Consider the following 72,089-nt stretch of genomic DNA (forward strand, 5'->3'; position numbering starts at 1 on the left):
ATGACACAATACTCTATATATAGAGAGAACGTTAAAGTGTCCAGAACTAATAAATGAATTCAACAAGGTGGTGGGGCACAAGATTATTATACAGAAATCTGGTATATTTTTATATACTAATAATGTAAAAAGTCAGAATAAAATAATTTAAAAAATAAACCTACACAAAAATGGTCAATTAATCTATATCAAAGGAGGCGAGAATATAAAATAGAGAAAAGATAGTCTCTTCAGTAAGTGGTACTGGGAAAACTAGAAAGCCAAATGCAAAACAATGAGAACATTCTCTCACGGCATATAAAAAAATAAACTCAAAATTGTTTGAAGACCTAAATGTAAGACCTGAAACGATAAAACTCCTAGAAGAGAACACAAGTAGAACTCTTTTTAACACAAATCACAGCAATAGTTTCTGGGATCAGTCTCCCCAGGCAAAACAAATACAAGCAAAAATAAACAAATAGGACCTAATTAAAATTAAAAGCTTCTGCAGAGCAAAGGAAAACCATCAACAAAATGAAAAGACAATCTACAGAATGGGAGAAAATATTTACAAACAATGTGATCAACAAGGGGTTAATGTCCAAAACAGACAAACAATTCACATAATTTAATATCAAAAAACTAAACAATCAAAATATAGGCAGAAGATCTGGATATTTTCCCAAAGACACACAGATGGCTAACAGGCATAAAAGAAAGTGCTCAAAATCATCAATTGGTAGAGAAATGCAAAGCAGTGAGGTCTACAAATAAATGTTGGAAAGGATGTGGTGAAAAGGGAACCCTCATATACTGCTGTGGTGATTTAGTTGCTAAGTCGTGTCCAGCTTTTGCGACTCCATGGACTGTAACCTACCAGGCTCCTCTGTTCATGGGATTCTCCAGGCAAGAATACTGAAGTGAGTTGCCATTGCCTTCTCCAGGGGATCTTACCAATCCAGGGATCAAACCCAAGTCTCCTGCATTGCAGGCAGATTCTTTACCGACTGAACTATGAGGAAAGCTCATCTTGTTGGGGCTAATATAAATTGGTGCAGCCACCTTGGAAAACAGTATACAGATTCCTTAAAAAAACAAAAGTGGAACTACTGTATGATCCAACAATTCCACTCCTGGGTATGTATCTGGAAAAAACAATAACACTAATTGGAAAAGATGCTTGCATCCTAATGCTCATAGCAGCACCATGATATGGAAGCAAGCCCCATGCCCATCCACAGGTGAGTAGATTACAATAATGTGGTACATATATGCAATGGAATATTACTCAGCCATTAAAAGAATGAAATACTGCCATTGCAGCAGTGTGAATAGACCTAGAGAATATTAAGTTCAGTGAAATAAATTGGATAAAGATAAATATTTTATGATATCATTCATATATGTAATCTAAAAAATAATACAAATAGATTATATGCAAAACAGAAACAGACTCAGACACAGAAAACAAACAACTATACATCAATTCAAAAAAAGAAGATAATTCTGGTAGTGCAGTAGATGGATTAACTACAGGAAGGAAGGAAATAGATTAACCAGAGTACAGTGATTAAAACTGTCCCAGGTTTGCAAGGGACAGTCTGAGTGTGTAACAGCTGTCTTAGTTTAAGTAGTACAAGAGCCTTCTTCACTCTCCAAAATGTCCCTTTTGGTTATGGGGATAGGGGAGAGGGGAGGGACAAATTAAGGTGACGGCATTATCTGATACAAACTACTACACATAAAAAGATAAGCAACAAGGATATGTTGTATAGCACAGGAGTTATACCCATTATTTTGTAATAACCAGGCTTCCCTGGTGGCTCAGAGGTTAAAGCATTTGCCTGCAATTTGTGAGACCTGGGTTCGATCCCTGGATCAGGAAGATCCCCTGGAGAAGGAAATGGCAACCCACTCCAGTATTCTTGCCTGGAGAATCCCATGGACGGAGGAGACTGGTGGGCTACAGTCCACGGGGTCTCAAAGAGTGGACACGACTTCACTTTCACTTTCACTTTATAATACAGCATAATCTACAAAAAAAAAAATCAAATCACTATGGTATATACTTGAAACTAATGCAATATTGTAAGTCAACTATACATTAATTTAAAAAAAAGAAGATAAATCTGGCAGTGCTGTAAACTAATGGATTAGTTACAGAAAGGAAGGAAATAGATTAACAGTGACCATATACCTAGGTTTGCAAGGGACAGTCTGTATAACAGTTGTCCTACTGTATGTATTAAGAGCCTTATTCACTCTCCATAATGTCCCTTTTACATTCAAAAGTGTCCTGGTTTGGAAGAGAAATAACCATGTGACCAAATATGAAGGGAAATGAGAACCTGAGTAATACAGGATAGTAGCAGGGTGAATAGAAAGGAGGATGGATGTGAGAGAAATCATGGCATGGTAGAATAATATGTACATTTTTGATTCAATGGCTGGACCAAAAAAAAAAAAAAAACCCACCTCAATAATGGGTTAAAAAAGAAAGTAAAGGAAAAGATTTAGGAGAGAAAATGATGACTTTAGTTTGGAATCTGATGTACTGGCAGGATATGCTGAGCTGTGTGGTAGTTTATGGGAAATGTGAGGCTGGAGATAGAGCTGCACATATGGAAATGATAACTGAAATTATAAAGTGAATGACACTGCCAAGGAATAGAGAGCAATCAAAGGTGGCAAAGAGGCCTGGAGGATATCAAGGAGTACCTATTTACAGCTCTCATCTTGTAAATACTAAATGAGGTTAACAGTTCTATAATTCTTGATCATCTTGAAATCAGTCAAAATTACCAACTGCAGATGCAGAATGCTGAGTTTGAAAGTAGCTGATCAGGAAACCAAAGGGCAACTTTACAAACTGTTTCCTGCTTGTTATCATTTCACTTAAAAAGTTTTATCAACTTTTTCCTTTTGACCATATATTTTGGCCATGCTATGTGGTTTGTGGGATCTTGGTAGCCCAATCAGGGATTGAAGCTGGACCCCCTCCAATGGAAGTGCAGAGTCTTAACCACTGGACCACCAGGGAAATCCCTAATATTTTTCTTTTGAATGTGAACTTCTGAGTGTTATATTATAAATGTACTTCTAGTTCAGGACTAGAGTGATTGATACAAGATAAAGCAGCAGTGCCACTGGCCACTCAAGCATCTACATTCTGTTACTCATTTTCTCAGCTCACGTGTATGAATAATGTTATCTTATCCTACCTAACTTGCTGTAGATTGCCAAGCTGAGGTCTCTCCCACCATTATCAGTGAATACATCAAGACTAAAGAACAAAATTAAGCTCTGTATTATTAGTGCATTTGGAACTATATGGTATATTGACAAATTGCTTACTGTCCATATATGAAAGCCCAGGGTTTACTGTTTCACTTACAGGGAGATATAAATTTTACCTAGGAAAGACCATGTATACTTTAAAATTACTATATGGAGTTGATAAACATATATATAAGGGCATTTGAGTTCAATTTTAAGGTTGCTTTGACAAGTGAGGGAAAAAAGTGCATTTAAAATTTTTACATTTTGTAAGGCAAATTCATATATTTTTGCTCTTAAAACAAAGCCATATGAAAATATTTTAAGTACAAAATTCTATTTAACTGTCCAGAAAGTTGAAATTAAACCACAGGAGCACTGGCCTGCTTTTTAAACTTGTCTCCTTTAAAAGAAACTTCAATGTTTCAGTATCAAGAATACACATAATCTACAAGTTTAACTGAAAACAGTGGCTTTGCAATTATTTAACTATCTTTTCCTTCATTTTAAAAATTCACTTTTTGGAGGAAAACCAGTTTTAAAGTAGGCCACGTATTTCTTCATATATCTAAAGACAAATGGTACATTGAACTGGAATCATATTAACTTTATGAAGGAGAAAATAAAGCAGGATAATTAATATTTTCAAGCAATTTCAATACATTTCAAACCTTAAACAACTGTCAAAATGACAAAGTGCAGCAACTCTACTATGAATCTCTGAAAAGTAGACAATGTGTTTTTAATACCTGCTTGGAAGAGAATCGTGTGTTTCCAGTTAAAAATTTAGATTCTTTGCCAATACTGTGAAATAAATTCAAGCAGTATGGGAATCTGCAACATGCAGTTTGTTACTCATCAGGGCAACCAGTTTTTCCAGGTTGGCACTGGGCCTCTCAGTGTAAAACTGTTAATTTTTAATACAACCACCATGGGAAGCTTGTTTCTGATGGTAAAGCACATTCAGTAATAAGCTGTAAACAGTCACTAAATGACTGGCTAGAATTTCTCTAGACAATACCCTATTTGACATTATTAATGGTTTTATCTGCTTTATTGAAAATGAACTGCAATATTCATGTCATTAGAAAAATTCTGCAAGCCATTTTTGGCAAGTAATAGGTTTAGTAAAATATCTATGCAGATGCTGAACATCCTAGGATGATCATACAGCTAAATAATTACATCAGTGATATGTTCAGAGGGTAAGGCAAAATAAACTGTTATTTGCTATGTTCCCTGAATTTCTAAGCTCACATTTTAAATTGAGATCTTGAACAGGTTATTATCACTTCAAGGGTTTTCCTCAATTTTAGGGTGCTATTAACTTCAGTTTGCCTCATCAACATATGGGCAAGTAAATGAACCAAGAAAACCAAAGTGGTCAAATGTGTCCAAAGAATTCTTTTGTATACCAAAAGATCCAATTTAAGGCAACAGTTTTTAAACATAAAGAGATGAAAAGAAGACACAAAAATGCATTTGTGTTTTCTCTGAGAAGGTCATCCACTAAATATTTTAGCTTCTATAAAGTTCTATAGTTATTGTGGGTTTTACATAAAAATATTTGGGAAAGAGACAGCAGTAATTTCGAGAGATCTTCCTTGTTTCATAAAATCACTTTAAATACAGATATATCTCAACAGTGAACTCAAGAACTATGTAAAAGAGCATTTTCTCAGCCACTCAGTAAAGTTCTTTCCCTTGAAGTTTGTGACACCCATTTATATTACACTTGAGCTATCTTCACATTCAAAAAATAATTTTCATGAGATTTTAACACTTTATACTATATTTTCATACAGAGAATATATACTGCAATGCTTAATCATTAAAAAAAAGAATTTTAAGGGACGATCACATTTTTTTTGAATATGAACATTCTTAGTATTAGCAAAGCTATTACTGTCAAGTAGATTTTTATGAGTAGTACTGACTAAAAAACATAAGCTATCCAAGGTAAACACAGGAAATATGGGGAAGAAGTACTAAAGGGGTTTGGTACTTTGTGAACCCCCACATTCTTACCAAATTTTGTAGAGAAAGTCAAGTTTCATTAAAAAATTTCCTGTATTAAAGAAAATGTGGATATCTAAATTTAGATTTTACTTCCACTTCTGGCCAAGATGACACAGTGAATCAGATATACCTCTGCTTGAAACAAAAAATCATATGTAGTATATAAAAAATGGTTTTCCCCTAAAGACTCCACCAGAAAATTACTAGAGCTAATCAATGAATATAGTAAAGTCACAGGATATAAAATTAACACACAGAAATCCCTTGCATTCCTATACACTAACAATGAGAAAACAGAAAGAGAAATTAAGGAAACAGTTCCATTCACCATTGCAACAAAAAGAATAAAATACTTAGGAATAAATCTACCTAAAGAAAAATAAGACCTATATATAGAAAACTATAAAACACTGTTGAAAGAAATCAAAGAGGACACAAATAGATGGAGAAATATACCATGTTCATGGATTGGAATAATCAATATAGTGATTAATTGGAATTGGATTATTGATTATTGGAATTGATTTTTGGAATCAATTGGAATTGATTATTGGAATAATCAATATAGTATACTAGCCAAAGCAATCTATAGATTCAATGCAATCCCTATCAAGCTACCAACGGTATTCTTCACAGAACTAGAACAAATAATTTCAAAATTTGTATGCAAATACAAAAAACCTCGACTAGCCAAAGCAAGCTTGAGAAAGAAGAATGGAACTGGAAGAATCAACCTGCCTGACTTCAGGCTCTACTACAAAGCCACAGTCATCAAAACAGTATGGTACTGGCATAAAGACAGAAATATAGATCAATGGAACAGAATAGAAAGCCCAGAGATAAATCCATGCATCTATGGACACCTTATCTTTGAAAAAGGAGGCAAGAATACACAATGGAGAAAAGACAATCTCTTTAACAAGTGGTGCTGGGAAAACTGGTCAACCACTTGTAAAAGAATGAAACTAGAACACTTTCTAACACCATACACAAAAATAAACTAAAAATGGATTAAAGATCTAAACGTAAGACCAGAAACTATAAAACTCCTAAAGGAAAGTGTAGGCAAAACACTCTCTGATGTAAATCATAGCAGGATCCTCTATGACCCATCTCCCAGAATAATGGAAATAAAAGCAAAAATAAACAAATGGGACCTAATTAAACTTAAAAGCTTTTGCACAACGAAGGAAACTATAAGCAAGGTGAAGAGACAGCCTTCAGAATGGGAAAAAATAATAGCAAATGAAGGAACTGACAAAGGATTAATCTCAAAAATATACAAGCAATGCCTGCAGCTCAATTCCAGAAAAATAAATGACCCAATCAAAAAGTGGGCCAAAGAACTAAACAGACATTTCTCCAAAGAAGACATATAGATGGCTAACAAACACATGAAAAGATGCTCAACATCACTCATTATCAGAGAAATGCAAATCAAAACCTCAGTGAGGTACCATTTCACACCAGTCCGAATGGCTGCTATCCAAAAGTCTATAAGCAATAAATGCTGGAGAGGGTGTGGAGAAAAGGGAACCCTCTTACACTGTTGGAGGAATGCAAACTAGTACAGCCACTATGGAGAGCAGTGTGGAGATTCCTTAAAAACGAAATAAAACTGCCATACGACTCAGCAATCCCACTTCTGTGCATACACACCAAGGAAACTAGATCTGAAAGAGACACGTGTACCCCAATGTTCATCGCAGCACTGTTTATAATAGCTGGAACATGGAAGCAACCTAGATGCCCATCACCAACGAATGGATAAGACAGCTGTGGTACACATACACAATGGAATATTACTCAGCTATTAAAAAGAATGCATTTGAATCAGAACTAATGAGGTGGATGAAACTGGAGCCTATTATACAGAGTGAAGTAAGTCAGAAAGAAAAATACCAATACAGTATATTAACACATATATATGGAATTTAGAAAGATGGTAATGATGAATGACCCTATACGTAAGACAGCAAAAGAGACACAGCAAAAAAGAACAGACTTTTAGACTCTGTGGGAGAAGGTGCAGGTGGGATGATTTGAGAGAATAGCATTGAAACATGTATATTATCATATGTGAAATAGATCACCAGTCCAGGTTCGATGCATGAGACAGGGTGCTCAGGGCTGGTACACTGGGATGGCCCTGAGGGATGGGATGGGGAGGGAGGGGGGAGGGGGTTCAGGATGGCGAACACATGTGCACCCATGGCTGATTAATGTGAATATATGGCAAAAACCACCACAATATTGTAAAGTAATTAGCCTCCAACTAAAATAAATTAAAAAAAATTGGTTTTCAAGATATAAATATTAGACAGTAGGTAATGATTTCTGAGAGATGGGAAAAGAAAGTGACCCCCATGACTTTTCCAAGTTTACTGCCTGGAGTTTCTAGTTACAGGATAGGAAGAGGAAACCCAGAAGGATTTGGAGGCTAGGGAAGTCCAGGCAGAGAGAATTTGCAAGGCAAAGTGCCAGAGATGACAGGCACACACCACACCAAGGGTCCCTTCTTGGGTCTTCAACTGAGTATTAATGACCAGCCCATGCATGTTAGGAAACTACCTAAGGCTGGAGAAAAAACAAAGAAAAAAAAAGAGAAAAAAAGAAAAAGAAATACTTGACAGTTTTAGAGAGAATTAATACTTGAAACTCACACAGGCTACAACAGTTCCTGTTCTCAACTATCAGAAAGGAAGATCTCATAAATTCATGGGGCATCTGAAACTATACTCAGAAAGGTTTTGCCTCACTTGTGGAAAATTAGACCTGGACTAAATCTTCCCAAGTAATTTAACTGCATACAAAACAAAGCTTAGTAATATTTAGAGAAATACAAAAATATCAGCACTCAACAAATTCAAAATGTCTATCATCCAATCAAAAATTATCAGGGAAATAAAGCAGGAAAATACAACCCATATGGAGGAGAAAATTCAGTCAATCAAAACTAACAGATTATGATCAGTAAGTGAATGGAAAAAAGGGAAATCATATGAAATATTCAACCTCCCCAAAAAGAAATAGAACAAATAGAAAATAGTAAGACAGTAGACTTTAACCCACTCTTGTGAATCCTATTATTATATGTAAATGGTCTAAGCACTCCAGTGAAAAGGTAGAGAGATATGATTGGATAAAAAAGCAAGACCAACTATATGTTGCCTAAAAGAAACCCTTTAAACAAAGACACAAATAGGTTAAGTGGAAAGGAGAAGATATGCCAAAAGGATACAGAATGACTGAAAAACACTACTGATCAACATGACCTAATAAACATGCAAAGAGCAAACAGCAGAAATGTACCTGTGACATTCACCAAGATGAACTATACTCTAGGCCACGAACCAAGTCCCAATAATTTAAAAAGAATCCAAGTCATAGAAAGTATGTTCTCCTGAAAGAGACATGTGTACCCAATGTTCATCACAGCACTGTTTATAATAGCCAGGACATGGAAGCAACCTAGATGCCCATCAGCAAACTAATGGATAAGAAAGCTGTGGTACATATACACAATGGAATATTGCTCAGCCATTAAAAAGAATACATTTGAATCAGTTCTAATGAGATGGATGAAACTGGAGCCCATTATACAGAGTGAAGTAAGCCAGAAAGATAAACACCAATACAGTATTCTAACACATATATATGGAATAAAAAGATGATAATGATAACCCTATATGCAAGACAGAAAAAGAGACACAGATGTAGAGAACAGACTTTTGGACTCTATGGGAGAAGGCGAGGGTGGGATGATCTGAGAGAACAGCATCGAAACATTTATATAATCAAGTTTGAAACAGATCGCCAGTCCAGGTTGGATGCATGAGACAAGTGCTCGGGGCTGGTGTACTGGGATGGCCCAGAGGGATGGGATGGGGAGGGAGGTGGGAGGGGGGTTCAGGATGGGGAACACATGTAAATCCATGGCTGATTCATGTCAATGTATGGCAAAAACCACTACAATATTGTAAAGTAATTAGCCTCCAACTAATAAAAATAAATGAAAAAAAAAAAAGAAAGTATGTTCTCTGACCACAATAGAATTAAGAGTCAATGACATGGTCAATGGGCAATTATAAAGTATTTTGATCTGAATTAAAAAGGAAAACTTATGGGATATATATCAAAACATGAAAGTGAAGAGTGAAAGTCGCTCAGTTGTGTTGGAGTCTTTGTGACCACACGGACTATACAAACCATGGAATTTTCCAGATCAGAATACTGGAGTGGGTAGTCTTTCCCTTCTCCAGGGTATTTTCCCAACCCAGGGATCAAACCCAGGTCTCCTGCATTGCAGATGGATTCTTTACCAGCTGAGCCATAAGGGAAACAAAACATGAGATGAGATGAAGCTAAAACAGTAATTGGAGGGAAATTAATAGTACTCAATGACTAGATTTAAAAAAAATATCAAATCTTGGAGTTCCCTTGTAGCCTAGTGGTTAGGACTCTAGGTTTCCAATGCAGTGGCCATGGTTCAATCCTGGTCAGGGAACTGAGATCCTGCAGTTCCCTGCAGGTGCAGTCAAAAAAAAAAAAAAAAAAAAAGAGAAAAGTATCAAATTAATAACCTCAGTTGCCATGTTAACTAACAGATAGCAAATTAAACCTGAAGTAAGCAGAAGAAAAAAATAATAAAGATCACAGTAAAAAAATCAATGAAACAGAAAACAGAATTACACAGAAAAAAATCAAAGAAATCAAAAGCTGTTTCTCTCAATCAAGTTGGTAAGTCTCTAGCAAGACTTATCAGGAAACAGAGAAGACACAAACTGTTAAATTAGGAATGAGAGCTAATACTGCTTCACATTCTGCAGTAGTATACTAAAAGGATAATAAAGGAAACTACGAAAAACTTTATGCTTTACACTGAAAACATGATATGGACAAATTCCTCAAAGCATACAAACTAACAAAGCTCATACAAGAAGAAATAACCAGAATTTGTAATAAAAAGATCTCCCCTTAATAAAGATAACTATAGGTTCAGATGGCTTCCCTGGTGAATTTCAAGGAAGATGTAATACTGAACACGTATCTTCCAGAAAATTGAAGAGAAAAAAATACATCCCAACACATTCTCTGACAGTATTACCCTGATCCAAAACTCAAAGACATTACAAGAAAACTACAGACCAACTCATCAATTATGAACACAGACATAAGTATTTTAAATAAAATTTTATCAATTTCAGGGTCAAGTAGGGTTTATTATAGAAATTCAAAGTTGGTTTTACCATGTTGGTTGTTGGTGGTTTATTACCTAAGTCATATCCAATTCTTGCAACCTCAAGTCAGGCTCCTCTGTCCATGAGATTTTCCAGGCAAGAATACTGAAGTGGTTGCCATTTCCTTCTCCAGGGGATCTTCCTGACCCAGGGATTGACTCCAAGTGTCTTGCAATGCAGGCAGATTCTTTACAGACTAAGACACCGTATTTAAAAAATTTAAAAGACATATGATCACTTCAATAGATACAGAGAAATACTTGACACAATCAACATTCAGTCTTGATTAAAACAAAACAAATACCACCCACCCCTAGAAGGGAACCTGCTCAATCTTTTATAAGTATTATATGAAAAATCTACACCTAACATCATTACTTAATGGTGAAAGACTGAATGCTTTTATCTAATATTATGAAAAGGCAAGAATGTTTGCTCTTACCATTTCCATTTAATACCTTAATTAAAGGTCCTAGCCAGGACAATAAGAAAGCATTTCTTCAATTTCATTTTTTTAAAAATAGAAACAGATGGTAAGTCAGGCTTTGTGAGGCCATTTGGTCTTTATGGCAACTACCCAACCTGCTACTGTAGCATGAAAGCAGGAGAGATAATGCATATATAAACATGTTTGAATAAAACCTTATTTATAAGAACAGGTTTGCTGACTCATGAAATAATGGAAAAAAGAAAAAAACAAACAACAACAACAACAAAACAAAATAAAAGGTATCCAGATTGAAAAGGAAGAAAACTATCTTTATTCACAGATGGTTATCAAATGATCGTCTATGTAGAAGACTGTTAAATCTATTAAAAAAAAAAAAAGCAGAATGGGCATACACACTGAGGAAACCAGATCTGAAAGAGACACGTGCACCCCAATGTTCATCGCAGCACTGTTTATAATAGCCAGGACATGGAAGCAACCTAGATGCCCATCAGCAGATGAATGGATAAGGAAGCTGTGGTACATATACACCATGGAATATTACACAGCCGTTAAAAAGAATTCATTTGAACCAGTCCTAATGAGATGGATGAAACTGGAGCCCATTATACAGAGTGAAGTAAGCCAGAAAGATAAAGAACATTACAGCATACTAACACATATATATGGAATTTAGAAAGATGGTAACGATAACCCTATATGCAAAACAGAAAAAGAGACACAGAAATACAAAACAGACTTTTGAACTCTGTGGGAGAATGTGAGGGTGGGATATTTCAAAAGAACAGCATGTATACTATCTATGGTGAAACAGATCACCAGCCCAGGTGGGATGCATGAGACAAGTGCTCGGGCCTGGTGCACTGGGAAGACCCAGAGGAATCGGGTGGAGAGGGAGGTGGAAGGGGGGATCGGGATGGGGAATACGTGTAAATCTATGGCTGATTCATATCAGTGTATGACAAAACCCACTGAAATGTTGTGAAGTAATTAGCCTCCAACTAATAAAAAAAAAAAAAAAAGAATAAAAAAAAAAAATTAAAAAAAAAAAAAGCAGAATGAGTTTAGCAATGCTGCAGAATACAATCAAAATGCAAAAATTATATTTCTATATAGTAGGGATGAGCAATTGTAAATTGAAATTTTATTATTTTTTTGTAAATTGAAATTTTAAAAAGTATCATTTACAACAGCATCAAGAAATATGAAATACTTTAGTATGACAAATACTTAAATACCACAAAAGATATGAGACTTATATACTGAAAACAACAAACCTGCTGAAATTCAAAAAGACCTAAATAGAGAGATACACCATATTCATTAATCAGAAGACTCAATACTGAGATGCACATTCTTTTCAAATATGATCTATGGTTTCTTTTTGTCTGCGCTGCAGTGCTTGTGGGATCTCAGTTCTCTAAACCAGAGATTGCACAAGTAGGCTATGGTAGTGAAGGCCTGGAATCCTAACCATTAGGCCAACAGGGAACTCCCTGATCTACGGATTTAATGCAAAACCAATCAAAATTCCAGCATCATTTTGGGCAAAAATCAAGTCTCATTCTAAAACGCACATGAAAATACAAATAACTTTGTAAAAGATGAACAAAGTTGGAGAACTTATTCTACCTAATTTCACACTTTACTAGTATAAAGCTACAGTCATCAAGAAAGTATGGTACTGATAGCAAGAGAGAGATAATCACCCTTCCAAAAAGTGGTGCTAGAATGATTACATTGTTCACCAAATTAAAAAAAAAAAAGAACTTTTATTCATACTTTGGACTACATAAAAACATTAACCCCAAATGAATGAGATCTAAATTAAAACTGATCACATCAAGTGTTAGTAAGGATGTGGAACAAGCAGAACTCAAACTGCCACGGGAATGTAAAAATGATGCAATCATTTTGGAAAACATTGTGGAAATTCCTTAAGAAATTAAACATATGAACCAAACATTCCACTTGCATTTACCTAAAAGAAATGAATTATATGTTCATACAAAGACTTGTATGTGAAAGTTCATAGTAACTTTTTAAAATGATAGTTCCAAACTGGGAATTAACCTCAAATCCCATCAACAGGTGAATGGATAAAGTGTCATATACATACAAAGGAAAACCACTAACAGAAAAGAATGCACTACTATCTGAGACATGGATAAATCTCCAAATAATTATGCTGCATGAAAGCAAAGAGAAAAAAATAGAGTACTATTGCATATTATATGATTCCATTCATATAAAATCTTAAAAAATGTAAATTAACCTAGTTATGAGTATTTGCTTGGGGAGGGAAAAATTACAAAAGGACATGAGGAATCTTTTGGTGGAGATGAACATGCATATTGTATCTTGATTGTGATTATGGCTTCACAGGTATATACATCTGTCAAACATTAAATTTTACACTTTAAACATGTACAAATTTATTATATTAATTATGCCTTCTCAATGAAGCTGTTTAATTCAGTAAAGATCTATGAAAAACCAATTAGTTTTATCTGAATGGAGGAATTAATAGAGATGCTTCTATCAACTTATCTCTTTGAAATTTTACTGATTTTACATCTTTAAATTTAACTTAACTCACTAAATAAGCTCATTTAAATAGTTCATTTAAAATGCTGGCAAAATTCTCCCACAAGAAAGCCATTGCACAACAAATTAATTGTTCTAGTGTCCAAAATACAGTTCTAATTCTCACAGAAGGGTTTATTCTCAGTTCTACAGGCAGTTATGATGAATCATATTTATGCATGCATTTAAATCAAATATAAAAATATAAGTGCTGGAATAAACTTGTTAGTAGCCTAAGTTTGTTGACAAAATCCTCTGACATCCTATTGGTCCACTTTTCTTCTGATAAGACAACTCATTTTTGTTCATACTTCTGTCACTTCTAGTATTTTTTTTTTTAATAAATAAGGGTATCAGCTTTCATCCTTCATAGTTTTAATTTTTATAAATATCATCAACCAGAAACTCCTTCTATAGTAAATCTACAAATTAACTAATCTTTTTAGCTACCTCCAATGTTGAATGATTAATAATTTAAAATAATTCTCTGTTGCCAAAAATCTTCCTGGGAAGAAAAGGAGTGAGGTGGGTATCAAGGGATGAATGGGGTCTCCTGTATATGAGCCATTCCATACATCAAATGGTTCTTGAAGGCTACGTATTAGATAGTCAAGAATTTACCCTTCCCACTAGAAGACTGCTCTGGAGAAAAAGTTAAAAAGACCCATAAAATAATGTAAAAATTGTCATAATTAGTTCAAAGTAGATATAATTCTTTTTAGTCCTAGTTTTAAATTGAAGATAAACAAGTTGAAGCTATTAATGACTGCCCCCACCCCACCCACCACAGAGCTGAAAGATAAGTTTGGAGTAGAAAAGCAGCAAATATTTACTTTTCCTTTATGATTGGTGTTCTCTTCAGACTTCCCTGGTGGGTCAGATGGTAAAGCATTTGCCTACAATGTGGGAGACCCGGGCTCAATCCCTGGGTTGGGAAGATCCCCGGAGAAGGAAATGGCAACCCACTCCAGTATTCTTACCTGGAAAATCCCATGGGCAGAGTAACCTCGTAGGCTACAGTCCATGGGGTCGCAGAGTCAGACATGACTGAGTGACTTCATTTTTCTTTCTTATGATGGGTAACCAGTGCAAGAGGTGTAGGAATAGCATTATCAGACAAAAAAGGTCCATAGAGTGAACAAACAGTGTGGTCAATCAGCTGATACACAGTTGAATGAGTGAAAGCTGGTTTACTTATGATTATCTACACAAATTAACTTGCTTCTCAATCACATGGTAATTTGAAAAGTTATCAAAAGGACTTAGACTAAAGTCTTAACTTTCATTATCTATTCAATACAGAGCAAAAATTCAAGGATGAATATTCCTACTAATGCAGTCGATTCTACTTCCCCCACATTTCTTAACTGAAATATACACAACATGAGCTTCCCCGTGGCTCAGTTGGTAAAGAACATGCCTGCCAATGCAGGAGATGCAAGAGACGCAGGTTCGATCCTCAGGTTGGGCCTATCCCATGGAGAAGGAAATGGCAACCCCTTCAGTATTCTTGCCTGGAAAATTCCATGGAGAGAGGAGACTGGCGGGCTAAGTCTATGGGGTCGCAAAGAGTTGGACATGATTGAGTCTGCATGCATGCATGCACACACACATACAATATATGCAATAATGGACAATCATGAGGTGATCCACACAATTAGTGTATTATACACCTTTCAATTACACATTCTTTGATACATTTCTATACATGTTGTAAAGTTGTAAATAGATTACTCAAAATAAATAACTACCAAATAAACATAGTAACAGCATTACAAAATTCTTAAAATATGTAAAAGTAGATCTTTGTCATTGAAATACAGTTACCTAATTCCTAAAAATTAGGTAAGATTAAGTACAGATTAAAGGATTCATAGGTAAAGAGACACAACTGCACATGTAAAATTGAAACTGGTATATATATGCTACTTTGAAAACATTCGCATACCCTTTTCTCAAGATTAAGTGTCAAAAAAAGTGGTCAGGTATTAACTGTCTTCTGAATTATTAGCATTAAGCTAACTAGACAGGGCTAACAAAATTAAGTCCTAGTGCTTAAGTCCCTAAGTACCACTTAATTTTACCTACATTTGTTTCAAAACCAGTATATGTCTCTGGGGACCGAGTATAAAATAACCATCTTTGCCTGGAAAATGTCCATCAAAATACTTTTCACAAAAGACATTTTTATTTAAAAAAATCTAAATACTCAATGAAATGTAAATACAAAATGACTGAAAAGTTTGCCTACAGTCTGATAGAAAAGCCATTCCTATTAACAGTTATGTACTTGCTATTTCAGTTTCATATTTCATAGCCTTACACAGCTGTGACTCTGCTCTTCTAAAATGTATACTCAAATCAGGCACAAAGTCTTAAGCTAAGTCATGCTACAGTGCCTATGAGAAGTATCTTATTTGTGAAAAGGCACAAAAACCTATTAATTGAATGAATAAATAGCCTATTAACAGAAGGTAACGAACAGTGAAAGGGTAAACATACATTAAAATGGAGGGGGAGTATTTGGAAATGCATTTTGTACTAATGCCATTCAGGATTGTGTGTGTGCACTCAGCTGTATTCAGATTTATTTCTAAAGACACTATGAAATTTTGTGAAGTGAAGTGGTTCAGTCATGTCCGACTCTCTGCGAACCCATGGACTGTAGCCTACCAGATGCCTCTGTCCATGGAATTCTTCAGGCAAGAATACTGGAGTGGGTTGCCATTTCCTTCTCCAGAGGATCTTCTCAACCCAGGGACTGAACCCAGGTCTCCCGCATTGCAGGCAGATGCCTTACTGTCTTAGCCACCAGCGAAGCCATGAAATTTTGTGGATGGTACTAAATTCTAGTTTAAAGTTATCTTTGTAGTTTTTATTAATTGAGAAACAAGGTATTATCCTCATTCAGAAAATACTATTACCAATGGGATATGCATCTGAAAAAAAGACAAAAACCCCAAACACAAGATTTTGGTAGTCCACCTACTACCTCTCACATAGTATTCCTTGTAGTAATACATTCATTGCTACACATACCTAAGTTCATACAGTACGAACAGTGTGTACATACCTGGAAGCGTTAACATTAACAGTGTATGTATCAGAATCAGTATATGTATCTGTATAGATATCAGATAGATATCTGTATGTGTATCAGAATCCCAGATCTCCACTTTAATATATAAAGACCAGTCTGTAGCCTGTGATCCTGAAAGCTCTTTATACAAAGTTCACTACACAGAATATGAATAGAACTCATTCAATACTATTATCTGTAATAACTTCTGTCACAAACTCCCTTTTGTGCACTGTGTGTGTTAAAACCTGAGGATGGATGCAATGCTTTATGATCTGCTACATGTAAATATGATGCTGTAGATTCCTTTTTATCACATTCTAAACCACTTACTGGTCAGAATGGCCTAATTCAAATATTAAAAAAATGTAACAATTACACAATTTTGCATCAGTCCATTCACGGTAGGTCTATAGTATTATATAAATTATCTGTGCAAAAAGAAGTTAATATTATAATTATTTTGCATTAGAAAGATTTTGGCAAACATAGGATCATGATAGTAACAATTATTGAGTACAGGATAAAAAGTGTTGACTGACGTAACCCCCTAGATGTTAAAGAAAATAAAAAGGTCTTATGTTAAGGAAAATGATCTCATTAACAAACTAAAGGGAAATATGGGTAAAGCCCTTCTGTGAAGGGCTTACATTGTAAGTTCCTAAATCACAAATCTTTAAAAATGAAGCTAAGTCATCAAATAATTAAAATTAGATTACAGAGACCTACCATGTTAACAATGGAAATTATACAGAAGAGCAATGTGTAAAAAAAACAAAACTAAAGTTTCGTGTAAATGGTTTTGAAAACAAGTGCCAATGTCAGATTTGTTGTACCAAGACAGGGTAACTGCACTGTCAATAATACAGGAACACCTTGGAGATACCACAGGTTCAGTTCCAGATCACCACGTATTACATATGTGCAATATTACATTAATATGCGATAAAAGTGCATATTACAATAAAGTGAGTCACAAAAATTTATTGGTTTCAGAGTACATATAGGGCTCTCCTGGTGGCTGAGACCATCATCTGTCTGCAATGAGGGAGACCCGGGTTCAATCCCTGGGGGTCAGGAAGATCCGTCAGAGAAGGAAATCGCAACCCATTCCAGTATCCTTGCCTGGAAAATTCCATTGACAGAGGAGCCTGGCGGGCTAGTCTATGGAATTGCAGAGTTGGACACAACTGAGCAACTAACACTTTCACTTTCAGTACAAATAAAAGTTCACACTGTAGCTTATTAAGTTATTAAGTGTACAATAGCATTATATATTAAAAAACAAAAACAAACATTAAGAATAACATGTGAAAAAATAATGCTGATAGACCTGCTTGATGCAGGGAAGCCATAGGCCTTCAATTTGATAAACGTCCAGTATCAGCATTTTTAAACTGTACTTCTCTGAGCAAGTCTATCGGCACCATTTTTCCAATAGCATTTGCTTGCTTTGTGTCTGCGTCATGCTTTGATAATTCTTCTAACATTGCCAACTTTTGTATTAATATAATATCTGCTTTAATGATCTGTGATGTGATTTCTTATATCAGTGACTTCCTGAAGTGATGGTTCACTTATGAGATAATGGTTAGCCTTTTTTTTTAGCAGTATCTTTAAGGAAGGAATGTACACTGTTCTATAGACATAATGGTACTGTACACTTAACAGACTTCAGTAGAGTGTAAATAAAACTTTTTTATGTAACAGGAAAAAAAATTTGTGTGACTTGCTTTAGTGGAATATTTTGCTGTACTGCAGTTGTTTGAACTGAACACTCAAAATATCTGAGGTATGCCCATATACGATTTAATTTTGCATTCTGATTTTTTTCAGGTTAAATTTTTTTTTTTTTTGCATTCTCTGAGCATATTTGTTTTCTAATGGAAGACAGGCAAATTAGATGAAGGCTGTCTTATGTGTAAAGAATCGTGGGTAATGAAAATTACTTTCACACTATAGCATTTTCCTTTTAACTCACTGATTAAAGAAAACTGGTTTTCAAAATCAAATGCTTGCTGTAAGGAAATAATACTTCAAATTGAAACGTTTCATTATTAAGTATTTAAAGCTTTTTAATAAAAACAAGGAAATAAATCTTTCATAGAAAAGTATGAAAGTATACTTCCATCGTAGATGGGAAACTTGGCTCCTGATAGTCTAAACCTTAATAGTACTGAATTGTCAAGAACTCAATTTCTCTATCAACTTTGATGTTATCGCTAATAAGATTTACAATCATGTTTTCTTAGCTTTCACAATTCAGAAACACTTTAACTTCTCTATGCAGACAAAGAAACTAAAGTTCAAAGAATTTAAAAATCATATAATTAGGGCCTAGGTCACCTGACCTTTTACTGCTATTATCTTAATTGCCTTAAAATCCATTAAGATTAGCAAATAACAAAAGCAGCACTGTATTCGTATTTGAAAATGTATCAGTGTCAAAGGCCCCCTGCCCACTTTTCTGGTGGATTTCTTTACACTCTTTTACACAAGGTTATCCAACTTCATCATATACCACTGTAACACAATGGATCTCCACAATGATGCTTTAGTAGTACTTGGTACAACAGCTTTACCTGCACTGCTAGCCCATATGCATGTAGGTGATACTTAATTAGGTTGATGATCTATCAATTCAGTAATTACCCTTTCATATAACACCATCCATAGTTTCTTTCTGAGGCTAAGTATCTGTGTTACTAAACTCACAGTAGTGCTATCAGCACTCAGTCCAGTAATCGGCATTAAGAGAATCCTTTAAGTGTCTGCGTCTTTTGTGACAGTTAATTCTAACAGATATTTAGTAAAAATTCTCAAGCTAGAAATAGTCAGAAGACTTTCAGAGAAAAACATTAAAAAAAAAAGGTCTGTATTTGGAATTTATTGTATCACTGTTTTTATTTACAACTTTATTGGCAAAAAAGAAAAGGGAGTGGTTTCAAACAGTTTAACACAGGGCATTGCAGTTGATCCTGTCAGATTAATGAAGTTTCATTTTAAATGTCCATCTAATTGTCCAAAGATATACAATACTGAATCTGCATATGCAGTTTCCTTGATGAAGTACAGGCTCATATCTTAGGCAGTCTTCTGAACATATAAATACAAAGGAAATAGAATCACTCATTAAAAATTGCCTTAAATGAAGGGTAATTTAAATTTATGTTGTCCTTGTAACAACACATGCCCAATGAAAATCAAAAGCTGGAAAAGCAGTTTACACTTCCTACTTGAGTGGACAATTACAACCATCAATCATTTTCTGCAATGACCATTTATCTTTAATTTATCATGAACTACTCTGAACTTACTATGAGATGTAGCCAAAGTCAGAAAACAAGATGTAGGGAGAATATTCCTTTTTTGGAGGAAGTAAGCCCTCCATAATCAGCATGGGAAACAAACATCCTGTTGAAGAGTTTTAGGTGGAAAAAAATTAATGTAGTCAATTTCAACTCATGCTGAGCTGGCTCAATTTTTTCATTGACTTGTTTGGTGTCATTCTTCTAAATCAAGTGTGTTTAATTCTTCTTCTAGTTCATCCAAATCTTCCCCAGTAAACAGATTTTCATCAACAGGAACAGCATCGATGGCTCCATTTTCCTGTCCTTCCCCTTCGTTGTCCTCTTCCAAATCACTTCTCTCACCATTTTCAGCCCTACCTCCGGAAGCTTCACTTAGTTTGTTTTCTAAAAATAAAAATTAAAATCAATAAGGCCTAGAAAACGAAAACACTAGTCCATTAGGAATAGTTACAGACTGATATACTTCTTTTCCTTTTTCCATGAAAGCCTTCCTTAAGATTACTCTAACAAGAACTGATTTTCTTTTTTTGAGCTTATCTGTATCAGTTTTCTAAACCCACTATAAAATATGTCTTTCACTGAAGACATCTGATTGTTTAATGGTTCATACATTTGAGGGCAGGATTTATTTTATACAACTCTGTATTCTCTACATGGCCCAACAATTAGGTTTTTAAAGTCAACTTCCATGTATTTTGATAAATGATTATGTGATCTAAAAAATGTTCATGATACAAGCAGCTACAGAGTTTTTGGTTTTACAAATAGTAGTTAAGTCACACAAGTTGTAATGGTGTAAATGCAGGAACATTTCATCTTGTCATCAAATTGTGGAAAAAATAATCCTGGGGCTGTGCAGCTACTTCTTTCAGGCTATAGATATTATGACTGACAAAACAAAAATGCTTCCCTTTCTTGTTCAATGACACCAATAATGAACAGAAGAGAATATGCAATAGCTTAAAGTTATTTCATACATCTCCGATGACAAATTCTTAGGAATTAAAACCTCCGAGGTACTTGCAATTGTGCCTATTACTACCAAAGCCTTACTTCTAAAAGGAGCAAATTAGTTTGCAATTGCCATTAAGACAATAGTCTAACAGCATTCTCAAATCTCAGGAGGGCAGGCCAGTTTTTCCAGTTATAACTTGTATTTCTTTACTGTAAAAATAAGGTTTAGCTTTTTTTCCCCCTCTCAACTTTTGTCTACCCTTTTCCTTCACAGCAACTGTGCCAAACTTTTTTTTTTCTTACTCAAGGCACAATTAGATATAAATTGTATTAGCAATCTTTTATTTCCAAATATACATGAGCCAGCCTCCTGTCCATTCTTATTCTTAATCGAACGAACTTAACTACTTATAGTTCCAGATCTTGATTCTATATCTAGCACTGTTTCGTCTTCAATTTTTCTTTTTCAGATCCTTTTTTTCTGGTCAACAGATAATATTTAGATTTCCCATATTCTAAAAGACCCTTCTCTCATGACCATGTCTCCCTCTAAAAGTCCTTAAATGCGAGTGATTTAAGTTCACTTGTTCTCCTCACTCCTCATACCACTGTAGTCCCAGTGAAAACTGTGTGCTCTGTTCTTATGATTCTTTCCCCAGTCATAATTAATTATTTCTAACTCTCACCCGACTTAATCTTCCTGAAATTCTGTTCTTCTCAGTAACTTTCCCAAGCTTTTTCCTTTCTACTACTCTAAAACATTAATGTTTTCAGCAGTCTGTTCTAGAACACTCTTATCCTATGTATTGGGCCTGGGTGAAATCATTCCCTGTTAGCTATGAATGCAGATGACTTTCAAACCTCTTCCTCCTGGGAATGTCTACACAGTATCCTAGACAATGTCACTTTTGATAAGCAAAATATCTCATACTCGTGTGCTCCCAAACTCATTTTCATTTCCTTGAAGTTTCAGTTAATGGCTTCAATATCCAACCAGCCACCCATTTCCACAGCCTCCACTATTTACTACCTTTATATTCAGCCAAATCATGTTACCGGTCTGGTACTTGCAGCCATCTAAGTTTGCCAAGACTGGTCTAACCTCCTTTAGACAGTTTCTTAGTTTGTGGAATTACATGAAAATTAGCAATACTTACCATCCTTTTCTGAAGTATATGTGCTGAATCTTTCAAGACTGGCTACAGTAATACCTGTCTCATCTACATCTCTTGGGATGTACAGGCTTAAATCTATGTCATTTACGCTCACTGAATCATCAACCTTTAAAAACACATAGAAAAGGAGTGTTACTAATAAAAATAGTTTTCATAAATTACTTGCCCTTTACCTCTGACATTTATCTTAATGACAGAAAATTAACAGTGCCAAATGAAAAGGAATGAATATTGCCAAAATTCACTTCTTTTATACACTTTTTGAGAAAGGAAAAGAAATGTCACACTTGAAGCTTCTTCCTGACATCATAGTTTTACATATACAATAACTTTAATCTTTTAACTCAAAGGCAGAATTCAGAATTTTATGATAATCATATGAAAAATCAAAAGCTATTTGCTATTTTATAAATATAGTTAATAGTTAAAATATTAATATTAGTAATACCAAGTTTATCTATTACCAATAATTCTGCTGCTGTCTTCTGCTCCCTTCTCTGTACTTTTAGTGTCTCTCTCTCATGATTTTTTTTTTATTATAAAGTATTAAACAAAAACCTTTTTTTGCGAGGGAGAGTAAAACATTTTACAGCTAATACACTCAAGCATTTAACACTATATTAGGTACTATCCCAAGTTGTATAAAGAAGTATAAACAAATATGAACTCACTAACTCATTTAATTCTCAGAAGTACTTTGTGACCGGAGGGATTATCATTATGGCAGTATTACGGATGAGAGTGGAGGCCTAGAGTGTAGCTAATTTTCCAGGGTAGAGTAGGGATCTGAACCAAGGCCTCCAAGTTAGTACTCTTAACTGTATGCTCTCGTGTCACTCTCTCTGTTTCTCTCAATCAACATGAGAAGATGAAGTGCCAAAGCATCCTTCTTACCTCATCACCACCTGTTCCCTGGGTGTAACGGGTATCATCAGCTTCCTCATCATCATCGTCAACCAGCTCAGGACGAAATTCAAACACCTCACGACCACTGATCTATTCAAATACACACATATATCAACTCAGGACAAACTTCAAACATTTCTTAGTCATCGATTTTATTTTTAAAAATCCTTTATTTTTTTGGTGGTCCCACATAGCATGTGGAATTTTAGTTCCTCCATCAGGGATTGAACCCATGCCCCTGGCAGTAGAAGAGTGGAGTCTTCACTGCTGGACTGCCAGGAAAATCTCTGCTGGTCATTGACTTTAGACATATACATAATTAAATAGAGATAAAATCTTCCATAATATAGAAATTATAAAATGAAAGAAAGATTAGAAAACCTATTTAGGAGTTTGGGACATACCACTAATGCTTTCCCAGCTTTGAAGTCTGCTTTCCTTCTTTCTATATCTTGCTCAAGTTTATCAATCTTTTCTTGTCTTTTTCTTTTCTTCCATGCAAGAAAAGATTCTAGAGTGATTTTGGTAACATTTGGACCTAGGGCAGAACGCTGCAAAGATAAAAAAGTTAATTTTTCCCCCCCTAAAATTATCTATGATAATATCTAATCATTTTTTCTTAGTTCAATTAAGTCCTTGCTATGACTGTTATGAAGACATTAAATCTGCAGTTAACTGCTTTATCTTTACTTTTCATGGCAAGGAGCAAAATGAGTGTCCACAGATACAAACATTTCTAAACATTATAAAATACATTATTCTGAGCTAGATGTCTTTTCAAAATCGAAGGTGAGTAAAACTTGTCATGAGAAAGTCTTAAAATCAATAGCTGAAAACAATAAATACGAAAAGCAGCAATACATCCAAGTTTCATTTGTGATTCTCAAAAGATGAGGTTTTAGCTAATATGTAGCAGAACTAGGATACAAATAATTCCAAATATATCTGACTTCAAGTCTACATTTTTTATCACAATATACTGCCTCCTGTGAGACACTAAATGATACATCCTTTCAAGAACAAATGTATATAACTTCAAAGTTAGACATTTACAAAACATATTTAGACCACCCATAGCAAGGCAAAATGGATACTGTTTGAAGCATACAACCTTAAATCTAATATTTCCAATAATCTCAACATTTTCATGTCACTGCCAGAAGCCTTATCTGTTGACTCAATAAACCTATCTGCTAGCTCAAAGGATAAAATTCTTGTGCTGAACCAGAGATGAGCAGATGAAGAGTCGTTGAGGCCAGAAATGATGAAATATACATGAAAAGCTGTAAAGGAATTGTCTCCTTTCACATGTTAAAATAACCAATAAATAACTAGGCAAAATGGTGAAAAAATAAAGACATCAAGGAAAACATCTAAAACTTCAATCATTCTGAATACTGATTAAGCATTTTCATGAACTGACATAGCAGTATATGAATCTTATGAAAATAATTTGTTTGATAAGCCAGTGGCTAGCACTTAAAAAAACTGTTTCACAATCCTAAAATTAATATCATGATTATGGCTAGGTTTACATTTTTTGACATGTAAGATTAACCAAATAAAAAGTAAGGAAGCTTTGAGAAAAATTCGTATTATTTTTTCCCTTTCTTAACAACATGCTATTGTTGCCCCCAAGTGGTAAATATTAGAATTTCACAATACTGCTTTAGAGTTTTATGGTAGGAAAAAGATACCAGTTACCTCTCTTTCAATTAGATCTTCTAATGAAATTTCATCCTCTTTCTCTTCTTTCTTTTTATCTTTTTTCAAGACAAATCCAGGAGGAAGTGCATGACGATACATGCAAATATCACCCCCTCCAGGACATACCCAAAACCAGCCGTATTTGTTGTTTTCAATAGCTTCAAGGAAATGTTTGCACACCTAGAGAGACAGTATTATTCACAAGTAGTGGCTCAGTGTGGTCCGTTTCCGAGGTAAATGCTTAGGTATATGGAACAGTTACATTCAATTCACATCTTTTTTAAGCTAACCACTTAGGTAGAGAATACCCTGTGTACAGAAATGTAAATATACATTAATCTTAAAATATCTAATACAATGGTAACTTTCCTTTAGAGAGGACTTGTATAAAATATTTATTTTTGACATTGCTCTAAACTGAATTATACAAAAGGATTTGCTGACATTTAGTCTTTGTAAATGCAATCCAAAGAGTGGTTTTTAAATATGAGAAATTAAAAATGGTTACAAGAAAATAAAACCAATAACTTTGTTTTGATCTTTTCTAAAAACTAACCACAAGCAGTAAAGATGCAAACATCACTTCAATTAACTGAAATTATAGTCAATTTTGTATAAGAAGGGAGCACGGTATGAATGGGTGCAAGATGAAACTGTACTGAAGCTTTAGGTAATACACTTTACAAATAAGAAGGAAAAATTAATAAGCAATATTCTTTTCCTAAAAGACTACAAGAGATAAGTAAAAACAATATTCAGAATTTTTCTAACACAGCAAGATTTTTCACTTGTAAGTATACTACAGAATGAGTATGTGGACATGAATGTAAAATCTGAGAAACAGGGCACTGATTTGTAAAAGTACATTTCCTGGAATAATACTAGAATCATTATGTACCAAAAACTCATTTTTGCAATTCATACAAAATAATATTTTTACTTTTATGATTAAATGTCTCCCTACCATTAAAACAGAGTAAGTTATGAATTAGACAGGGTAGTTTAACAGTTCTCCCTCCATTCATTTTGTATAAAAAGTTAAGAATTCTTCTATGAAAACGTGTATTCATCCCTGTTTGAGAAAGTAAAACCATCTCAGAAAATAGCATTTGAAGAACTTTCGTCACAGGATTTTTAAGTCACTTTTGAACAAGAACTATGCATAACTGACACTTGTATATTCCAAACACAAAGCCTGATCACCTTATCTTTATGAAAAGATCCAGTAATTTAAATAATAATCTAGTAGAAAATAGCAGAAATATCTTGCCACATAACTCTCCCTAATGATAAATACCAAAGCAACTCAATTCAAGAAAAGGACATACTATTTGAGTTTTTGGTTTTTTCTTTTCCGCCTCACCGTGCTTCTTGTTCACAACTTCTTCCAGTTTTTTCTCATCCCAATTATCCATAGTATCTAAATGGAGAGAGATATGGAGACTAAATACTGTAATTTTGTTTACTGTCCCCAAAATACATTGCATATATCCTTATACAAGAAAGTCATATTATAAAACTCATGACCTAGACCATTTCCTTTAAAACACCAAAGGTAAGAATAAACAGTGTTGTGATATTTTCACCAAATCTAAGTAGCTCAGGCAAATGAGAAGGTAACACTAGAAAAAAGAGTGAGAGACAAATACAAAATAAGCCACTGGTTTTTATTTATTTTTTCTTTTGCCACTGGTTTTTAAATATCTTCATTTACTTAATCAAAGGCCATAATATGATAAATTCAGATTTTACAAAAAACAATAAACTATTCTTCAGGACAAACAGTCCTACTAAGACTGAAATGGTCTTCAAGCTACTAAATATTTTAGTAACAACAAATCAAAAATATAACTACTTTTAAGAATACATCTTTAAAAAAAAAATACCTTTTTCAAGCTCTTCATCTCTTGCATCAATGTAAACACTTCGCTTTTCACATTTTCTCTCCAGAGTCAAGTCATGAGAGAACTTACACTTATCTCCTTTAGTACACTGTCCTTGCTTGAAGAATGCACATACTACAGATTTGGGGTCTGCACCTAAGTCAAAGAGCACATGGCATTTATATTAAAAACTGCCAGATAACAAAGTACAGCTTCCTTCTAAGCTACAAATAATTTTGGTTAATTTGTTATTTTCTGTTCACTGGTGTGAGAGGAAATACCACACATATAGGTGAATATTAAGACATTTCTTTGAGGTTCTTTCTATAGTATATTATATCTGTATTTGTTTGCTTTATTCTTACCAAAAAAAGAGAGCAAAGGGGTAGGAAACCAAGTAAGTGCATATGTTATTCTATAGTTACTTGTCTAGTTGGAGTCAATGAGGTAAGAGGCAAAAGAGAAATATAAATGTACTTGCAGTGCCAAGAGTTTGGGATTTGCAGTTTTTATAACCATAGGTTTGCTGTGTCTACCACCAAAGATCAGAGATTATAAATCAACTAGTAGACTGCCAAAATCCTTAATCTTCTCTTATGGGGGGTGGGGGGCTAATGGCTGGACGTAACAGTTGTATGACACAGGTATGCACATATAAAAAGGAATAATAAGAATCCGCATAGATAATTTTGACAGAGTATTATTTTCACAGCATATACAACTGAAGAAAACATTTAAGAATTTTCAAATATGAATTACATTGGTAAAAACACTTCTGAAATTTAAAGTTTACCTTTACTTATTTTTTGAGCAGCAACTACAGGTTTGAACAACTCATTTAGCTCTTGTAATTCTTTTTTCTTGTCATCTTTCTTCAACTTCTTTTCAGCTTCACTTTGTGCTACCTATAATATTACCAGGTATGATATATAAATTTGATGCCATATAATAAAACTGTTTTCACTACACAGTAATGTCTATATCACTGACATAACAAAGACAATCACATATTACATGTATATAGTTCTTACTTCTTAAAATCAATGTTACAATGGCCTTCCAGTATATATTAAATGGTGTGTCAAACTAGTAAATGAAATTGCTAAATCTTGTAGAGCAATTGACTCTTATAAAAAACCTATACATGGTACCATGCCAAGTTAAGAGCATATTCAAAAGCTTATAGCGATAGCATTTATTAAGCATATGCTACATGCCCAGCATTTTTAGCAAATGGTTCTCACCTGGAAATTTCTTCTTGTGACAACAACCTACTCCCCAGAAATAAGTAGGTGCATTTTGAAGATCAGAGATATAAATATCCTAAAATGCACAGTCCCACACAATAAAGAATTACACCAACACAAATATCTGTAAGTACCCTTGGGAAAAACACTGGGCTAGGTCAATGTGGGAGACCAAACAAAACAAAACAAACATGACATATGACATAGTTCCAGGCACACAATTTACATACCTAATATGATTAGAGGTTTCATCCAAACATTTATATGTCAGGTCCTATGTTAGATGACAGGGAATACAAAGATGAAAAGACAAAGATGCTTATTTAAAGAAGCTCAGAATCTAGTGGGAAGACAGACATGTCAGCAACTATAATATAATACACGGTGCTCTGGAAACAAAGAATGCTTATATGCCTAAGAAAATTAGACTGAGCTAATACTTTATGGATGAATTCTTTTGATAAGCAAGAAGTGCAGAAACAGAAGCTTCAACCAATGCAAAGATGAATCAGCTATGATAGACATCCATGAAAAATATGGACTGTATCAACAGGTGGACAGGGTGAGATTCAAGAGTTTAAAGTAAGCCAGTGACACAATCAGACTGCATTTCATAAAGATCATAATAACAATTTTATGAAGAGTTGACTGAAAGGAGTCCAAGAATGAAGGCAAGGAAAATTAGGAGGCTAATGCAATTGCTGTAGCCAAGAAAGCATAGGAGCTTAAAACAGCATTAGTAGCAAGGATGGAGAAAAGGTGGAAGAAAGCTGTTAAGGAGCTAAAACTGTTAGGACTAAGTGACTGACTAGACATGAAGTATCAGGGAGAGGGAGGAGTCTAGGACTATCATTTGTATGGTTAGTGATGCTAAACAAGACTGGAAATGCAGGAGGAACAGGTTTCATGGCAGGAGGTGGAGATGAGTTCAGTTTTAGACATACTTAGTATGAGATGCTGACAGGGCAGAAAGGTGGAACTATTTAGGAGGCAGCTGGACATGGATCTTGATTCCTGGATAGAAGGTCAGCTTTGAGATAAAGATTTTAGAAATAGCTGCTTACAGATAATAAAGGGTGTGTATGAGATTATGCCTGGACACCATAAAAAAGTGTAAGAGCAGAGAACAGTATCCTGAAGAGTATCAATGTTAAACAAGCCAAAAGAACCTGAAAAGCTTGTTAAAGGACGAAAGAAACATCAAAGAAATAAGTAGAAATCCAGGACAAGAAAGTATTAAAGGGAAAGGAAATTTTAGTAAAGAACTGGCCAAGTATTATAATAGGGTTAAAGACATTCTAAATCCTGGCTTTGATGATGTGGTCAGATGTGTTCAAACAGAACAATGAGAAAAGTTTTCTAAAAATAGAAACTTAAGTCACTTTATTTTTAATAAAAGTATTCTTTGTATCAGATGTTTGTGGGGATCAGAACCACTTTCGTAAGTATTTATGTTAGAAATCAAATGATTGTTAAACAAAGTATGGTTTGTACCCCTACTTGACAAACATACCTCGTGACATGGAAGAGCAGGTTCAAATTTAAAACACTCAGGTTTCATGGAGTTCCACATGGAGCACAGCAGTAAAGCAAGAATCAATCCCTGGCTCCTCCTCTTTCCACCACATGTGTGCGGGGAGACAGCAGGTGCAGGGGAGGACATGGTTTGGATCTAGACTCTGTCCATACTCCCAGCACATACCCTCGCATTGACTACTTCAGCCACATGGGCAGTGAAGTGTATCTTAAGATGGACTTGGGGTAAGTGACTTTGAGGCCCTGAGCTGGTGTGGGGAGAAATATGTCTAGAGGAGACACAAAGTAAGGTCATCATCCTCTGCAGCATAGGTTTGGTGGGGATGGGGTGGGGGGAGGAAGAATCTTTTGCCTGGCTCTAACAGTAAGACTGCTGCTCATTTCCAGTGTTAAGTATGGTGGTTAGATACCTCAAGTTCACAGATAAAAGGCCAGTTACCCAAGAGATTATAAAAAATGTATTACTGAAAGTACTCTCAAGTCCGCAAGACATTTTATGGCTTTCTAAGGTTGATGAAATTTTAAATTACCAGTCAATATACTTCCCACTGGAAGGAAAAAACAGGAAGAGGAAACATGTTTGAAATGAATCCTTACATTATGCCAGAAGATTTACATTATCTTCTCATTTAACTATCACAGAAAACCTACAAGGGTAATTGCCCTTTCACTGTACTACAAATTGAAGACCAGTGTCATGAAATAATTTAGGATCATAAAACAAATAAGATAGAGGGATGCATACTCAGGCTGATCTGATTCCAAAGCCTGCACATACATTTTTATTAGACCAGGCTACTAAGTCAGCAGTGTAGAAGATCAAGCTTTTGGCTCTTGAGTCAAACCATGCATAAGAGAAAGAAAAGTGTTGGAAGTACTAATCTGTAGACAGAATCAGTGATAGAAGCTAACCATCTTATGAATATATATTTTGGTATTTTCAGATGGAAAAAAAGGTGTTTCAAAATTAAGGAAAAGGAGATGGGGGGTGAAAAAAGTACTTTTTAAAATAAATGTCTGTGGCTATAAAATCCTAAACTCAAAGCAAAAGATCTACATTAAAAAAAAGAAACGAGAATACAGAGATTTGAAGAACATGTGTCTGAAGTTTTTTGAATGAGTTGCCAATTGATAAAAATAATTCCAAAATTCATCTGGAAAAATAAATGCCTAAGAACAGCCAAGAAAAACAGAAAAGGAGCAACGTCTTAAAGGAAAGGACTTGCCTTATCAGCTAACAGAATATGTTACTAGGCCACTATAATCAAAATCGATGTGGTACTGGTTTAGGGAAAGAAAAGAGAATCTAGAAATAGATCCGAATATATATGAGACTTTAATATATGTCAATAGGGATGTTTCAATTCAGTGAAATAAATGATGCTAGCTATTTACTTCAAACGAAATATCATGCAAAATAAATTTATATGATAAATTACAGACTGTAAATAGAAAAAAAATCTAAGAAAAACACATAATCTGGTGGCAGGGAAGACCTCTTCAACCATATAAAAGAAAAGCTAGACATATCTGACAGTACAAAAACTAAAAACTGTTGCACAGCAATATGTAACAGAAACATCACAAATTATCTATAATGTAGACTGTTGTACAGCAAAATGTAACAGAAACATCACAAATTATCTATATCTCTCTCACAAGTTGACAATAAAAAGACAAAAAACCAAAAAAGCAAAGGATTTGAAGGGAAAAGTCAGAAGTAGACTCAAACAGTCAAAAAGCTTAAGGAAATTTTCAAACTCACTAGGAAGAAGGAAAAGAAAAATGAGGTATCACTTTATACTTAATCAGATTGGAAAACATTAAAAAGAGCTTTAGTACCTATAACTCATGCACTACAAATGAAAATGTGAAGTATTACAATCTCTATGGAGAATGATCAGGCAAACTTCTTAAAATTAGAAGTTCATTTCCCTTTATTTAGAAATATGTCACCAGATAACTTATGCTACATAAATAAAAAGCACAAATGCATGTAAAAACACCTGTGCAAGAGAATTTCTTGTAGAACTGTTTTTAAAGTCTGAAAGCTGGAAACAAAGTGATTACTCATAAAGAGTGAAAAGATGGATACAGTACATCCACATCATAGAACAGTATGCAGCCACTGGAATAAATGAGAGCTACATAAAAATGGTCTGGAAGAGTATCTAGAAGGTATTGCTGAGTAACCAAGACAAGATGCAGGTAAGTTTACAGAGTAGGATTCTGTCTTGAAACGCAATTATAGCACCAAACATTTTTATCTGCAACAATGTTGTATTACATCCATATGAAGAAAATGCAGAAATTTAAGTTACTTACCTGACGTGGATTCTGTTGACCAAATTTAACTTGATGAGTGACAGCCTTGATAAACTTCTGTTGCTTTGCTCCTTTCTTATTCTTCAGACCAAAAGTTTTGTCCTAAATGAGAAACAGTATTGAAATATGTTAGCAATTTATATTAACGATACATTAGGATTCATTACTTTGCCAACAAATGTCCGTTTAGTCAAGGCTATGGTTTTTCCAGTGGTCATGTATGGATGTGAGAGTTGGACTGTGAAGAAAGCTGAGCGCCGAAGAACTGATGCTTTTGAACTGTGGGGTTGAAGACTCTTGAGAGTCCCTTGGACTGTAAGGAGATCCAACCAGTCCATCCCGAAGGTCAGTCCTGGGTGTTCATTGGAAGGACTGGTGCTGAAGCTGAAACTCCAATACTTTGGCCACCTCATGCGAAGGGCTGACTCACTGAAAAAGCCCTGATGCTGGAAGGGATTGGGGGCAGGAGGAGAAGGGGACGACAGAGGATGAGATGGCTGGATGGCATCACCGACTCGATGGGCATGAGTTTGAGTAAACTCCGGGAGTTGGTGATGGACAGGGAGGCCTGGCGTGCTGCGATTCATGGGGTCTTGAAGAGTCAGACACGACTGAGCGACTGAACTTAACTGAACTGAGGATTCAATACATACTTATAACTATCATTAAACTTGTTAGTCTATGATGCTTTTTCTGAATTGTTTTAGAATATCAGTATTACAGGATATGCAGAGTTGTTACAACAGTATAATTAGTTCAACAATCAAATAAGTTTAGGAAAATGCTTATTCAACAGAGTTTCTAATTCTTATGCACAGGATATCTGAAAACCTTTACCCAGAGGGGAGGCAGCCATCCTAAATCTTCCTTTACCTCAGAAAGCATTTTTCTCAGCAAAAAATGAGGGATTATGAACTTACTACTAACACATTTTGGGGAATACTGCATAAGCAGATACATAAAGTTCTGAACTGGTTTCTTGGGTAATAGAACTATCCTCTCTAAACAATTAAAGAACTCAAATTTAAAATGCATGCATTACTAGCTGTTGCTAAAATAGAAATACTAAAATTGAAGTATTCCTAACTAAAAATCAACACTTTAAATTTGGAATATTATCAAATAGTACTTTGGGAAAGCTATTACTACAATAGCAGCTATCACTTGTGGAATGCACGTTACATGCACTAAACGACAGTCTCTGACTACTAATGCTGCAGTGTCCCCCTCAGAGTCATGTCTACCCAGACCTCAGAATGTGACTTTAAAAAGGTCCTTGTAGCTATAATAAATTAACACGAAGACACACTGGATTACATATCCTGTGACTAGTATCTTTATAAGAGAAGAAAAGGGTGAACAGGTTTAGAGAGAAGGCAATGTGCAGAAAGAGGCAGAGAGATTACAGTGATACAGCTTCCAGGTCAAGGAATGCCAAAGACAGCTGGAAGCCACCAGAAACATGTACACCCATGGCGGATTCAGTCAATGTATGGCAAAACAAATACAATGTTGTAAAGTAAAATAAATAAATAATTTAAATTAAAAAAAAAAAAAAAAGAAAAGGCAAGGGAAGATTCTTCCTTAGAGTCTTGAGGGAGCACTGTCCTGCCTGCACCGGACTTCAGATTTCTAGACTCCATATTTGTGAGAGAACAAATTTCTGTCGTTTCAAGTCACCCAATTTGTGGTAATTTGTATGAGAACCCTAGAAAGTACACAGGAGGGTAGACTGAGTGAGCTTCATCCTAAGGTGAAAAGCCTATCAGGAAACCACCAAACACTGGTATCCGTAAGTCTTTTTTCCTGTCTTTTCTCTTTCTCTTGAGAAGGATCTTTCGGCTAGGACAGCAACAAGCCTGGCTAGAGGACTGAAGAAGAGAGCAGGTAGGAGGTGTCTCTTAGTTTACTACATAGACATCTTAGTGGCTCTTTTCAGGCTCACATTTTAACCATGCCTCCCACATCCCTTGCGCCTAGTTACAGAAGCAGAGAGGCCTCCTGATTTATAACCTCCGCCCTCTTTCTTGCAGGGGTAATAAATAAAAACTATCAGTTACTTCTGTACTTTAAACCCTTAGTTTTCAGTCCCTTGCCTTCTGCATTACCTAGTACCTGCTATGGTTGAGTTTCTGGAAAATTTTGCAGAGCAAACCCACTTACTTCTCAATGGCACACTCCCAACCGCTCTGTTCTACAAGATCAGTTAAGCAAACCATCATCCATCCACTATCAGTTTTCGTATGCTGAGGTTCAAAATTATAGATGTCTTCTAATTTCAAGTCAGAGTTTGGATTTCCTTCATGCTCGTTTATAAGTGAGCTTTCAAAAGGAAGAAAGGGGCAAAAAGGTCTTAAATTCACCTGAGATCTTTTGAGAGGCATTCAATCAGAAATAAATTAAGTGCCTATTTTTAAGCCTTTATTTTAGATATTAGTTCTAAGGGAAGGGACAGGGTAGTAAGAATAAAGTTATTATAGGTAGAGAATACTTATATACCTATGCGAACAAACTGGAAGTGGAAAAAACTAATAAAACATATCTTTCAATGCTCTCAAGATCATAAAGTTCAAGAGGATTTTAGTTTTGAAAGATTATTTCTCATTGGGAAACAGCTCCTGGTTCATCTCATCTATATCCATATAGCAAACCTTCAGTTTCCCTACTTAAATGCCTGTGCTTTAATATTGCATCATATTACAAAATTCTGCATGAATTTCCTACAGCGTATGCATATAAAAAAAGGTGGTAGGTGGCATATACAAGCTGATATTCTCTGTATTTTTTAAAGAAAATATGGTTGCTTCCCTTGTTTATAGAGTTTAATACACAATCCAATCAGAAGAAAAAAATGGTTAAAGTGACATATGGAGAAATGACTGCATACAGCAACCAGGTGTGAAATGTCATAAAGTACTTTCCTTTTACAAAAAAATGAGGTCTCATAAGGGGATAGAAAACCTCAGATTAAAGTTACTAGCATGAAAGTGCAATACCATCTATACATGTCTCGCCAGAGAAGAGCCTGTCTGGGGTTCAGGTCATGCTTTCTGTATTAATACAGAGAAGAAGCAAACTAAGAATTGAGCAAGGCCAAACAGAAAGATACTGATATATGAAGATTTGGGAAAGAAAAAAGTCCTCAAAGGGGTGCTGGCCAGCTAGAAAGTACTCATGACAAAAGCTTCTGGTAGAGGTGTATAGGCTCCAGATCCCAGAAGAAAAAGAGTTTTTCAGGTTTAATTACACTGCTTTAGCACATAATTAACCAGTCTAAAGAGATAATGAATGAGTTGTCTTTTGAAAGTCTCTAATTAGATCTTGGAAATTATTGTTTTTTCCAGAGATAAAGGACACTTATTTACATCTAGCATTCACTAAACATAGACTCCTGAATATATAACTTTATTGAATCCTCTTAAAGATCATATTATCTCATTCTGTAAATGTGGATATTGAAACTCAATTCTTTTGAAGTAACACTGCTAATAAGGGGCAGGCTGTACAGTGTAATGATTTACAGAATATAAGCTCTGGAGTTAGAGTGCCTAAGCTCCAGTACCGAACAAAACTGGGCAAATTACCTTCTTTGCCAGTTTTCCTATTTGTAAAGTGGGTCTCAACTTACTAGCATCTCAGGACTGCAGTGCAAGTCAAAAGACTTATTACAAGGAGGTGAAGCACAGTGGTTAACAGGAAGGACTCGGGAACCAAAATCCTAACTCTGCCACTTGCTGCCTCAATAACAACCTTGGGCAAGTTATTTAACCTGTTTCTCTTTCTTCAAATGCAAAAAGGTTAATAATACTTACTTCAGTGAGGGAATTAAAGGAGCTGTGTAAAATTTATCACTTGTAGATGGCTTGCTTCTCTTCCTTTCTTTCCCCCGAACACTGAGATCTGTGTCTGGTTCAGGTATTTGAGTCTAAGCAAAGTTCCTCTTCTTTCCACCATGAAAAACTACTTCCCAGAGAAACCAGTTAAGTTACAGGGTCGGTCGGTACACAAAGTTTTCTGAATACTACACTGTGGACCTGATACACTAACAGTACCTCTTGAAAACAGGATAGTTTGCAATCTGGAATACTTAAAGCCTCCCTCTCCCTTCTTTTTGAATATAGGAGAGACCCTTATCTCAAGAGTAACCTGGATTTAAGGGTCAAGGGACAGTAGATGGGAAGACTAAGAGGTTACACTCAACCCTAGGGAAATAGTGGTTCTCATTAGATTAATAAGGTCCCAAAGGTAAGGTGATAAGGAAGGAATAATGTGTGTTTCAGGCATGGGAAATAAAATACAAAGGAGTTTAGAGACCAGGCAGTAATTCTAAAAGGATGGCTCCCAGAGGCTTCAAAAGTCTTAACATTCAGTGAACTCCAAACCTGACTTAAAACTGACACTTTCTTCCCCTTCTTACCCTTAAGTAATCCTACTGCTTTTACAGACAAGCCTCTATATCTTAAATTAAGATATATGAAAAAAGGAAGAGGGTGTGAGGGCAGGTCAGTAATAGACAGTGCTCAAAGATCACTGGAGTCCTCCTTTTGTTCACCAGTGTGAACAAAGGCCAGCACTGTTCTACCTCATTAGTTTCATCCCCACATGCACTCTTATATTTTTTTTGTCCATCTATGCAATGGATACCTTGCTTCTGGTTAATCCAGCTTCAAGTAATAAACAGTTGACCTTAGCTGAAGTTTTTCACTGGCAACAAGAATCACTTCTCTTTCTCCATCCTTTACACACCTGGATCCTGTCCCTCTAAGTCTCAATTACTACTTCTTTGCTGCTACAAGGCCTTAGCTGGACATCCTTTATTTGCTTGCCCTAACCCATTATTTCCTCTTTTCCATTAAGAAACCTTCCATTTCCCAAAGCTGATTTCAGTTTATTAAATTTTAGCCAAAGAAAGGAAATAGTATATGCCATTTGAGACAACTGTATGAATGTTTAACAGAACCATAACCTTTTCTGATATACTCTTTTCATAAAGAAAGCGAAAGTCACTCAGTCCTGTCTGACTCTTTGTGACCCCATGAACTGTGAGCCAACTAGGGTCCCCTGTCCATGGAATTCTCCAGGCCAGAATACTGGAGTGGGTAGCCACGCCATTCTTCAGGGGATCTTCCCAACCCAGGAATCAAACCCAGGTCTCCCGCATTGCAGGCGGATTCTTTACTGTCTGAGCCACCAGGGAAGCATACACTTATAAATGCAAATGAATTCATGAAATTTGGGGGAGTTAAATAGGGAAAGAAAAAAAATGCAGGCACTGTAAGTTAATTATTTCAAGTGACAGAAAGTAAGCACTGTATAAACAGTGCAGGTCAGTCTGATTAACTTCCCTAACTGGTCCTTTTTATAATAATGAATTAACAACAGCTGTTATTAATTGAACATATGTCAGGTACTTTACATGTCATCTCATTTAACCCACAGTTCTGGAATGATACGAATTAGCTCCATTTTGCTAATGAGAAATTGTGGTTTAGATAGGTCAGGTAATTGGACTAAACTAGTTTGAAATTTTAATGCAAGATATGGGACTCAAACCCAGGTCTATTTGGCCTTGAGCTGGTGCTTTTCATTAAATTATGCTGCCTCTCATGCCTCTTTTTACTTCTTAAAGTTCTCAAAACCTATGTATGCTGCTGTTCTACAGTGGGTGTCTTAGACGGTGGCAGGGAAGCAACATAGGTATAGAATAGGGGACAGGTGGGTAGTGCAGCCACTTATTTAAAATCTCTTCAAAAGTGCTGCTTAAAAGCATATGTTCTACTTAACTATTAATTTTTGGTGAATTTATAATTTCTGGTCATATGCCTACAAACTTTCCAAAATGAACCAGACTCTGAAATGTTATTAACCTTTCACATGTCAAATATAGACAATACTTTTCCCACAAATATTATGGTAATAAAAATCAACTATCAGTATGAACCAGGTTTCAACTGCCACATGTTCATTGTAAGTTTGTTGCAAAGTATCCTTTACTGCCACTAAAAACAGAACTATTATATGACTCAGCAATTCTTCTTCTGGTTATACACCTAGAAAAAAACTAACCAAATCACTAATTTGAAAAGATACATGCAACCCAGTGTTCACAGCAGCATTGTTTACAATTGCCAGGGTGTGGAAGCAACGTAAGTGTCCATCCCAGATGAATAGATAAGGAAGATGTGGTATATATACTGTGGAATACACCTCAGCCATAAAAAAGAATAAACTTGCCATTTGTAGCAACATGGGTGGACCTGAAGGATATTATACCAAGTGAAATAAGACAAAGACAAATCACTTATACGTGGACTCTAAAAGTACAAAAAAAAAAAAGATTATAAAAAAAAGCAGACTAGTGGTTATGGAGGCACAATATAGGGGTGTAGGAGTGTGAGGTACAAAATATTGCATGAGATCGGCTCAAGGATGTACTGTACAACATGGGGAATATAGTCTATATTTTGTAATAACCATCAATGGAAAGTAACCTTTAGAAGTTGTATATAAAAATTAAATTTAAAATGTGTAGAATTAAAAATATATATATTTTACTTCATCTAAACTTTCAAAGGCTTTGGTAATAAAAAGCCTTTCTGTTAACAGTGTTCAAATTGTACAAAAAAATGAAACAAGTGCTTTTCCGGATGAAATGGAATATACTGTTCCCTAACCAGGCTGAATAACATAGTATTCTCTACAAATCTAGTTTCGCAAAAAAATGATAAAACTTAACCTACAATTTACAATATTGTGGTTCCTCTCTGGAGGTAGTAAACATCTAAGCAGCACACTACCATTTTAAAAAAAATTACTATTAAAAAAAATCACTCATCATATATTAAATGTGGGCAGAAAGGCTTACTCCTACTATTCCAATATTTTTGGCTACAGAATACAGCTATTTTCCATTTTTCTCTGGTGAAGTCTTCATTAATGAAACTAAAGTCCTCTTCTCTTTACCTTAAAAATAACCTTGTTACAAGATGAATAAATCCACAGCTATCATTTTTAGTTAGGAGAGTACTATAATTTTCAAATACAACTGCTTAAAACAAAATTAAATATTTAAAAATAACTGTACACAGATAAAACTCAATAATGCATAAAGTATACTTTGTCACATAATATTTAATTTCATGTCTATATGTGAGTTTTACTTTGCATCATGGTTGAATGTGTTAATTCAACCTCAGTAAAGGAAGTTAACAAGTGAAATGCCACCCCTAAAATGCCCTTGGTTCACATAGCACCAAATGCCATCAGGTAACCATCCCCAGAGATTTACCAAGTGTCAAGAGTCCAGATTGTTCAAAGAGGTACAGCAGACACAGATGTGAAGGTGACGATTGTTTTCAAATCTCTAGTTATGCTACTTCAAGACAGTTCTTAAATAGCACAAATTGGCGGTAAGAATACACTGTTCTGCTTCAGAGCTGGAACCCTGCCAAAGCTACTAGAATTCTAAATAAGCATGTTAGTTAAATCCAATCAACACACTAAAAATTTTGTGATATTCTGACAAACACAAGTTCTGATTAGGTTTATACAATGAAACCCTGAAGGATTTCACTGCTATCATTTTTCAAGGCTATATATACTGAATATTAAAATAATCATTTACAAATAAATATCCCATTTCAAAACACCCAACAGGTTTTTCGTGTTCTAATTAAAAGTTAACTATTCCTGAAACGGCTCTCCATTAATTATTCAGATATATCTCATGTAGGAAAATGGTCAAGGCTTTTCCAACTACTTCTAACGCACACGAGGAACTGTTTAATTATGAGTGATTAATAGCAGGAATTTGGGAAAGAAATACCTTGTTATTTAGTAGCTAAGTCGCGTCGGACACTTGTGACCCCATGGACTGTAGTCCGCCAGCCCTCCGCCCATGGGATTTCCCAGGCAAGAATACTGGAGTGGGTTGCCATTTCCTTCTCCAGGGGATCTTCCCGAGGCAGGGATTGAACCCGCGTCTCTTATACTGGCAGGCGGGTTCCTTACCACTGAGTCACCACAGAAGTCCATACGATACGTTTATGTTATCTCAAACACGGTTCACTCTCTAAAGGAAATTCACTGATACAGTCGTTGGACTACAAATATAAAACATTTAAGAACGTCAATAGCTTCCCTCTGCCATTAAAAGGCAATAGAATCAGTGAACTAAATGAATTTACATAAATATATATATAACAAATTCAGATGCAACACAACACAGCTAGTGACAAGAAACCTCATCTCCCTTAAAACGTCTTTCGATTTAAATTTAATCCAGAACCTGTGTGACAAGCGTCATGTACAAGACAGTGTGATACGATACGAAAGAAATCTCCTCTCTTCATGTAACTTGAAACAGTTTAGAGGTGGATCGAAAAATGTCACCAAGAAGTAATCTGTTGGCTTGAAGGAAGTAACCACTACTCCTAGGTGATGGGTAAAGAAACACGAAACACAAAGGCTCGTCATAAGTCGACCTTCCAGAAAGAGTGTGGTCCGAGACAGTTCAGCGTATTTCTCTTTTTTAAGACAAGCCTAGAAACGTCTTCAATTTCGGTGACTAGAGGACACAACCCTGTGAGGGCACTGGGGTAGGGGTGGGGGTCGTTTCGCACGGGAGTCGGTGAAGGCGGCTGTGTGGGGCGGAGAAGCAAAGGCTGAGTGCGGGGGAGCCCGCGGCGTCACTATAGCGATGAGAGGCAGCGAGCGTCAGTAGGAGGCTGGAGAAGGGGCTGTGGGCACACAGAGCCAAAGCAAGGGGCACGTGGGCCCAGAAGACGCGAACAGGAGTCGGGGAGCGGGGAACCGGGAGGCTGCTTTCCTGAGAACTCGCGGCGTGAGTGGGGGAGGGGAGTAGGTACTCACTTCGATAATCTTCTCCTTCTTTTTCTGCTCCGCCTTTTTGCTGCCCCCGGCCTGAGCCTGTTTCTTGGGGGGCATTGCGGAGACAGGTCGCGCCGGCCAGACTTAAGCGCAGCTGGACTCCCTCAGGGACTCTGGCCCCGCGGTAGGAAAAGGAGGAAGACGCGCGCCGCCGTTGCCGTCGCACCGCACGTAAAGCTACTCGCTCACTCGCCGCCGGAATGCGGCCTTTGCGACAGGTTGGTGCTGCAGAGCATTGTGGGTAGTGAGGAGCGGAACCCGGAAGCGAGTCTGCGCCTGCGCTTATGCAGCGGCGGGCCTGGAGGGGGCGGAGACGAGACGTGGGAAAATACGCGTTACACGTGATGTCGCTCAGCCGCCTGGCCTTTGCTAGATTGCCGAAGGCTCGGTGATAGTTGGGGGGAACAGATTGGGACCCACCGCGTTTGTATTGTCCCTACACAGTCTGTGTCGCTGACGATGTGCGAGTTTTGCCCATCTTCGTCTCAGGTGGAGGCTCTTCCTGCCGGCTGGATTAGCAGTCATCTGTATTATCCCCATCCTGGATGACTACTGAGCATCGACAGCAACTCGGGGCTTGGAAGGCCAGGATACGGAGTTACCTTCTTCTCGTCCCCAGGTGGAGCAGGGCCAGCTTACTGGCGAGTGCCGCCTGCTTTAGATTATTGTGAAAGTTTCCTTTTGTTTGAGGAGTGCCTTACCGTGAACTCCTTTGGTGTTATTAGGTTTATCAGGTTAATTTTAGGCTTTAGGAAAGTGCCTAGATGATTCCTAAAATCTTCTTTGTAATGAGAGGTTACCAAACCTACTTTGAGGGTGGAGGGCACATGTCAACAACTTTCTTTAAATGCTTCAGTTCAGTTCAGTTGCTGAGCAGTGTCTGACTCTTTGGGACCCCGTGGGTTGCAGCATGCCAGGCCTCCCTGTCCATCACCAACTCCCAGAGTTTACTCAAACTCATGTCCGTTGAGTCAGTGATGCCATCCAACCATCTCATCCTCTGTTATCCCCTTCTCCCACCTTCAGCCTTTCCCAGCATCAGGGTCTTTTCAGATGGGTCTGTTCTTCGCATCAGGTGGCCAAAGTATTGGAGTTTCAGCTTCAACATCAGTCCTTCCAATGGATATTAAGGACTGATTTCCTTTAGGATGGACTGGTTGGATCTCCTTGCAGTCGGAGGGGCTCTCAATAGTCTTCTCCAATACCACAGTTCAAAGCATCAATGCTTCAGTGCTCAGCTTTCTTTATAGTCCAACTCTCACATCCATATATGACTACTTTATTTTTTAGGGAGACTTTATTTTTTGGGGAGGCTCCAAAATCATTGCAGATGGTGACTGCAACCATGAAATTAAAAGAAGCTTACTCCTTGGAAGAAAAGCTGTGACAAACCTAGGCAGCATATTAAAAAGTAGAGACGTTACTTTGCCAACAAAGGTCCGTCTAGTCAAAGCTATGGCTTTTCCAGTAGTCATGTTTGGATGAGTTGGACTATAAAGAAACCAGAGCACTGAAGAATTGATGCTTTTGAACTGTGGTGTTGAAGAAGACTCTTGAGAGTCCCTTGGACAGCAAGAAGATCCAACCAGTCCATCCTAAGGGAAATCAGCCCTGAATATTCATTGGAAGGACTGATGTTGAAGCTGAAACTCCAATACTTTGGCCACCTGATGTGAAGAACTGACTCATTGGAAAAGACTCTGATGCTGGGAAAGATTGAAGGCAGGAGGAGAAGGGATTGATAGAGGATGAGATAGTTGGATGGTATCACCGACTCGATGGACATGAATTTGAGCAAGCTCCAGGAGTTGGTGAAAGACAGGGAGGCCTGGTGTGCTCAGTCCGTGGGGTCACAAAGAGTTGGATACGACTGAGTGACTGAACTGAACTGAACTGAATCCAGAAGCTAGTTGGCATAGCGTACACACTATTTCATTTGGTTATCAGAGTGACATTGAGATAGGAGTTGTTACTGTTAGCATTTTAAAGTGAAGCACAGAGAAGAAGAAACATACTCAGGATTCTGATAAAGGCTGAGCTAGAAATTTCAACTTTCGCAGTTAAACTTCAAATGGGGGCAGAAGGAGGCTGGCCACAAACTTTAAAAGAATGCCATAGCTGGAGGACTTGTGCCAGAAACTGATTAGAGCCCAATAGGTCCAAGATGGTGGCTTACTCAATGGTAATAAATCAGCTTGTTAAATCCATCAAAGACCGAAAGTGGGTGTTGGCCCAGTTCCGGGAAATCCCTGCTCCTTCCCACAAAGGGTCTTCCCTGGTGGCTCAAATCATAAAGAATAGTCTGCCAGCAATGCAGAAGACCTGGGTCTGGAAGATGCCCTGGAGAAGGAAATGGCAACCGACTCTAGTATTGCCTGGGAAATTCCATGGACCGAGGAGCCTAGCAGGTTACAGTTCATGGGGCCTCAAAGAGCCCCACATGGCTGGGCAACTAATGCTTTTGCCTCAAATAGTGGAATAATCCTCCCACTCATTTGCCTATGAAATTACCCAGCCCATAGGAAACTAACCATGCCGTATTTCAGAGCCACTCTTTCTGATACCGCCCACTGCTGCACGCCTGTGGAATGTATTTCTCTCTAGGTAAATCCACTTTTTACCTATCACTTTGTCTCTCACTGAACGCTTTCTGGAATGAGACATCTGAGCTTCATTATGTTCTGAAACCAGGTGAGTGATTTCAACTAAAAGACCATGGGTTCAAGTCCCAATCTCAGTTACAGCTTCCACTTCAGAGTCTAAGTACATATCACTGATGATACAAAAGTAGATGAATGAATGGGGCCTGTTAATATTTATACAAATCAAAATTGTTGTTGTTTAGTTGCTAAGTCCTGTCCTACTCTTTGCAACCCCATGGGCTGTAGGCTGCCAGGCTCCTCTGTCCATGGGATTTTTCCAGGCAAGAATGCTGGAATGGGTTGCCATTTCCTTCTCCAGGGGATCTTCTTGACCCGGTGATGCTGAGCAGGGCCCTATGGAACTCCTGGGCATGAAGGACTTTTTGTCTACCATTCCATGTAGGCATGACTGCAGCCTCTATGACCGTCTCCAAGTTCCAAAGGGTGGAAGAAGTGAAAGTCCCTCAGTCATGTCCAACTCTTTGTGACCCTATGGACTGCAGTCTGCCAGGCTCCTGTGTCCATGGGATTGCCCGGGCAAGAATACTGGAGTGGGCTGCCATACGCTTCTGCAAGGAATCTTCCTGACCCAGGGATCAAGCCTGTGTCTTCTGCATTGCAGGCAGATTCTTTACCATCTGGGCCACCAGAGAAGCCTGAAGAGCAGAACAATTGCTAATCAAAGGAGAAGCAGCAACAGAACCACCTGAGGTAAGATTAAAGGGACCAGAGACTCAAGATTAAGGAGACAGGACCACCTAAGATGCTGCACACACCCTAATCTCAGCAACCCCACTCTTTTGAAACTGCAGTAGGAGGAATGAAGAGTGTTACTGCCTTGATCCTTACACATACCCTTGCCTGATGATATAACCTCTTCCTGCTCACCAGGGAGGGAAGGGAAGAGAAAAGAATAGAGACTCAAGATCCAAAACAAACAAAACTAAAGGTCCCTGGTGCTCTGTGTGTGTGTGTGTGTGTGTGTGTGTGTGTGTGTGTGTGTGTGAGAGAGAGAGAGAGAGAGAGGGAGGGAGAGAGGGAGAGAGAGAGAGAGAGATTACCCATTATGTTAAAATTCCCACTTTAGAAACTAAAGGGGCAAGTTTCTCCTTTTCCCTTATCCCACAGAACCAGATCCTAGTTCCATAATTTAGGATTTGACGAACAGATTCTTCTTGACCCCTCCCCACCGTGCCTAAGCTTTTAATCTCAAAGAAATGAGACAAGACTCAGAAATAGTTCTGGAGTCCTTCAGAGCATTAGAATACATTGTATTACAAATCTAGTGGTGATAGGCTGGTGGCAGCATCTGCTCTATACTTTAATTACATCCTTTGCTATTATCTCTTGTTCTTTTAGTTTTCCTAACCTGATTTCTCCAGGTTTCCCAAAATTCTGACTATCCTAAGATTGCCAGATTCCTTAGATTCTGTGGGCAACATTTCCAGTAATTTTTTTTTTAACTTACATTTGGCTTGATTTTAGTTGTTTGCACCGAAAGACACTTTTATGGGATGAATTATACATGCCTTTCCAAATTTATATGTTGAAACACTGATCTTTAGAACCTCAGAATGTGACTGTATTTGCAGGTGAGGCCTTTAAATAGGTGATTAAGTTAAAATGAGGCTCTCAGTTTGAGCTCTAATACAATCTCATGGGTGTCCTTTTAAGAAGAAGAAGTTTGGACACACAGAGACATTAGGTATACATGTGCAAAAAGGAAATACCACATGAAGACACGGCAAGAACGTAGCCATCTCAAGCCAAGGTGGGAGGCCTCAGAAGAAACCAAACCTGCTGATATTTTGATCTTGGATTTCTAGCCTTCAAAATTATATGAATATAAATTTGTGTTGTCTAAGCCACCAAGACTGTGATATTTTGTTATCACAGCATGCCAGTACAGACCCTAACTGATAAAGGACCAAAGTATGCTGTGGGTGTTGCTATTATGGTGAGCAGAGGCCAGACTACTAGTTTATCTAAATTCTTTTCATTAAGACAGGGTTAATTTGACTGGTCATGTAAGTTGCTGATGTACTTTGTGGCTTGAGGCAGTATATATTAGAAAGTATTTTGATTTAAATATTGGATGCTTCAAAATGCTTCTGACATGTTGGCAATTTCCTTTAAAACATTTTTTCCTTCTCCAAAATAATAAATTATTACAAAAGACTTGCCATTATTTCAGTAGTGCATATAAAATCTCTTTTAACTTGTCAGGGTGAATTTCAGTTCTATAAACCTTCACTTCAGCTACACTGACATAAAATTTTCTTAAATGAGTGACTTACATGGGTGACTTATCTGTTTCTGTTTGAAATATTTCTTGGTGCCATTATGATAATAGTTATTATGGCATTTGTCACGAAATCAAGATGTACAATTTCCAAATATTTTTTTTGCTTCATTGAAGCTAAAACCATTTCACATGATTCTCATCAATCATGTCATTTCCCTATTAAGAGCTTTCTGATGATTTCCCGTGCCTTTTTGAAGGTAATACAAGGGATTCCATGCTTTCCTCAGCCCAGTAATGTCTGCTTTCTGTCTTCTACTAGTTTATGCTCCCCATTTTAGGTCAGCTTTTCCTATCCCTCACCTCCACACCCCTATTACTCTCCACTGCCTTAGAGCTTTTCATAAATACTATAGTCTCCCCTTATCCATTGGGGATATGAATATTCTAACATCCCCAGTGTATGCCTAAAACTGCAGGTGGTACCAAACCCTGTATAGACTATGTTTTTGTTTTTTCTTCTGTGTTGCTAATGGGCAAGTATTATATATAGTACAGATATGCTGGACAAATGGATGGTTCAAGTTCTGGGGGAAGTGTAGGGAGATAGTGCAAGATTTCTTCATGCTACTCAGAACAGCTACTCAGAATGTTGTGCAGTTTAATACAAATACAGTAAGTCCCCTGCATAGAAGCTTTCCCTTACATACGAAGCTTCAAGTTGTGACCCTTTAAAGATGCACACATGCTATCATGTGTCCAGTCACGTAAGTTAGTTCAAGTGTCTGGTGTACATTTTCACGTGCGTGCGTCCTCTCCAAGTGGTTGGCTTTTGTGTCCTTTAGAGTACTGTATAGAGTACAGTATTACTGTATCTTTATTTTAAGCCCAGGATGTAGAGAAGCAAGCATAAAAGCAGCGGTGATGGAGCTGGTAGTGCTGAGTCGCCAGGAATTGGAGACCCAGAGAAAGGACGAAAAGAGACAAGAGGAAGTAACTGAAGAGCAGAGGCTCATGATGCAGGAGATGGCAGATGGCAGGGGGGATTTTCTTTATTCGAGGAGATAGTCTTAGCTTTTGAGGCACAGGACCCAAATATAGAATGGTACTCGGAGGTTCAGAGTGCAGTCCAGTGCTACCATGTCATCTATGAAAAAAAGAGCTACTACTCAAACATCACTGGATCATTTTTTAAAGAGAGTAGATAGAACTGAATCTGGCAAGGAACCAGAACCTGTGCCATCACCATCAGGCCTGAGCGAAATCGCGGCTTGCCCTCTGTCTCCCGTTGCTAACAATCCCTCAGCTCTGCCGTCTCCCACATCTTCTCCCTCCTCCAGTCAGCGACTTCTTGCCTGTTCACCCACTGCCAAGCCCTGTGTGCCAGCTCATGTACTATGTTCTGTGCGCTCCGTCGTGTCCAACTCTCTGCAACCCCGTGGATTGTAGACAGTGAGGCTCCTTTGTCCATAGGATTTTCCAGGCAAGTATACTGGAGTGGGTTGCCATTTCCTACTCCAGGGGGTCTTCCCCACCCATGGGTCAAATCAGAATCTCCTGCATTTCCTGCATTTGCAGGTGGATTCTTCACCCGTGAGCCACCGGGGAAGCCCTCTTGTATTGTACGACTGTACTTTTCAAGATACTATATTGTAAGATTAAAAATGTTTTTTTTTTTTTTGTTTCTTATATATTATTTGTGTGAAAAGTATTATAAGCCTATTTCAGTACAGTACTATATAGCCAAGTGTTAGCTGGGTGACTAGGCTAACTTTGTTGGACTTACAAACAAATTGGACTTACAGACACATTCTTGGAACAAAACTTATTTGTATGTAGGGGACTTACTGTGGTTCATTTCTGGCATCTTCCATTTAATATTTTTGGACCAAATTGACTAAAACCATGGAAAGCAAAACTGGATAAATGGGAATTACCCTGGTTTTATGTATACAACTTCAAGCAAAAACTATCTACCTTCCATCTATCATACATAGAAACTTTGGTGCGTCATCTTTGATTCCTTCTTCAGCCTCCAAACCAGTCAAGTCCTATTGATTCTACCTCTTAATCTTTTAAATTATGCTCTTCCTATCTCACTACTTTACTTCAGGGCCACATCTCTTGCTTGGGCTATTGAAGAAACTCTTTTTTTTTCTCAATTTCAAAATTTCTCCTTCACATTTGTTCTTAAAAATTAGTAAGCTGCTAGCATTCTTAGTTTTTTGGGTCATAAAACACATGAACAAGGAAGAAACAAGTAGTAATGGGTGGATAAAATATTTCATGTAACTGAAAGTGTTTCATATACATTCCACATAATATGGAGCTATTTATGTAAAATATAGTCTTATTTTCTGTTAGAAGCATATCTAGGCTTTTGATGAAATTCAGCATATCATTTTTTTTTGGTTATTACCCAAATAACACCACAATTTTCAGATGTCTGCTATTGAACACTTTTCAGAATAACTGATTTAATTAATCGAACACCATATCACCTTCATAGCTAGATTTAGTGCCTGTTAGCCCAGAATCTTAAAAATCTTTAAAGTGGTAAATTTGTTCCTAGAAAAACTGTGAAGTTAAATACTTAATTTTCCTATTATGAAAACTAATTTTTTACTTTTATGACATACTGTTTAAAAGATCAGATTTTAGAGTCAGAAATGTGTAGGTTAAATCTTATCCCTTCCACTTCCATAGGGGACTTAAGGCAAATTGCTGAACACTTCTAAGCTTTGGTTTCTTTACATATACAAGAGAAATAATCATACTGTTAATAGCTCACAGGGCTATTTGGAGGATGAAATGACATAGTGCATGTGACTTATTCGGAGTGCCTGATACATAGTAAGCACATCATTAGTTTATATTACTATAACTCCAGGTCGTAGTGTAAAGAAGTAAAGAGTTTATTGTTGACCCATTAATTTCTGAGGGAACTCACACCAAAGAAATGTTAAATTTGTGAAATTTGGAGATTGGGTGACTATGCGTGGGAGGTGAGGGGGTAGAAGTCAGAAAACAGAAGATCTTCAGATATCAGGCATGGGCAAATGATCACTGATGGTGCTAGAAAGTTACATGGGGAGTGAATGGAGTGTCTGGACAGGGCAGGGGGTAATGTATACAGTTTTGGCTCTGTTGAATTAAGGAAGCTAGTGGGACATTCGTATGTAGAAATCCAGTGGAATGTGGATATTTGACTTGGAAACTCAGGAGAGACTTTGGAACGTGTAGGTGCCAATGGCAATGGAGAACTTTGAGGAGAATTGCACAGAACAAACAAACAAAAAGAGTATGAATGTGAGGGATAAAATTTAAAAAGCAAATATAGAAAAAGCAGCTCAGGAAGCAAAGTGAGAAGAGGCAACTCTGATAAGGATGCTTAAGGAGAAGAGCCTTTCAAGTTGGAGGTTGTTGGCAGAGTAGTTCTGACTCTGGAGTTGGCTTAAAAATGTGGCCACTCAATCAGAATTAAGGTGAATCAGATTGGACATCCAATTTAAGACATATACATCTGAAATTAGTAGATATTTCAAGCTGTCTTGGCCTCTATTTCTTATATATATGGATATTGCCATCTGCTAATAACCTGAATTTTTGTTAGTTTTTTGTTTGTTTTTTGGTGATTAGGATACTATATTTAGGGTATGGTTACCCTTGTTCCCTCTATAGGATATATTAATCTCCCAAATCTCCACATGTCTGGCTTGCTTTCATCCCAGAGGTCTCAGCTCAAGTGCCATTTCCTCTAAGGACCAGCCCTGACCATTATATCTAAAAGGCCTCCTTCCCTCAGTCCCTGTTTATCTCATCACTCTCTCCACTTCTTAATAGCATTTATCATAATCTGTAACTACTTTGTGATTTTGTTTCTTTATTTGTTAACTGACTGTCTCTTACCCCAGCATGTAAGCTTCGTGGGAATAGGGGCCCCGGCTCTCTTGTTTGCTGCTCCATTTGATGGTGCCAAACACAAACTGCCTCCTAGAAGGATCTCAGTCAACGTGTCAAAAAGTGAGTGACGGCCAAGGACGAAGGTGAGAGCTGAGGGTTCTTTCCCATTTTCTCTGCAAGAGTGTATTTAGCTTTGGTATTTATCTTATCTATTGAGAATGAGTTTAATAAAAACCTCTGTGCCAAGATATGAGAATCCAGTTCCATCTGGGGAGTTTTTTTTAGTAATAATGAGGATGTGTGTCACTGAATGCCAAGATTCTACAAGAACAGGAAAAAACTATAGATGAGACTTCTGAGGATAAACATCTTTGATTAGATGTACAGACACACTTGCAGGCTTCCTTTCTTTCGGTTCTGCTGACTCTGATGCTTATTGTGGAAGTGGGTTTGTAATGGTGTTCTGGGGATTGTGGTGAATGGGGAGCGGGCAATGTGGAGAAGGATATAAACATTGGTAAAATATTTACTTGTGCTCTGGGCTTTAAATGACATTCTGCCTTATTCGATGATGCAGGTTTGAAACATAAAATCAGAAAAGATTTCAAAAATTCTGTAAGAGACAAGTAAGCCTCTTCCTGTAATAGGTTATTCTGGAATTCCTAGAGGGGACAAGTAGTGTCACTAGTAATCGTATTTTCTGCATTAAAACTGGGAATCATACTCAGATAAATTTACTCATGTTCTTATATGGACATAAAGACAGAACATTTGAAACCAAAACAGTTCTAAAAACGTCCACAACATATAGGTGACAAAGATATGCCATCAGTATATGCGGGATGATGTGAAACCACAGTAGATGAAAATGACTTCTCACCTAGAGAAGTCTGAGAGAGAAGCTTGGAGGAGATGCTGTTTGCACTGGGAATATAGGAATTTACCAAGCAGAGTGGAGCTAGTGGGTATGCCAAGCAGAGAAGACAGCCTGTGCAAATATATGAATATATGAAAGTACATGACATTTCGGGGGAGTGACAATGATTTGGGGAAGATGTGTTGAGACAGTGACAAAAGATGAAGCTAAAAATATATTAGGATCAGATTTTAAAGGGTCTTATATATCATTTTAAATGACTTGGGCTTTAAATTGAAGTTATTAGTGAGTCATTCAAGGTTTTTATAGAGATATATGATCTCAGATATATATTTTAGCCACGATAAATCTGACAAAAGATGAATTAGAAAAAGGAGAGACTAGACATAAAGATCAATTATCAGGCTAGTGCAGTAGTCTTAGAAATGGTGACAACCTGTACAAAGATACTGCTGATGGAGAGAGGAAATAAATTGAGAGTTATTTAGGGGGCATAAACAATGAGGATAAATCTACGTCAAAGATGTGAGGTAGGTGTTGAGGATAGTTTTATGTTTTCTATTTTGAGTAACTGGGTTGAAGATAAAAAAGAAAGAGCTGAATGGGAAGAAAGAGAGAGGAAGACAAATATTTAGTTTTGGTTAGGCTAAGATGGCTTTCTAGGTGATGTGTAACAGGTAGCTGAAAACTTAAATATGGGTTTTGGAAGAAAGATGAGGACTGAAATAATAAACCTGAAATAATGGTTTGAGATTCAATATAGATGAATATATTCATCAAGATAGATGGCACTTGGAACCAGGGGAGTCGTTGAGATCACCCAGGGTAAGTGAATAAAGTGAGATGGTAAAAGTTACTGGTAAGTAGCAGTAACATTCAAGGAATGAAATGTAGTATTCTGTGGTAGTAAGGAAATACGTCCACAATTTAACTGATAGTCTTTAAGAGGTAGAGCCTAATTCTTCTCTTCTCCAGTGCTGGGATGAATTTAGTGCTTACTCTCAACAGTGTATAGTTTTTTTTTAATTTATTTTTATTAGTTGGAGGCTAATTACTTTACAATATTGTAGTGGTTTTTGCCATACATTGACATGAGTCAGCCATGGATTTACATGTATTCCCCATCCTGAACCCCCCTCCCACCTCCCTCCCCATCCCATCCCTCTGGGTCTTCCCAGTGCACCAGCCCCGAGCGCTTGTCTCATGCATCCAACCTGGGCTGGTGATCTGTTTCACACTTGATAATATACATATTTCAGTGCTGTTCTCTCAGATCATCCCACCCTTGCCTTCTCACATAGAGTCCAAAAGTCTGTTCTGTACATCTGTGTCTCTTTTTCTGTCTCACATATAGGGTTATCGTTACTATCTTTCTAAATTCCATATATATGTGTTAGTATACTGTATTGGTGTTTATCTTTCTGGCTTACTTCACTCTGTATAATGGGCTCCAGTTTCATCCATCTCATTAGAACTGATTCAAATGAATTCTTTTTAATGGCTGAGTAATATTCCATAGTGTATATGTACCATAGCTTTCTTATCCATTTGTCTGCTGATGGGCATCTAGGTTGCTTCCATGTCCTGGCTATTATAAACAGGGCTGCGATGAACATTGGGGTGCACGTGTCTCTTTCAGATCTGGTTTCCTCGGTGTGTATGCCCAGGAGTGGGATTGCTGGGTCATATGGCAGTTCTATTTCCAGTGTACAGTTTCATAGCTGCTGCTGCTGCTAAGTCACTTCAGCCGTGTCTGACTCTGTGCAACCCCATAGATGGCAGCCCACCAGGCTCCCCCGTCCCTGGGATTCTCCAGGCAAGAACACTGGAGTGGGTTGCCGTTTCCTTCTCCGACAGTTTTACAGGTGAGGGCATAAAAGGTACTGCAGCTTTTCTGTCTGTCTGACTGTCTTTCTTTGCCTGAGTGGGTGGGTGGGGGTGGCTATCTTTCATGCCTTGAAGACACTCACGCAGCCCATGGAGAGACCCATATATTGAGGAACTGAGACTCATGTAACAAGTTAGGAACTGAGGCTTTTTGCCAACAGTCATGTGAGTGAATCTTCCTAGAAGTGGATCCTCCTGCCCTATTTGTCTTTAAATAATTGCAGCCCCAGTCAATGCCTTCACTGCAACCTCATCAGAGACCCTGATCCAGAATGTCCCAGTTTCCCCACCCCAAGCTGTGCCTGAATTCCTTGACCATCAGATACTTTGAGAAGCAATGCTTGCTGTTTAGATGCACTAAGTTTTAGGATACTTTTTTTACATAGTAATACATAACTAATACAAAGATATTGAAGGAAAAATGAAGTTATCAGAGAGATAGAAAGGAAACAAGCAGAAAGAGAAGTGTTGAAACAGCCATGAGAGGAAAGTTTTTAAGAGGAGTTATGTCAAATGCTATAGGTAAGCACTTTTTGACTCTATTTTTTGAAAGCAATGGCACCCATGAGTACTAGCAGTCATTGTATTCTTCACTACAACATACAGAAAAAGGCAAGCTTCATTTAATAATGTCCCTGATAAAGTAGTGTAAACTATTAATTTTATTAAAATTTTGCCCTTAAATACATCTTTGTAGCATTCTGTGTGACAAAAATTGGAATTATTTATAGTCATTATTTTTGATGCCCATGTAAATATAATGGCGATCTCAAAAAAAAGCATTTGTGAAATTTGGTTGGAAGCTAAATTAGCTTTTCTTATGGAACAGAAGTTTTACCTGACAGAATAATGAATGAACTATGATTATTTAGACTTGGGTATTTGGCAAAATGGTTTCTTAAAAAACAACTGGGTGAAACCATCACTTCAAGAAAAACCTTTGATATTATTTGTTGCCAATGATAAAATTTAATCTTTCAAGCAAAATTCAGAATTTTGAAAAACTTGGTCATTATGGACGTGACAGCTTCATAATATCTAAAGACTTTTCTGATGATGAGGGTGGTGATATCAACAGGTGTGATTTTTTAAAAGAATCATTTTATAATAAACATTTGGTAAATCTATATAACTCATTGAACTGATATTTTTCAAAAGATCAAAGCATGAATTAACAGAATGAGACGTGTAGAAGATTCATTCAAAGTACAGGATGGGTCATTTTAATGTAACAGAGTATGACAATTTATTAATATAGCTACAGATTCCTCATCTCATAAGGAATTTGTATTACATGCTAGAAAGCAGATATTGCTTACAGAGAGCTGGTTTTTTTTTTTTTTTTTTTCAGAATTCAAACCTTTTTATTTGAAAAGACAGAGAAAGAGAATACAAGCAGTGATGTGGGAGAGAATTCAAGGAGGGGAACTGAGATAGCTCAAGTTTAATTTGGACATGGGGGAAAACATTTTGAAATAATATTTTTAAATGTACTTTGGAAAAAAACAACTTATTCAGATACCAGTTGTCTCAGGGCCAATTAGTATGGCATACTTTAATCACTCCACTAGACATCTTTTTTCTTGAAATAATATCTCTTTATCCTTGCTCTGTTAAGTCTTTGTTGTTGTTGTTCAGTTGGTAAGTTGTGTCTGACTCTCTGTGACCCCTTGAACTGCAGTATGCCAGGCTTCTGTGTCCTTCACTGTCTCCCAGAGTTTGCACGAATTCCTGTCCATTGAGCTGGTGATGCCATCCAACCGTCTCATCCTCTGTCACCCTCTTCTTCTCCTGAGAGCCGAGTTTCTGAAGAATATTTAAGACAAAGAAGAGAGTTGAATTCCTTTGAGGGAAGTGAACAAGGAAAGAGGACTTCCCCAAGACTGACTGGAGGTTTATGAACTTCAAAAATAACGGTGATCCACACTCCATTCCCTGGCAAGACATCTGAGTGGATTTACTGTGTGGTGCTCCTAGAGAGACTGGGCAGGGAAATGGGGCTCCCAGATTTGACAGAGATTCCAGTGCTCAGGTTTGACATGGAATGGGCAGAGCCATCTGCCTTCAGGAACCAAGTGGCCTTGAAAAATAAGATATCAAAGGGGAGTATGATAAAGCTGAGAGGATGCTTGTGAACTCTAAAGGACCTAGGTTGAATTTCTTCCTGGTCTGTGGAATGGAAACTTGGAATTAATTTGATTTTAAAGAAATAATGGAGTTTGACATTTTTTGCACACCTGTTTGTAGTTGAAGATTCAGTGTCTACTCACTATGTGTGTGTGCACACTCAGTCGCTCACTCATGTGCAACTCTATAACCCTATAGACTGTAGCCTGCCAGGCTCCTCTGTCCATGGGGTTATCCTTTCCTCCTCCAGGGGATCTTCCCAACCCAGGGATCGAACTCACATCTCCTGTGTTGGCAGGTGGATTCTTTACTTTTGAATCACCTGGGAAGCACCTCATATACTCATTATATCGGTTAGAATTCTGCAAGGAACTTGCGTATGTGTGTGTGTGTGCATGCACGTACACATACATGTGTATTTATTTATTATGAGGGGTTAGCTCATATAATTTTGGGAGCTATCACATCTAAAATTTGTAGGGCAGGCTGGCAGCTGGAAATTCAGGCAAGTGTCTCTGTTGCAATCTCGTTACTATCTTCAGGTGGCATTCCTTCATTTCTAGGAAACTTTAGTTTTGCTTCATAAATCTTTTATCTTTACAATTACCTGTATATTTGCTTTTGTCATCATAGACAAAATAAAAAGGATATAAAAATTTCCATAAGGAAAAAGAGAGAATAAAAATATCAAATACATTTCCAGTGTCAATTACAGTTCTAGTGTAAATTAAAATATGTAAAAACATTAATTCTGGGAAGTAAGCATCCACAGACATACTTTTATGTTTATGGTTTTATAGAAATCTGTGTGACTGTTTCATGTGCTATACATCTGACTTATTCACATTCCTCTGTTTCCCTAATATTTTTAGGAAATACTAATAACAGTTGATATTTGAAAAGTCTTCCATCAAACAGAAAGAAATCATATATGAGAAAATATATATATTTAGAATGAGGTTGAAAATAAAAATTGTATGAATTAGTTAGAATTACAAAGGGACATGAATAGATTGTTTTTGGTGCTTGCTTTCTACAGCCATCCCAAAGTCTTTTTGGTCTTCATAATAAGACAAAAATAAAAGTTTAATCAATAGAAATGAGCTTGGTTCCAAGATAAGAGTTAACCTTGGATTTGAATGATCCTATCGATTTGGCTTTATGAACCCGAGGCAAGATTGCATTTAAAAATTGGGCTCTACTTTAGTTTAAAATAAGTGCTTCTTAGATGTTGGCAAATAGACTGCAGTTGCCAATAAACTTGGCTGAGATAGGCTGAAACAACAGCTCAGTTCATACAGAGATAATAACTGAGATAAATATAGAGTCACAAAATGTTCATTAAAATAAACTTTCTACCCTATAATTATCAAAATAAAAATCACCAGTAATGAGAAGTGAAGCTAACCAAAGGGGGTTAGCCTGAGGGGTGCTCATGGCCTTCAGTGTGGAAAAGTGGGGCAGAGTTTTCATTTTTTTTTCCCCTTTAGGAACTATGTTCTGCCTTCTGTCTTATTTTCTTCTTCTTTTGTAATCTATAGCATCAACTTCACCTATAGGGAAGTCACATTTCAAGCAAGTTAAAAAGCACTTGTCAAAGAAGTTCTGGCTCTGAAATCTTAGATAATGACAGTTATCTAGTCAGTGTGGGAGCTGGAGGGGAAGGAGGCAGTTGCAATCTCATGGTTGTTCCTGCACCTTCCTCCCCCTCCCCGACTGGTTCGGCTAGCTGAAACATCAGCTTATTGCTTTAGCAGAGGGATAGGAAAATTACTATCAGTGATAACACAAGTTTGTCTTAGATGTTTCATTTAAGCTAAGTTAGTGTTTTTATTTTAATTTGGCTTATAATAAAAAAATATAAATAAAGATTTTTTTAATTTGTTGCCTCTTGGAGATTAAAGATGCCAGATTAAATAAGGTATGGCCCCTATTGTTAGTAATGGTGGATATAGACATGAAGTAGTTATGATACAACATTGTAAATTCTGTAACAGAAGTCTGCAATGTGTTCTGAAACCAAAGTGCCAAGAACAATGAGCTGTATCTTGGGATGACAAGAAATGTAATGTGATGTAAAGGTAGGTTTTATAGTATTTTGGAAATGTGTTGTCATAGTAAAAATTAAGAATAAAAAGGTCTCTTGCAAAAATCGGAAGTGAAAATACAAGGACAGTGAGGAAACAGATCCCACTGGCTTCATACCAGCAGGCCTTAGGGAGAAATAACAAGGGGATACGTAGCTCCCTGTATTATTATAATATGCAACTAGGAGGAGGCAGGGGTCTAATGAAATCCCTGGGTGAGTGGTCAAGAGAGGAAACAAAGGGAAGAGGAGGAGGTTCTTTTTTTTTTTTTGTATAAATATATATATTCAAGCTTGTATGCCTGAGAACTTTTTGAGTACTACAAACCTACAGTAGCCTCACTCACTGACTCTGATGAAATCAGTGTAGATAATAAATCACAGAATGGTCGCATAGTCTTACCACTCTTGTCCTACCAGTTGGACTCACTGAATAGAAGAAACTTCTGACTGGGGAAAAAAAAGACAAAAACTACCCAGGAAGTCAACAGAGGATAGTGGGAAAAGTTCTCAAGAAAAGTGCTCTTTCCCAGGCATGGAAGCAATGGAAAATTTATTCCAGGAAAAGCAAAATATATGTGCAAAGGCTCAAGAGCATAGAAAAATTATGGTGCGTTTGATGAACAGGAAGTTGATTGGAGGAGCTAGTGACAGATGTCACCTTTAAAATCATTGGTGAGGTCACAGGCACAAGTCTTTGAGTGCCTCTGTTCTTTGAGCTAATCTTCAACTTGAGGAACTTGGGTCGAGAGTATGCTATAAATTTCAGGAATTCAAAGCAGAAGAGTGAAAGGTCTCTGATAATGGATGAACTTTTATATAGCTAGGAGTTCCGTTTAAATGTCCCAGCTTAGGTTAGGGGCTTGGTTTCACCTTTCTACATATCCAAATTTTCCTGTACTAGCACCCCTTTGTCTCTTCCGCATTAGAAGTCAAGGGACCTTAAGTGTCAAAACAGCACTAAATAATGAAGAAAAAAATGCAGCACTGCTTAAATTTAAAAGAGCTCTGGGCTGGAGTTCCCATGATTTATATAGCAGCACAGCTCTAATGAGAAGTTTATATTAGCCTTTCTATTATTTCCCTGTATTTATTTCTGTTTCCATTGTGCTTACTATGATAAAGTACCTGCTAGAATGAAGTTACAGTAAAGTGTATGTTATAATATAGTTACGGTTTTCACCGCTGATTTTGACTTCTTGTGATAAATATGTCAGGTGAAAAAAGAACAAAAATATGAACTATAATAATGTAACACAAATAAATAAACTAAAAAAACTCAAAGGCATAATGTATTAGTTTTCCATTGCTACATAACAAATTATCATAAGCTTTGTAGTTTAAAGTGACACACAGTTATATCTTGCACTTTCCATGATTCAGGAGTCCAGACACAGCTTAGCTGGGTCCTCTGTCTCAGGGTCTCGGAAGGCTGCAATGAAGCTGTCAGATGGAGCTGCAACTCATCTGAGGCTTGGCTTTTCTTTCAAATTTGCCAAAGTTGCTGAGAATTCAGTTTCTTAGAGTGGAAGGACTAAGGCCATTAGCTCCTGGTGACTGCCTGCCATCCTTCCCCTGACTCCACAACATGGCAGCAGTTTGCTTCTAGATCAATACGATGGTGTCTCCTGTTGTTTTGAGCCTCTTTTAAGGGCTCATCTAATTAGAGCAGACCACCACCCAGCACAGTTGTGATTAACTGACAGTCAACTAATTAGTCACCATCATTACATCTGGAAAATGCCTTCAGCTTTGCTGTATAATGTAACCAACCAAAGGGATGCTATTCCACCATATTTGCAGGCCCTGCTTATACTCAATGGGTGGGGATTATACAAGGGTGTGGATCACTGGAAGTCATCCTAAAATTCTGCCTACCACATATATCGATCTTAAATTACAAATATATTTCCTATTTTCACAAAGAAGTTGAGAATTTCTGTAATACCTATACAATATTTAAGGCTTAGATGCTATCACAGTACTGTTTAGTAGAAATATAATGTAAGCCACAAATGTGAACCACATAAGAGACTTATTTTTAGTAGCCACATAAGAAAAATATAAATATAAGAAAGATTAGTAAATAGAAACAAGTTAAATTAATTTTGACTCAGATGGTAAAGAATCTGCCTGAAATGCAAGAGACCTGGGTTTGGTCCCTGGGTGAGGAAAATCCCCTGGAGAAGGGAATGACTAACCACTCGAGTATTCTTGCCTGGAGAATTCCATGAACAGAGGAGCCTGGTGGGCTACAATCTATGGGACTGCAGAGTTGGATACGACTGAGTGACTAACATTTTAACTTTCAAAATAAATTTTAATGATATGTTTAATTTAATCACCATGCCCAGAATATTATCATTTCAACATGTAATCAATATGGAACATTATGGGGGAGATATCATGCATTTTAAAAACATTGTCTTTCAACACCGCATCTCAGTTTGGGCTAGCAACATTTCAAGTGCTCAGTGGCCACAGGGCAAGTGGCTGCTGGGTTGGAACCAAACTGCTATCAAACTGCCTTTTCAGCAATATCCACCAGGTGTCACAATGAGCTTATTAGTCGAAGACAGTGACATCAACAACTTTGTTCTCTTGATATCAGTTGTTAGGATTCTATTTCTATTGATGTATTTTTGACTTTCCATGTATTCAGAATTTCCCTTGAATTTTTTGCCTAATTAAGAAACCAGGCAAAGTAGATTTTACTACTTAAATGAGTCAGAATTCAAAATGATGTGCATGTGAGGCCCATTATTCCTTACTTTTTCTGTAATCCTGAGATGATCTGCCTAGTGAGAGGGTGAATAATTCATAACTACATGCACTTGCAATACTCAACAACATAATAACATTTATTTTAATGTTAGATCATTTTAAATACTTGGGCAATTTTCACTACCTCAGGCACAATTAAATAGTGTTCTTTTTACCTTTTCAAATTGTTTAGTAGAACACATTAAAAATAGAAAACCAAATTTTTTAAGTGACAAAATGTTCTTTAATTTTCATACCTATTACTGCAATTTACTTATTGCCATCATTTTTACTTTTTTCTCACACACAGTAAGACTAAATAGATTATATTTGAGCTCATTAACACTTTTACTTTGCAAGGCAGAATAATTTTAAAGTGTTCATTTACTTATTTGCAGGTTGTTTTAGGATTTCTTTTAAAATTAAGGATAAATTGCTTTTGTTTTAATATTCTGTGGTTTTAATTTTCAGTCTTGTCCTTTTAAGCATTTCCTAGGTAAAACTAAATATGCATATTTAGAGATTGAAGTATCTCAAATATTTTCTCCTTAACTTTTAGAAAATCACTAATCTATGAAATAGGAAAAATACAGATATCATACAGAAGCACTAAGTAATGAAAAGATTAAAGTGTGCATTTTTATCACTAACTTCGATAAAGTGAGTACAATTTAGATGTACTCTAGTTTTATACCAGTAATTAATCCTTCTCTTTGTCCTATTAATTCCAGCTATATGATGTCCATAAAATAAAAATAAACTTGATCCTAACGAGAAACAATAATTATCTCTTGAGGATTCAATTGTCAACTAGCTTCAGAGGAAATTAATCAGCCTTGGCATCTTAATAACCACTATTTTGAGGAGAGAAATGACCAGCGTTGTAGCTATAACCATATGAGAATATAAAAGAATCACTGAGTGGAAATATGTGACTAGTATTTTTTTAAAAAAAACCCATAAAGCTTAAAGTTGGGATAATGTATACTTGGTGTGTGTGTGTGTGTGCACACACGTGTGTGCATCTGCACCTCTGTTTTGATAAACCTCTTGTAATGCAACTAGGAAAATTTAACTACATATAAATATTTTAGAAGCCAGATTTTTAATGAAATAAGTATATGCAAATAATATTTTTTGCTGCTCAACTCTTTACAGTTTTTGTTATTTCCTTCTTTTTTAAAATTTACTTTTAGCTGCACTGGATCTTCATTGCTTTGCACCAGCTTTCTCTAGTGGTGGTGGTCAGGGGCTAATCTTCGTTGTGGTGTGCTGCTTCTCATTTTGGAGGCGCACAGGCCACCAAATGTGTTGGTGGAGCACAGGCTTTAGGTGTGCTGGCTTTAGTACCTGCAGAACATGGCCTTACCAGTTGCAGCTCCAGGGCTCTAGAGTATAGGTTAATAGTTGTGGCACATGGGCTTTATTGCTCTGAGGCATGTGGAATCCTCCTGGGCCAGGGATCGAACCCATGTCCCCTGTATTGCAGGGTGGATTCTTATCCACCGTGCCACTAAGGAAGTCCTCGTATTTCCTTCTTGAAGAAATATTAGCCATGTAAAGCCTGGAGCTGAAAAGACCCTGATGCTGGGAAAGATTGAAGGCAGGAGGAGAAGGGGATCACAGATGGTTGGATGGTATCTCTGACTCAATGGACACGACTTAGAGCAAGGGAAATGGTGAAGGACAGGAAAGCCTGGCGTGCTGCCGTCTATGGGGTCACAAAGAGTTGGACCTGAGTGAGTGACTGAACAGTGAAAAAAGCCTGAAGACCTAGTTTGTTTGCTCTTTTTGAAAGTATAATACTGACATAGTCCAGGAGATGGCAGCCAACATCTTTTGTGAAATAAATGAATTATGTTGATGCTTTATTATGGTAATTTTAATGTGATTTCTCTATTTTAATAACATCAGCATTGAAGCAATCACTAAAAGCATAAAGCTGTTGAAATTCTAAATATGGATATCTCATTGTATAAGTGTGCTTTAAAGAGATTCTTCAGAGTATTTTATAAGGCAAACTAAATACATTTCTCTCTTCTCTTTCTCCCTGCCTTCAGAGCACTGGCTTCTGCCAGAATATTGACCTAGAATTACCTCTAGAGCAGTAGGATTAATGAATAAAGTGTAATATTAATGAATATTTCAGAAGTGTTAAAATTAAGCACATAAAATACTAATGATATTATTTAAGAAATATATCAGAACTGATAACTGAGGTTTTTTTGGATACCACACTTTTCTGGTTAAATTCATAATGCACAAAGCTAGAAAAGAAGAAATGCAGTGAAGATGCTGCATTTATGTTAAAGGGCTATTTTAATCTCTGAATACATTACCTTGTATAATATTAAAGTTGTTTTGTTGTGGGAGCTTACAGGAAAAGGAATGGCATACTTTTGTCCCTTGTCCACATATATGGTGTCCCAGATTTTATGGCCACTACCTAAGGGATAAGTCCCCAAATCATATAGCTTTGATAGCCAACAGTGTTTGTATTTACAGGTCCCACAAGACTACAGCCAAACAAAAAAAGCAGTTTTTAAGTGGGTGCAGAAGCACTCTGTTCCAACCCTGGCTATATACCTGGGTTCGGCCTAAGGGGAGCATGCCAAAATGCCCATCTCCCAGTTTCTCCCTGGAAAGGGTTTAACTGCATCCTTCCCCAGCTGTTGCTTGAGGGTCTGGATTCTATGCAGCCTGCATCTAGTTGCTAACTGCCCCCCTCCCCCTTAGGACACTGCTGAGTCTCAGCACATCCTTAAATATTAGGAACTATTAAGAACAAAGATGCCAACTTGCACAATTACAAAGATCTGAGAGGAAAATAGAGCTCCGGTCAAGCTGACTGATGAGATTCAATCCCTATAGAAGTACAGAAGTCAGTCAAGGCTGGGAGAGGTGGTTGTTTTATCTAATATGCAGAAACCAACACAGAGAGTCATGGAAAATGAAGAAACAAAGGAATATGTTTCAAGCAAATGATTAAGATAAATATCCTGAAATCAATATCAATAAGAGAGGAATGATTTACCTAGTAGTTCAAAACAATGGTCATAAAGATATCCTTACTGAAGTCAAGACAACAATGCATGAATAAAACAAGAATTCCAATGAAGAGAAATATGAGTACTAGACAAAATAAGGAGATAGATAAATAAAAACATAAATATATAAATAAATTAAAAGTATCATCCTGAAATCATAAAATTGAAGGAACCCACAACTGAACTGAAAAATTCAGTAGAGGAGTTCAAAAAAAGGTTAGATAAAATAGAAGAAAGGAACAGCAAACTTGAATAAGGGAAGTAGACTTCATTCTATCAGAGAAATGAAAAAGAAAAACAACAAAAAAAAGTGAAGATAGCTTATGAGACTTAAGGGGCACCAATATCTACCCTAAAGGGGCCTAAGAAGGGAAAGAGGGGCAGAAAGCTTATTCAAAGAAAAAATGGCTGAAAGTTTCCTTAACTTGGGAAAAGAAATATACATCCATATCCACAAAGGAGATGGGCATACCAGACCACCTGACCTGCCTCTTGAGAAACCTGTATGCAGGTCAGGAAACAACAGTTAGAACTAGACATGGAACAACAGACTGGTTCCAAATAGGAAAAGGAGTACGTCAAGACTGTATATTGTCACCCTACTTATTTAACTTCTATGCAGAGTACATCATGAGAAACGCTGGGCTGGAGGAAGCACAATCTGGAATCAAGATTGCCAGGAGAAATATCAATAACCTCAGATATGCAGATGACACCACCCTTATGGCAGAAAGTGAAGAACTAAAGAGCCTCTTGATGAAAGTGAAAGAGGAGAGTGAAAAAGTTGGCTTAAAGCTCAACATCCAGAAAACTAAGCTCATGGCGTCTGGTCCCATCATTTCATGGCAAATAGATGGGGAAAATGGCTGACTATTTTTCTAGGCTCCAAAATCACTGTGGATGATGATTTCAGCCTTGAAATTAAAGGATGCTTACTCCTTGGAAGGAAAGTTATGACCGACCTAGATAGCATATTAAAAAGCAGAGACATTACTTTGCCAACAAAGGTCCGTCTAGTCAAGACTATGGTTTTTCTAGTGGTCATGTATGGATGTGAGAGTTGAACTGTGAAGAAAGCTGAGCGCCAAAAAAAAAAAAAAAAAAGAAAGCTGAGTGCCGAAGAATTGATGCTTTTGATCTGTGGTGTTGGAGAAGACTCTTGAGAGTCCCTTGGACTGCAAGGAGATCCAACCAGTCCATCCTAAAGGAGATCAGTCCTGGGTGTCCATTGGAAGGACTGATGCTGAAGCTGAAACTCCAATACTTCGGCCACCTGATGTGAAGAGCCGACTCATTTGAAAGGACCCTGATGCTGGGAAAGATTGAGGGCAGGAGAAGAAGGGGATGAGAGAGGATGAGATGGTTGGATGGCATCACTGACACAATGGACATGAGTTTGGTGGACTCTGGAAGTTGGTGATGGACAGGGAGGCCTGGTGTGCTGCGATTCATGGGGTCACAAAGAGTTGGACACGACTGAGCGACTGAACTGAACTGAAACATTTCTCTGCTCTAAACTCTGGTGTTTTGGTACTGTTTGGTCTCACCATGTGTCAGGCACACTTTTGTGTTTCATAACAAAGGTACTGATGTTCAAAAAAAAAAAAAATGCTGCTAACCAAGAATTCTTTACCTGGGGCAGAACTGTCCTTTAGAATTGAAGGAGGGATAAAGAGTTTCCAGACAAAAAAAGCTGAAGAAGTTCGTCATCACTGGACTCGCCCTACAGAAATGTTAAAGTGAGTTCTTCAAGCTGAAATGAAAGGATACAGATGAGTAACATGAAAACATGAAAGTATAAAACTTATTGGTAAAGGTAAATTCAGAATACTCTTAATATAATAGTAGTGGGTAAATCACTTATGAATGAGTTATAAAGGTTTAAAGACAAAATTATTAAAAATAACTACCTACGTAATTTGTTAATGGATACACAAGATGTAAATTTGACATCAAAAACATAAAATGGGGCAGGAGTGTAAAATGTAGAGCTTTTGTATGTGTTTGAATTTAAGTTATTCTCATCTAATAGACAAAATATGCCACATATCTGATAAGATATTAATATCCAAAATATATAAAGACCTTATATATACTCCACAGTGAAAAACAAATAATCCATTTAACAATGGACAGAGGACCAAAGTAAACATTTTCCCAAATGGCCAACTGATATGAAAGTGTGGTCAACATCAGTAATTATCAGGCAAATGCAAATCCAAACCACAATGAGATATTACCTCACACCTGTTGGAATGGCTATCTTCCAAATGATAATGGATAACAGAACCTGGCAAGGATGTAGGGAAAAGGTAACAATTATACATTGCTGAGGGGCTTCCCAGGTGGCACTAGTGGTAAAGAATCTACTTGCCAATGCAGGAGATGAAGAGACATGGGTTCAATCCCTGGGTGGGGAAGATCCCCTGGAGAAGGCATGGCAACTCACTCCAGTGTTCTTGCCATGAAAAATTCCATGGACAGAGGAGACTGGCAGGCTGTATAGTCCGTAGGGTTGCAAAGAGTCTGACATGACTGAAGTGATTTAGCATAGCATGTACACGACCAGAGGAGCTGTAAACTGGTGCAGCCACTATGGAAAACTTAAAGTTTTCTCAAAAAAAAAAAAAAAAAACAACCACAAAGGAGGCAAGAATATACAATGGAAAAAAGACAACCTCTTTAACAAGTGATGCTGGGAAAACTGGTCAACCACTTGTAAAAGAATGAAACTAGAACACTTTCTAACGCCATACACAAAAATAAACTCAAAATGGATTAAAGATCTAAATGTAAGACCAGAAACTATAAAACTCCTGGAGGAGAACATAGGCAAAACACTCCCCGACATAAATCACAGCAAGATCCTCTATGACCCACCTCCCAGAATATTGGAAATAAAAGCAAAAATAAACAAATGGGACCTAATGCACCTTAAAAGCTTTTGCACAACAAAGGAAACTCTAAGCAAGGCGAAAAGACAGCCTTCAGAATGGGAGAAAATAATAGCAAATGAAGAAACAGACAAAGGATTAATCTCAAAAATATACAAGCAACTCCTGCAGCTCAATTCCAGAAAAATAAATGACCCAATCAAAAAATGGGCCAAAGATCTAAACAGACATTTCTCAAAAGAAGACATACAGATGGCTAACAAACTCATGAAAAGATGCTCAACATCACTCATTATCAGAGAAATGCAAATCAAAACCTCAATGAGGTACCATTACACGCCAGTCAGGATGGCTGCTATCCAAAAGTCTACAAACAGTAAATGCTGGAGAGGGTGTGGAGAAAAGGGAACCCTCTTGCACTGTTGGTGGGAGTGCAAACTAGTACAGCTGCTATGGAGAACAGTGTGGAGATTTCTTAAAAAACTGGAAATAGAACTGCCATATGACCCAGCAATCCCACTTCTGGGCATACACACCGAGGAAACCAGATCTGAAAGAGACACATGCACCCCAATGTTCATCGCAGCACTGTTTATAATAGCCAGGACATGGAAGCAACCTAGATGCCCATCAGCAGATGAATGGATAAGAAAGCTATGGTACATATACACAGTGGAATATTACTCATCCATTAAAAAGAATTCATTTGAACCAGTCCTAATGAGATGGATGAAGCTGGAGCCCATTATACAGAGTGAAGTAAGCCAGAAAGATAAACACCAATACAGTATACTAATGCATATATATGGAATTTAAAAAGATGGTAATGATAACACTATATGCAAAACAGAAAAAGGGACAGATGTACAGAACAGACATATCATTCTTTATCACAACCATCTCTGCATCTATAAGAAATCAAATCCTGTAAAAGCAGATCTGATAAATTCTTGCCACATTTTACTTACAATCTCACCTCTCAAAAGAACCAAAGAGACTAGGGGAATTGCTAGTCTTTGATTAATTCTAAATATTGATTGATGATGTGGAACTGATGTGCATTTTGAGAGAAAAATCTGTGTGACACTGAACTTAAGTCAAGTATATACAGTGGATTTAAGAAAAGAAAATTTCAAAAACTTCAGGAAAAAAAAAAAGATAGGCATGAACCTGTGGGTGGAGACTAAAGTGGAAATGTGGTTCTAGATGGTGAGGAAGTTTGAAAATAAATGCAGAATGTACCATGGACTCTACTGATAATATGTAGAGAGCTACAATGGAAGTAGCCAATGTGAGCAAAATGCTGAAGGAAGACTTTTAAGCCCACATACAGAAGATGGGAAGAAAACAAGTACCAGAAGAGTGGAATGGACCAGCAACAGTGGTGGTAAATTTGTTGACAAAGGTTCATTAAGCTTTTGAAATATGCTACAAATAATTAAAAATGGAATTAAAATCTGTTTTGAGATAAGAGCAGGAGAATGAGAACCCTGACATCATTGAAAATAGTCTCTCCAATAATGAAAAATCAGAAGTAATATGAGAACTGCAAGGTTTTGATTGTGCATAAACAAATGACAACAATAATCATCTTCAAGTTTAATTTGAATATAACCTACAATCACACATTCTTTCCATGGAGTCTTTTCAGAGGTAAGTGTTTAAAATAGCAATCACTTTAATGATATTTCTGTTTTTGTCTTATGTTGATTTATTTACTCAACAGACCTTTATTAAATTCACTTCTTAAGTGCCAGAATATGCTACATGCTCAGAATACAAAGATAAATGGAGCCATAAACCTCAATGGTCCAATAGGTAGTAGTGGGGATAAAAACACAATTATGGAAATATTATAATAAGTATAATAATATAATTAATAAACTATGTTAACAAATACTTATACAATAATTATAATAAAATTATAAGGGACCATGGGAATACAGAAAAGGCAGAAATTAATTTTGCCTTATAATCTGGCAATTTTAGAAAAGAAAATTTCAAAAAGTTCATAATTAAAGGTAGCCATGAAATCAGGTAGGAACATTTATATTGAGTCGAGAACTGCAAAAGGAGAATTATAATTGCACGAAAAAGGACTAGGCTGTGAAAACCCACAGCTTGAGAAAGAATTGTGTCATCAGTCACCCACAAGTGGCTTAGTATTCCTGGAAAATAATGTGCATGTGAAGGGGAAGGCAATCAAGGTAATGCTCAAAATCCTTCAAGCTAGGCTTCAACAGTATGAGAACTGAGGATTCCAGATGTACAAGCTGGACTTAGAAAAGGCAGAGGAACCAGAGATTAACTTGCCAACATTCGTTGGATCATAGAAAAAGTAAGGGAATTCCAGGAAAACATCTACTTCTGCTTCACTGACTGTGATAAAGCCTTTGACTGTGTGGATCACAACAAAATGTGGAAAATTCTTCAAGAGATGGGAATACCAGATCACCTGACCTGCCTCCTGAGAAATCTGTATGCAGGTCAAGAAGCAACAGTTAGAACCAGACATGGAACAATGGACTGGTTCCAAATTGGGAAAGGAGTATGTCAAGATTGTGAATTGTCACCCTGCTTATTTAACTTCTATGCAGAGTACATCAAGCAAAATGCTGGGCTGGATGAATCACAATCTGCAATCAAGATTGCTGGGAAAAATATCAACAACCTCAGATATGCAGATGATGTCACTCTACTGGCAGAAAGTGGGGAGAAACTAAGGAATCTTTTGATGAGAGTGAAAGAGGAGAGTGAAAAAGCTGGCTTAAAACTCAACATTATCTTTGTCACACAGCAACTTCCCATTTGCTATCTATTTTACATATGGTAATGTATGTGTTTCCATATACTATTCTGTCAAATACAGGGAGCTCAACCCAGTGCTCTGTAGCAACATAGAGGGGTGGGATGGGATGGGAGATGGGTGGGGAAAGAGAGGACATATGTATACCTGTGGCTGATTTATTTTGCTGTATGGCAGAGGCCAATATAATATTGTAAAGCAATTATTCTCCAATAAAAAAGTTTCAACATTCAAAAAACTAAGAACTAAGATTTTGGCATCTGGTCCCATCACTTCATGGCAAATAGATGGGGGAGAAAGTGGAAACAGTGACAGGTTTTATTTTCTTGGACTCCAAAATCACTGTGGACTGTGGCTGCAGTCAAGAAATTAAAAGACACTTGCTATTTGGAAGAAAAGCTATGAAGAACCTAGAGAGCATATTAAAAAACAGAGACATCACCTTCCTGACAAAACTGTGGTTTTCCAGTAGTCATGTATGGATGTGAGAGGTGGACCATTAAGAAGGCTGAGCACCAAAGAACTGATGCTTTCGAACTGTGCGCTGGAGAAGACTCTCGAGAGTCCCTCGAACAGCAAGAATATCAAACCATCGAATGCTAAAGGAAATCAACCCTGAATATTCATTGGAAGGACTGATGATGAGGCTGAAGCAGCAATACTTTGGCCACCTGATGCGAAGAGCTTACTCATTGGAAAATACCCTGATGCTGGGGAAGACTGAGGGCAGGAGGAGAAGGGGATGACAGAGGGTGAGATGGTTGGATGGCATCACAATGAACATGAGTTTGAGCAAACCCCAGGTGATAGTTAAAGACAGAGAAGCCTGGCATGCTGCAGTCCATGGGGTAGTAGAGTTGGACAGGACTTAAGAGACTGAAAAACTGAACTATGAAGAGGAAAGGGTGATGGGAATTGTGGTAGGAAAGCTGGTGCCAACCAGGAGTGAATGTCTGACATTAAGCTTGTTTAGAAGTTGCTGGGCTGGAGATGTAATGATGGAAAGGTAGGATTACTGCTTTTGAAGGCAAGCTAGTAGAAAGCTCTTGCATACTAAGGATCTTATTTTGTAAGGAATAAGGAGATATTGAAGAATATTAAGTAGAAAAAAAATATCATTTGGTTTCTTTTATAGAAACGTCACTCTTGACTGCAGAGAAGAGGTTGGATTAGAGGCCAAGAAGGAAAGTAGGAGTGAAAGTGAGAGTCGCTCAGTTGTGCCCAACTCTTTTCGATCCCATGGGCTATATAGTCCATGGAATATTTATAAAAGATGAGTTAAACTAACATAGTGGAAGGTGAAGAGGAAGGGGTAAATCGAGTTTGGAAAATCCACTGGTTTTATTAACTAACTGGAAACTATATATGATGGAGAGGAAAGAGTCTAAGATAACCACTAGATTCTTGGATTAAGTTACTAGTTAGATGGTGATGCTAACCAGGTAGGGCACATAAAACAGAATCCTATTTTTGGAAAAAAATAAATTTATTTTAAAAATATCTAATTTGAGGTAGTTGTGGGGAATTCAGAAGGAGTTGTTCATACGGGAAAATACAGGTCTGGAGCTGAATATAGACTTGGGGATCATCACTATATCAATCCATAGAGGTGCTGTAGAATGGGATAAAAATCAAGCTAGAATCAAGCTGAATGTGTTCAGTTGTTTGGTAATAATATTCTAAAGTCTAAAATGTTTAAAATAGGTATATTGCATTTTGGATATGTCTCTTTTTCTTTAATATGAAACTACCTATGTTAAGTAGTAAGAAAGTCAATTTGAAAAAATATCCAAACATATGTGTGTTCTTAGTTGCTCGGTTGTGTCCAGCTCTTTGCGACCCCATGGACTGTAGCCTCCCAGGTTCCTCTGTCCCTGGGATTTCCCAGGCAAGAATATTGGAGTGTGTTGCCATTTCCTTCTCTAGAAGATCTTCCTGACAAAGGGATCGAGCTCATGTCTCCTGTGTCTGCTGCATTGCAGGAGGATTCTTTACCCACTCAGCCATCGGGGAAGACCATCTAAAGATGAATAATATAATATTGCGTTAAGACATATTTTTATAACTATATATTGAAAAATGAACTCCAAAACAAAAAGTTTGTGGATAACAGTTATCATATAACTTTATTTTCTTAATTTGATTAAAAGACATGTTAGTGTAATTTGTGGTCTTAATATTTTAGAAGTTTATAAAAAATATACATATTGTAAAAGTATTTCCAAGAACAGTACTTCAACTTCTTTTTTACATAATATATTAGAATTTTACAAAACAAATGAGCTTACATTGTTGAATAGTATAAGTGGAAATATTTGCATTTATTTCCTTTATTTTATTTTTTTAAAATTAATTTATTTATTATTTTACTTTACAATATTATATTGGTTTTGCCATACATTGACTTGAATCCTCCATGGGTATACATGTATTCCTGATCCTGAACCCCCCTCCCACCTCCCTCCCTATCCCATCCCTCTGGATCATCCCAGTGCACCAGATTCTGTTTCTTTATAGGCTAGCTTAAATAAATGCCATTTAGATTCCATACAACCCAGAATATAATTTTATCATAGCATTTACATTATTACATTGAAATGTTCTCTTCACGCGTCTGTCACCAAACATCCCCCTCTGACCTTAATCACCACCCTGGACTATGAGATATTCTAGAACAGTAGCTTTCAAATCTTTTTGCTTTCAACTATAAGAAATACATTTTATGAGGGTAATGCATAAAACTGAAATTAAATTTCATGAAATAATATATTGACTATGGGAACTACTCTGATATTTTCCTTTCCATTTCTTTAAAAACATTATTACAACTCAATACATTGATTTAACAAGTTTCTAATTGGTCTCAAACTGTGGTTTGAAAAAAAAAATTATTCCAAGGCATGTCTTCCTGATGCTTGTATCTCTGGTGTTTAGCATAGAATCTGGCACTATTGATTGAATGTAAACCCACAGAATTATTTTAGATCATGCTGCTATGTAAATTCTATAATAATGTAGGAAAAATATTGCTTCTGCTGTGCTCAGCATAGGATTTTCTAAATTCACATTTTAGGAGATAGCACATGCCACGAGCCATGAATTGTGTTAAAAATAAAAAGCTGTAAAGCCTTACTGCACTGCATTTTTGTGATTCTGCTAATACCCGTGTGACCTATCCACGTGCATCCAGGGGTAACATACTGACAAATTCTCAATTAATACAAGCATTTCTGAGCTTCTAGCAGGCAGCTCTAGTGTATTAAAAGCTTTATCATTTTCAACATGAAAAGAGCAATAAAAGCTAAATGATTAGAGTATATAAGGGAGCTCAAATTTTTATTTAATATTGCTTAAATATAGGAAAGGTTGTACATTTAAAATGACTAGCCAGAGATAATATAATAAATCAAGAGAAAATTATCCTTTTTAAATATGAATAACACAATCTTAAAAAAGCCTGATGAAACAGTAAATACATATTATTAGTCATGTCCAATTTACAAATATTTACAAATATTAAAAGTATTTGTATTTGTATTCATAGTGCTTCTATGAACCTGATTACACCTAGATAAATGAATAATAGAAGAATCTATAATGAAATTCGTAAGACAGAGACATTTACATTTCTTTACATATTTTCTCACTTTCACAGCTAAATTTCTAAATTTCAACTGCTTCAGCTATGCCTTGTACCAGTTATATCATTGAAAATGCTTTTGCTTTAATTACCAGTGATCTCATCATTGCCCATTTCACAGGACACTCTAGAACATTATCTTTCTTGCCAAATCTGCTCAGTCTAATATTTTAGTCAGTCTTGAATTTTCCTTCTTCCTTGGCTTCTTTGACGTCATTTTTTTTTTTTTTTCTAGTTTTCCATCTAGACTTTATTAGCTGCTCCTCAATTTTCTTTCCAGGTTCTTCCCATTCACACCTTCTGTGTTTTTCCTACTCTAGTGTAAATAGTCCTCATGGAAAATCTCATCCAGCTTAAAATATTTTTGGAACTCATATTACTAAATCTATGTCATCAGTTCCAACCCCTTTTCTTAAGTGTACACTCATACATCTATGAAACTACCTCTTAAATATAATTCCACCTAGGTGCCTGAGAGTCTCATCAAACTCTACATGTCTGAAAAAGAATTATCTTCCTCTCCTTGTCCCTCACTCCAATTTGAGCAAATCTGCTTCATGTGTATATCTTACTTTGGTTGCCGTAGATTTCCCCTTTTTCACCTCCTCC

The 72,089-nt window shown here is 36.8% G+C and overlaps 1 protein-coding gene across 1 annotated transcript; it reads right to left on the reverse strand.

The window, feature by feature from the left end:
- Positions 1 to 15,723: 15,723 nt before the first annotated feature.
- On the reverse strand, positions 15,724 to 40,755 carry ZC3H15 (zinc finger CCCH-type containing 15). The gene is made up of 10 exons (XM_061135774.1): positions 40,549 to 40,755; positions 31,678 to 31,779; positions 27,363 to 27,474; positions 26,573 to 26,725; positions 26,015 to 26,106; positions 24,684 to 24,866; positions 23,384 to 23,530; positions 22,968 to 23,069; positions 22,056 to 22,179; positions 15,724 to 20,328 (listed from the first exon to the last, which is right to left on the reverse strand). Exons 1-10 carry the CDS (start codon positions 40,621 to 40,623, stop codon positions 20,138 to 20,140), a joined length of 1,281 nt encoding a protein of 426 aa, XP_060991757.1. The 5' UTR covers positions 40,624 to 40,755; the 3' UTR covers positions 15,724 to 20,137.
- Positions 40,756 to 72,089: the final 31,334 nt, after the last annotated feature.

This window comes from Dama dama, chromosome 33 (genome assembly GCF_033118175.1).
Source record: "Dama dama isolate Ldn47 chromosome 33, ASM3311817v1, whole genome shotgun sequence".
In the NCBI taxonomy this organism is placed as follows: domain Eukaryota; kingdom Metazoa; phylum Chordata; class Mammalia; order Artiodactyla; family Cervidae; genus Dama; species Dama dama.

Coding starts and splice junctions, on each gene's coding strand:
- ZC3H15 (XM_061135774.1), bottom strand. CDS start 40,623: ATGCCCCCCAAGAAACAGGCTCAGGCCGGGGGCAGCAAAAAGGCGGAG. Junction 26,107..26,572: donor AGATGAAGAGCTTGAAAAAG/GTATTTTTTTTT, acceptor CTCTCCATTTAG/ATACTATGGATAATTGGGAT. Junction 22,180..22,967: donor AGGGAACAGGTGGTGATGAG/GTAAGAAGGATG, acceptor GTGTTTTTAAAG/GTTGATGATTCAGTGAGCGT.